Source organism: Sesamum indicum, linkage group LG1, assembly GCF_026168435.1.
Source record: "Sesamum indicum cultivar Baizhima isolate 11 linkage group LG1, ASM2616843v1, whole genome shotgun sequence".
In the NCBI taxonomy this organism is placed as follows: Eukaryota; Viridiplantae; Streptophyta; class Magnoliopsida; order Lamiales; family Pedaliaceae; genus Sesamum; species Sesamum indicum.
The window spans coordinates 6,134,125-6,206,213 of NC_142657.1; the positions used below are offsets into that span (position 1 = coordinate 6,134,125).

Here is a 72,089-nt window from a genome sequence, read left to right on the forward strand (position 1 = left end):
GAAAAAACAGGATATAGAACGGCACAACGAAGAACTGTATCCAATGTCGATACACCTAATGCCATTACGCTGACTTGATTACACAAGAAAATTTAAATAATTGTTTTCACTCGCAGGACTATGCAATAGACTGAAGGCAATCAAAGACAGTCGTCAATATTGTATAATATTGGCTCATCATCGGTGGCTTCGCCACTCGTTGTACATGGACGTGGCCAGTGTATCCCTCCAATTGCTCCATGTTGGATTGGGCTCTATATTCTAGACTATTTCCCCGTCGTTTTCCGTCTCTTCAACTCCTACGTTAGGCAACTAATCTTCCAACCGGTCCTCAGGCATTTCCTGTCTTAGAAAGTTATGCAATAAGCAGCAGGCCAATATAATCCGAGTTTGGACCTTGATGGAGTAGAATGAGTGACTCCTTAAAATACCCCAACGCATTTTAAGCGAACCAAAAGTACGCTCAATGACGTTACGAGTTGACGCGTGCTTTAGATTGAAAACCTCCTGATGGTTCTGTGGTCCTGCACTCCAGTGTCCCAGTCTCGTAGATGGTAGCGCACACCTCTGTACGGAGTCAAGAAGCCTTCGGCATTTGCGTATCCATTGTCACACAAGTAGTAATTCCCTGGGAAAGCATATACCAACATTATGCCATGTTTTTAAAAAATTAGCACCCAAATAATCATATACGCATACAAGAGGAATAGGAAAGCGTTGTGGATGAAATTATAACCTGAGGGTATTCTAAGACCACCAGGTCTGTGGACGGCATCACGTAGTATGCGGCTATCAGCCGCACTACCCTCCCAGCCAGAAAGCATGTAAATAAATTGCATGTTTGGGTTGCAAACACCGAGAATATTGACAGCAACATGACCCTTGCGGCTTCGGTACCTTCCCTTTTCCTCTTCAGGTACGCGTACGTTAATGAAAGTCCCATCCAATGCCCCCAGACAGCCCTACAAGTAGTGATAAAATCGTAATTCACAAATGGTATATAATGACCAGAATCTAACGATCGGTAAAACAAGCACAAAAACCCTATGTGCAGTTCGAATGAAATTAATAAATGAAGAAGTACCTTGAACCATTTCCACCGAGAGTCAACGCATTCGTCCGTAATTGGAGTTGGCCTGGCCAAGAGGACGTTGTACAACTTAATCACTGAATTCAGGACACGGTGAAAATGTTTGTGGATCGGGCGCCCGCAACGTATAAAATCATGCCTGACGACGCTGTTCTTTTTGTGGTGGGACAGAATGCTAAGGAAAATTGCTACCTGTTCGGCGACACTTAGGTTTTTGGTCGGGTTCATACTACCTGAGTACTGAAACATATAGCACAGGCGTCCGAACGCGTTGCGGTCCACGCGGAGATTGCGCAGACATGACTCGTCAAAAATGGAAACCAGCCTATGAAGATGGTGTATCTGGTCTGGGATCCTACTACTCACGACGTAGGTTCTGGCCCGACGTAGACGTCGTCTAGCGGTTGGAGCAGCAAGGTATTTGGTAACGAAAGAGAATACTGTCAAAGTGACGACAATCTCATCGATGATTTTTTGTACAATTATTAAAGCCAATGTAACTCTTTCGAAACTGTCAAAGTGACGACAACCTCATCGTAAGGAACGAAAAAATTAAGCATCCACCTCCAAAACTTTGGATAAGAAGGTAAAGAAATGAAAACAGGGTGTGCCAACTGGATCTATCCAAGTCCCACTTTACAGAAAATAAAAATTCCATCATAAAGAGATGTTAAAGTGTGAGTAGACGGTGAAGTAAACCCGAAAATGGTAACAAAAAGAGACATGCAAATCCATCAAAAATGTTAATAGGTACAGAAATATAGAAGGCCAAAAAGATGACACCGAAGTGAGCCGATAAGAGGACACAAAGGTGTAGTGTTACGTAACTTGAAAGAGTGAAGTACATACCATACCACATCTTAATAAAAGTTGCGAAGAAAATGTTAGTAGGGGTGCGGAGAAGGGTTTCACAAGTACTCACCATCAGATCCAGTAGTAATCCCAAGACAACCATAGAGATATTCACAGAGTAGGTCAGATCATCGAGAGAACAGCTTAGTCGGCAACTCCGTGACAGATGCTTTGCCGGAAAAAGAGAAAAAAAACTAATGTTAAGAATAACACAAAAATGAATGACTTTACAACAGAAAATGCGTTTCGGAAAAAGAAAAAACAATGGAGGACCAACAAGTTCAATATGAAAATAGAGATATACAGTCAATGTCTCAGCCACATACAAGTGAACGGACGGGATTACAGACTTCGCCGACGGAAAAACAGTGTGGGTGCCGAAGCACTCTTCCAGAGGAAAGTTTCAAAATGAGGTACACGTAGTTGGTGGGAAATGAAAACTGACAGAGAATTGAAATCGGTAGGTGGGAGTGGGCAATTTGGTCATTTCCAGTGTAATTTTCAGGATATAAACATAATTTCCGAAGGTGCATGAAAGTGGGATAACAGGCAAGGATTCTAATCCAACCCCCGCAGCCCGGATATATATCTAGCGTTTTATCAACCGCAATACAAGGCCTAGCGCTTGTTATACCAGGCTACGGCTTTCGCAAGTAAACGATGAGCAAACCCCGATAATGTCGGATATCCTTGCTAATTCTCATTAGCAAACATGACCTTACTATATAACAATTCAAATAAATCATGAGTAAGGCTCTGTCCAAGTTACAGTATTTTTTACAGTATTTATGAAATAGAAAAAGAATCATTAATTATTGCAAAGCTCCGTAAAAACATAATACAAATACTAATCATAATTAAGATGTCAAAATCTACACCGTGCAGGTACCATAAGAGATGCAATAAATCCATCAATAATTATTTTTTGTAAAAAATTATTCTTGGGAGGTATAATGAGTAATTTTATGATATTGAATGAGAAAAAAATTATGAGAAATTAAAAGATAATGACAAAGTACTTAGTGATTATCCATATCTTACGTAGGATTTGCTTTTGAGTAAAATCGAGTGAGTTTACAAAATTGAATTTTGAATCTGAAAAAGTATTCTCATTAATTCGTCAACCTACTATATATGAAAAAATATATATTATAATGACAAAATCGATATTAATTGAACGTTAATACATGTGTTCTACAGATTTTATCTCTTATTTAGATTTACTGAAATTTAATTGCAGCAAATTCTGAATGTTAATTATACTATTCTTGTAATTGTTACTATATGCAATTGATTCATGTATTTGGACATTTTGTGGTCCATGATTTATACGAAAGTAATTAAGTTGCAGTATCCATCCGTTGATGATACTAATTGATCCATTTATTTTAGTTTATTTTATTTTAGTTTTGTAATAACGCTATTGTATGCAGTAGTAAATTAGTTTCCTGAATTATTTTACATGAATTCTTCATTATATGTTACAGGAATTAATCACACAACTTATTCATCGTTAATATTCAGGAATATAACAATGCTTAATATGCTTTTATGGATATCATAAACGTTAACATGCGATCACAATTCGTGTTAGTCATCTTATATTAATATATTCACATTATACATTTATTCATCTTTCTCAAATGCAATCGCGAATAATTTGATTTACTTTATCCCTATGCACATCAATAAGAAATATACATAATCCTATTTGCGACTAGTTAAAACTTGCCGATACATTTAGTACGATCAACAAAAGATGTAATCCCTACTCAAACTAATCTAATACTCCCTTCCATATGAGTATTATCAACGAAGGATATAATCCGTACTCAAAATAAATTAATACTTACTTCCATATGATGCTTCTACATATGTACGAACAAAATTTATTATCTCTACTTATACAAATTAAACTAGTGTTTGAACAGTTAATATAAATTACTAAAATTGTCAAAATTATAAATTTTGTCCATACATATGTAGAAGCATCATATGGAAGTAAGTATAAATTTATTTTGAGTATGGATTACCTCCTTCGTTGATCATACACATATGGAAGTGGGTATAAATTTAGATTGAGTAGTATAGAGCGGAAATCACCAGAAAATCCTATCCAACTATTACAAAAATTGGAGTACGAAAAACCAAACGATTATTACTGGCCAATATACAACTTAAATGATAATAACAAATGAAAGAAATAATGAAATAATTAAATCAACAGTATAGTGATTAACATGCTTAGAGCAGCTAGATCCAATATCACGATAAAGGAATACGGTCACAAGGCACTATTTCCACAATGAACCGACTCACGGTAACTCCACAAACTAAGAACCCGACCACAACTCCGATCACTCAGATCTCAGTATCACACGGTCATAGAGACCCCTACTAAATATTTCGGAAAGAACTTTGGCGAATGGTGAAGGAGATAAACAGCTTGATTCATGTTTTAGCCGAAAGGGAGAATCCACTATTTAAAGGGGTGAAAACAGTGGTAGAGAAGGAAAACCTTGGTTGCTTTCCTAAACCATTAGAGTGGTTTATGAAAATGGCCATGGCTCTCGGAGAACCGAAGGCAGAAATTCACAGAGAGGATTCGGAGAGGAGAGGAAGAAGACAGCGCAGAAAAAACAAATAAGAGGGAAACTGAGATTTAGGGCTAGGGATGTGATATAAGTAGGTAGATTGGATGCGTCGGGTTACCGGGTCGGTTGTGGGCTGCCAAGTGGGTCAGGTAATTGGGCTGCCAAGGTCGGCTTTTTAATAAGTCATTAGGCTACAAATTATAACAAGTAGGGATTACATCTTTTGTTGATCGTACAAAATGTATCGGCAACTTTTAACTAGCTGCAAATAGGATTAAATATATTTATTGTAGATCATGCTAATCACACGGGCATGAGTTTTAATTAGTATAAATGGGATTACATATATATTTTCGTTGATCAAAGCATTGAATATTCTTGCTTTCATACTAATTCTACCGCCATGAATTTTAACTCAGTATATAAGTAGAACTACATAATTTTGTTGCCTAATTGTTCATATGCAAGAAGGTACATATATATTTTGTTAGTAAAAGCATCACATTATGCTTGTAAACTAATTGTACGGACATTGGTTTTAGACTGGACCAACATAATAACTTCTTTGGTACACCACAGTAATTGCACGTACACGATTTTTCACTTGATGGTCATAATAAATACACGGAACATGAATTTTTACTTGGTATAAATACGTTCGCACAAGACTATATTATACTTTATTGATACAAACATCATTAATAAATTCACATTTATAATTAAGACAATATGCAACTATTCTTGATCATATTAATTGTACTGACATGAGCTTTGAATTGATATGAGTAGGATTATATTTCAAAATAATTCTATAAATAAAGGTTAATTTGGTAACTAGGACTAAGTATTTCGTTGATGGAAGCACCATAAATGTACGTATATGAGTTTTATTAACTTAGATAAATTTTACAAGAATTAATCACAAATCTTATTCCTCGTTCATATTCAAGAATATAGCGATGATTAATTCGCCTTTATAGATATCATAAAAATTAACATGCAATCACAATTCGTGTTAGTCATCTTCTACTAATATATCCGTATTACAAATTTATACATCAACCTCAAGTGCAATCGCGAATAATTTGATTTAATTTTCAACTTTCTTCAAGAACTCCAGATATATATGTGTACATATATATCCACCCACTCACCCATAGTATTTTTACTTATATTTTATTGATAACACTAATTATTTTAGTAATTTTAATTCTATTAATTTTTTAATTTTTATAATTTTAGTCTTGTAAAAACGAATTATCATAACTTCTGTAGGACAAAAAATGACACCCCCTCATAAATTACAAGACAGAAACTATATTTTTATACCTATACAAATAAGTAGAATTTAACATTTTAATGATCACACTAACTGCTCGAAAACTAGTTTAATTGGTATAAGTAGAGATAATAAATTTTGTTCATACATATGTAGAAGCATAATATTAAAGTATGTATTAATTGAGTTTGAGTACGGATTACATCCTTCGTTGAGCATACTCATATGGAAGTGAGTATTAATTTAGTTTGAGTAGGGATTACTTCTTTTGTTGATCGTACTAAATGAATCGTCAAGTTTAACTAGACGCAAATAGGATTATATATATTTCATGTTGATAATGGCAATTAAAGAGACATGAGTTTAAATTTGTATAAATTGGATTACATATGTATTTCGTTTGATCAAAGCATTGAATATTAATGCTTTCACACTAAATGTACTGCCATGAATTTTAACTAAGTATATCAATAGGACTACAAAATTTTGCTAATCATACTAATTGTTCATATGAACGAACGTACATAATTGATCATACTAATTGTTCATACGCAGTAGGTTTCGGATCTATGTTTTCATTGCAAATGAAATGTGCCACCATGTTCGTACTCGGCTCCAACACCAATTTCTCCCATGCTTCATTGGCATCTCCACCATATCGAAGGTATACCTCTGTGGCGTTCAACCGATAAATCTGCCACCCAAATTCCGACCTCATCCTCAAGATCTTTTCAACTTGACGGCAAGCTAATTTGCAAGTATTCATCTTAATTTCATTAATAGTTGCCTTAAGAAGCTTAGCCCTAGTTTCACCATCGACTAGACCCTCACTCCTGAAGAATTCATCCATTTCGGGGACCCCGATGGCACGCCTAATCCCATAATCATAGTCACGAATTTTTGGGTCAAAAAAGGCCTTGGCCTCCTCCACCAACCCGCTATCCAGCATCTGATCAACCCTTTTCGACACGTACGAATGGACAACCTGGATCGCCACGTCCATCCAAAGAAAGCAACACCCATACTTGGAGGAAAACTCAGTGTTGTTAGTGACAAGTGCTTGTATGAAGGAATTGGACCCTCCAGCAATGATTGGCAACCGATTCTTTTGTACGATGGCATCAGCAGCCAACAATGCATGATGCACAAAATCATGTACAGTGAAATCCACCTCGGGATCAATGATTCCGAGCAAATGGTGAGGCACGCCGCGGCATTCCTCATTGCTCACCTTATTGGTTACTATGTCAAGGCCCTTGTAGACCTGAATTTTGTCCGAGTTGATGATCTCTGCCTCGAAACGGGTGGCCAGGTCTATCGCCAGACACGATTTGCCTGTGCCAGTGGTACCCAATACCACCACCACCTTATCCTTCCCTTGGTGCTTGTTCATCATGCCCCGAACTGAAAAGTTTGTCATGCTAGATTGTGCTGGCTTCCAAGCGGAGATCGACATTTTAATTGGTAATTACTTTTACTTTTTGTAACACCTGTCAATTTCATCACACAAATAAAAAAAGAAAAAGGACACGTGTTAGGATACTCTAAAACAAAACTTGTAACAAATACAATCTACTATTTTAGAATATCTATCTATCATAGAGTGACAAGCCTTTCTCAACTCTTGGATTAATTTCTCTTCTTCAAAACGATTTGTTTGAAGAAAAACTTCAAACATTTGTGGGCTCTAGAGAGAATCACAAACAAGTTTCATTGATGTGAAAGAAATTACCTAGACAATTGTTTGAAACGTGAAGAAACATAGGATGTGTAGGGGGGTAGTTTTACATACATACGTACACACAATGTAGAACAAATCAAGCCATTCATGGTAATAACTACACCCCTATCCCTATCCACTTACTATATAAGAATTCAAATAAATCATGAGTAAGGCTATGTCCAAATTAGAGTATTTTTTACTGTATTTACGAAATAGGAAAAGAATCATTAATTATAGCGAAGCTGTCGTAAATAGATAATACAAATACTAATCATAATTAAGAAGTCAAAATCTACTCCGTGCAGGTACCATAAGAGATGCAATAAATACATCGATAATTACTTTTTGTAAAAAAATTTTCTTGGGATGTCTAATGAGTAATTTTACGATATTGAATGAGAAAAAAATTATGAGAAATTAAAAGACAATGACTAAGTACTTAGTGATTATCCATATCTTACGTAGGATTTGCTTTTGAGTAAAGTCAAGTGAGTTTACAAAATTGAATTTTGAATCTGAAAAAGTATCCTCATTAATTCGTCAACCTACTATATACGAAAAAACATATATTATAATGACAAAATCGATATTAATTTAACGTTAATAAATGTGTTCTATAGATTTTATCTCTTATTTAGATTTACTGAAATTTAATTGGATCAAATTCTGAATGTTAATTATACTATTCTTGTAATTGTTACTATATGCAATTGATTCATGTATTTGGACATTTTGTGGTCCATGATTTATATGAAAGTAATTTAGTTGCATTATCCATCCGTTGATGATACTGATTGATCCATTTATTTTAGTTTATTTTATTTTAGTTTTGTAATGACGCTATTGTATGCAGTAGTAAATTAGTTTCCTCAGTTATTTTACATGAATTCATCATTATATGTTACAGGAATTAATCACACAACTTATTCCTCGTTAATATTCAGGAATATAGCAATGATTAATATGCTTTATTGGATATCATAAACGTTAACATGCGATCACAATTCGTGTTAGTCATCTTATATTAATATATTCACATTATACATTTATTCATCTATCTCAAATGCAATCGCGAATAATTTGATTTACTTTATCCCTATACACATCAAAAAGAAATATACATAATCCTATTTGCGACTAGTTAAAACTTGCCGATACATTTAGTACGATCAATAAAAGATGTAATCCCTACTCAAACTAATCTAATTCTCACTTCTATATGAGTATGATCAACGAAGGATATAATCCGTACTCAAACTAAATTAATACTTACTTCCATATGATGCTTCTACATATGTACGAACAAAATTTATTATCTCTACATATACAAATTAAACTAGTGTTTCAACAGTTAATATAAATTACTAAAATTATCAAAATTATAAATTTTATTTATTCATATGTAGAAGCATCATATGGAAGTAAGTATAAATTTATTTTGGGTCTGGATTACCTCCTTCGTTGATCATACTCATATGGAAGTGAGTATAAATTTAGTTTGAGTAGTATAAAGCGGAAATCACCAGAAAATCCTATCTAACTATTACAAAAATTGGAGTACGAAACACCATACGATTATTTCAGGCCAATATACAACTTAAATGATAATAACAAATGAAAGAAATAATGAAATAATTAAATCAATAGTATAGTGATTAACATGCTTAGACCAGCTAGATCCAATATCTCTATAAAGGAATACGGTCACAAGGCACTGTTTCCACAATGAACCGACTCACGGTAACTCCACAAACCAAGAACCCGACCACAACTCCGATCACTCAGATCTCACTATCACACGGTCATAGAGACCCCTACTAAATATTTCACAAAGAACTTTGGCGAATGGTGAAGGAGAAAAACAACTTGATTCATGTTTTAGCCGAAAGGGAGAATCCCCTATTTAAAGTTGTGAAAACAGTGGTAGAGAAGGAAAACCTTGGTGGCTTTCCTAAACCATTAGAGTGGTTTATGAAAAAGGCCATTGCTCTCGGAGAACAGAAGGCAGAATATCAATAAGAGGATTCGGAGAGGAGAGGAAGTAGACAGCGCAGAAAAAACAAATAAGAGGGAAACTGAGATTTAGGGCTAGGGGTGTGATATAAGTAGGTAGATTGGATGGGTCGGGTTACCAGGTCGGTTGTGGGCCGCCAAGTGGGTCAGGTAATTTGGCTGCCAAGGTCGGCCTTTTAATAAGTCATTAGGCTACAAATTATAACAAGTAGCGATTAAATATATTTATTGTAGATCATACTAATCGCACGGGCATGAGTTTTAATTAGTATAAATGGGATTACATATATATTTCGTTGATCAAAGCATTGAATATTCTTGCTTTCATACTAATTCTACTGCCATGAATTTTAACTCAGTATATAAGTAGAACTGCATAATTTTGTTGATCATACTAATTGTTCATATGCAAGAAGGTATATATATTTTGTTAGTAAAAGCATCACATTATGCTTGTAAACTAATTGTACGAACATTGGTTTTAGACTGGACCAACATAATAACTTGTTTGGTACACCACAGTAATTGCACGTACACGATTTTTCACTTGATGGTCATAATAATTACACGGAACATGAATTTTTACTTGGTATAAATACGTTCGCACAAGACTATATTATACTTTATTGATACAAACATCATTAATATATTCACATTTATAATTAAGACAATTTGCTACTATTCTTGATCATATTAATTGTACTGACATGAGCTTTAAATTGATATGAGTAGGAATATATTTCAAAATAATTCTATAAACAAAGTTTAATTTGGTAACTAGGACTAAATATTTCGTTCATGGGAGCACCATAAATGTACGTATATGAGTTTTATTAACTTAGATAAATGTTACAAGAATTAATCAAAAATCTTATTCCTCGCTCATATTGAACAATATTGCGATGATTAATACGCTTCTATAGATATCATAAATATTAACATGCAATCACAAGTCGTGTTAGTCATCTTATACTAATATATCCGTATTACAAATTTATACATCAACCTCAAGTGCAATCGCGAATAACTTGATATAATTTTCAACTTTCTTCAAGAACTCCAAATATATATGTGTACATTTATATCCACCTACTCACCCATAGTATTTTTACTTATATTTTATTGGTAACACTAATTATTTTAGTAATTTTAATGCTATTGTAATTTTTATAAATTTTAGTCTTGTAAAAACTAATTATCATAACTTCTGAAGGACAAAAAATGACACCCCCTCATAAATTACAAGACAGAAACTGTATTTTTATACCTATACAAATAAGTAGGATTTAACATTTTAATGATCACACTAACTGCTCGAACAGTAGTTCAATTGGTATAAGTAGAGATAATAAATTTTGTTCATACATATGTAGAAGCATAATATTAAAGTATGTATTAATTTAGTTTGAGTACGGATTACATCCTTCGTTGATCATACTCATATGGAAGTGAGTATTAATTTAGTTTGCGTAGGAATTACTTCTTTTGTTGATCGTACTAAATGAATCGTCAAGTTTAACTAGACGGAAATAGAATTATATATATTTCTTGTTGATAATGCCAATCAAACAGACATGAGTTTAAATTTGTATAAATTGGATTACATATGTATTTTGTTACATATGCATTGAATATTAATGCTTTCACACTAAATGTACTGCCATGAATTTTAACTCAGTATATCAGTAGGACTACAAAATTTTGCTGATCATACTAATTGTTCATATGCACGAATGTACATAATTGATCATACTAATTGTTCATATGCAGTAGGTTTCAGATCTATGTTTTCTTTGCAAATGAAACGAGCCACCATGTTCGTACTCGGCTCCAGCACCAATTTCTCCCATGCTTCATTGGCATCTCCATCACATCGAAGGAATACCTCTGTGGCGTTCAACTAATAGATCTGCCACCCAAATTCCTCCCTCATCCTCAAGATCTTTCCAACTTGATGGCAAGCTAATTTGCAAGTATTCATCTTAATTTCATCAATATCTGCCTTAAGAAGCTTAGCCCTAGTTTCACCATCAACTAGACCCTCACTCCGAAAGAATTCATCCATCTCGGGGACCCCGATGGCACGACTAAACCCATAATCATAGTTACGAATTTTTGGGTATAAAAGTGCCTTGCCCAACTCCACCAACCCGCTATCCACCATCTGATCAACCGTTTTCGACACATACGAATGCAAGACCAGGATCGCCACGTCCATCCAGAGAAAGCAACAATCGTACTTGGAGGAAAACTCAGTGTTGTCAGTGACAAGTGCCTGTATGAAGGAATTGGACCCCCCAGCAATGATTGGCAACCGATTCTTTTGTACGATGGCATCAGCAGCCAGCAATGCATGATGCACAAAATCATGTATAATGAAATCCACCTCGGGATCAATGATTCCGAGCAAATGGTGCGGCACGCCGCGGCATTCCTCATTGCTCACCTTATTGGTTACTATGTCAAGGCCCTTGTAGACCTGAATTTTGTCCGAGTTGATGACCTCTGCCCCAAAACGGGGGGCCAGGTCTATCGCCAGGCGCGATTTGCCTGTGCCAGTGGCACCCAATAGCACCACCACCTTATCGTTCCCTTGGTGCTTGTTCATCATGCCCCGAACTGAAAAGTTTGTCATGCTAGATTGTGCTGGCTTCCAAGCGGAGATCGACATTTTAATTGGTAATTACTTTTACTTATTGTAACACCTGTCAATTTCATCACACAAATAAAAAAAAAAAAAAGACACGTGTTAGAATACTCTAAAACAAAACTTGTACCAAATACAATCTTTTATTTTAGTACAATCTCTGGACCAACATAATAAGTTCTTTGGTACACCACAGTAATTGCACGTACACGATTTTTAACTTGATGGTCATAATAAATACACGGAACATGAATTTTTACTTGGTATAAATACGTTTGCACAAGACTATATTATACTTTATTGATACAAACATCATTAATATATTCACATTTACAATTAAGACAATTTGCAACTATTCTTGATCATATTAATTATACTGACATTTGCTTTAAATTGATATGAGTAGGATTATATTTCCAAATAATTCTATAAACAAAGTTTAATTTGGTAACTAGGACTAAATATTTCGTTGATGGAAGCACCATAAATGTACGTATATGAGTTTTATTCACTTAGATAAATGTTACAAGAACTAATCACAAATCTTATTCCTCGTTCATATTCAAGAATATTGCGATGATTAATACACTTTTATAGATTTCATAAAAATTAACATGCAATCACAATTCGTGTTAGTCATCTTATACTAATATATGGGTATTACAAATTTATACATCAACCTCAAGTGCAATCGCGAATAATTTGATTTAATTTTCAGCTTTCTTCAAGAACTCCAGATATATATGTGTACATATATATCCACCTACTCACCCATAGTATTTTTACTTATATTTTATTGATAACACTAATTATTTTAGTAATTTTAATTCTATTAATTCTATAATTTTTATAAGTTTAGTCTTGTAAAAACTAATTATCATAACTTCTGTAGGACAAAAAATGACAGCCCCTCATAAATTACAAGACAGAAACTGTATTTTTATACCAATACAAATAAGTAGAATTTAACATTTTAATAATCACACTAACTGCTCGAACACTAGTTTAATTAGTATAAGTAGAGATAATAAATTTTGTTCATACATATGTAGAAGCATAATATTAAAGTATGTATTAATTTAGTTTGAGTACGGATTACGTCCTTCGTTGATCATACTCATATGCAAGTGAGTATTAATTTAGTTTGAGTAAGGATTACTTCTTTTGTTGATCGTACTAAATGAATCGGCAAGTTTAACTAGACGCAAATAGGATTATATATATTTCTTGTTGATAATGCCAATCGAACAGACATGAGTTTAAATTTGTATAAATTGGATTAAATATGTATTTCGTTGATCGAAGCATTGAATATTAATGCTTTCACACTAAATGTACTGCCATGAATTTTGTCCGAGTTGATGACCTCTGCCCCGAAACGGGTGGCCAGGTCTATCGCCAGGCGCGATTTGCCTGTGCCAGTGGCACCCAATACCACCACCACCTTATCCTTCCCTTGGTGCTTGTTCATCATGCCCCGAACTGAAAAGTTTGTCATGCTAGATTGTGCTGGCTTCCAAGCGGAGATCGACATTTTAATTGGTAATTACTTTTACGTTTTGTAACACCTGTCAATTTCATCACACAAATAAAAAAAGAAAAAGGACACGTGTTAGAATACTCTAAAACAAAACTTGTACCAAATACAATCTACTATTTTAGAATATCTATCTATCATAGAGTGACAAGCCCTTCTCAACTCTTGGATTAATTTCTCTTCTTCAAAACGATTTGTTTGAAGAAAAACTTCAAACATTTGTGTGCTCTAGAGAGAATCACGAACAAGTTTCATTGATTTGAAAGAAATTACCTGGACAATTGTTTGAAACATGAAGAAACATAGGATGTGTAGGGGGGTATTTATACACACATACGTACACATAATGTAGAACAAATCAAGCCATTCATGGTAATAACTACACCCCTATCCCTATCCACTTACTATATAACAATTCAAATAAATCATGAGTAAGGCTCTGTCCAAATTACAGTATTTTTTACTGTATTTACGGAATAGGAAAAGAATCATTAATTATTGCGAAGCTGTCGTAAAAAGATAATACAAATACTAATCATAATTAAGATGTCAAAATCTACACCGTGCAGGTACCATAAGAGATGCAATAAATCCATCGATAATTATTTTTTGTAAAAAATTATTCTTAGGATGTATAATGAGTAATTTTACGATATTGAATGAGAAAAAAATTATGAGAAATTAAAAGATAATGACAAAGTACGTAGTGATTATCCATATCTTACGTAGGATTTGCTTTTGAGTAAAGTCAAGTGAGTTTACAAAATTGAATTTTGAATCTCAAAAAGTATCCTCATTAATTTGTCAACCTACTATATATGAAAAAAAGATATATTATAATGACAAAATCGATATTAATTTAACGTTAATAAATGTGTTCTACAGATTTTATCTCTTATTTAGATTTACTGAAATTTAATTGGAACAAATTCTGAATGTTAATTATACTATTCTTGTAATTGTTACTATATGCAATTGATTCATGTATTTGGACATTTTGTAGTCCATGATTTATATGAAAGTAATTAAGTTGCAGTATCCATCCGTTGATGTTACTGATTGATCCATTTATTTTAGTTTATTTTGTTTTAGTTTTGTAATAACGCTATTGTATGCAGTTGTAATTTAGTTTCCTGAATTATTTTACATGAATTCTTCATTATATGTTACAGGAATTAATCACACAACTTATTCCTTGTTAATATTCAGGAATATAGCAATGATTAATATGCTCTTATGGATATCATAAATGGTAACATGCGATCACAATTCGTGTTAGTCATCTTATATTAATATATTCACATTATACATTTATTCATCTATCTCAAATGCAATCACGAATAATTTGATTTACTTTATCCCTATGCACATCAAAAAGAAATATACATAATCCTATTTGCGACTAGTTAAAACTTTCCGATACATTTAGTACGATCAACAAAAGATATAATTCCTACTCAAACGAATCAAATACTCACTTCCATATGAGTATGATCAACGAAGGATATAATCCGTACACAAACTAAATTAATACTTACTTCCATATGATGCTTCTACATATGTACGAACAAAATTTATTATCTCTACTTATACAAATTAAACTAATGTTTGAACAGTTAATATAAATTACTAAAATTGTCAAAATTATAAATTTTGTTCATGCATAGTAGAAGCATCATATGGAAGTAAGTATAAATTTATTTTGAGTATGGATTACCTCCTTCATTGATCATACTCATATGGAAGTGAGTATAAATTTAGTTTGAGTAGTATAGAGCGGAAATCACTAGAAAATCCTATCCAACTATTACAAAACTTGGAGTACGAAACACCATACGATTATTACAGGCCAATATACAACTTAAATGATAATAACAAATGAAAGAAATAATGAAATAATTAAATCAACAGTATAGTGATTAACATGCTTAAAGCAGCTAGATCCAATATCTCGATAAAGGAATACGGTTTCAAGGCACTGTTTCCACAATGAACCGACTCACGGTAACTCCACAAACCAAGAACCCGACCACAACTCCGATCACTCAGATCTCAATATCACACGGTCATAGAGACCCCTACAAAATATTTCACAAAGAACTTGGAGAATGGTGAAGGAGATAAACAGCTTGATTCATGTTTTAGCTGAAAGGGAGAATCCCCTATTTAATGGGGTGGAAACAGGTGTGAAAAGGAAAACATTGATGGCTTTCCTAAACCATTAGAGTGGTTTATGAAAATGGCCATGGCTCTCGGAGAACAGAAGGTAGAAAATCACAGTGAGGATTCGAACAGGAGAGAAAGTAGACAGCGCAGAAAAAACAAATAAGAGGGAAACTGAGATTTAGGGCTAGGGGTGTGATATAATTAGGTAGATTGGATGGGTCGGGTTACCGGGTCGGTTGTGGGCCGCTAGGTGGGTCAGGTAATTGGGCTGCCAAGGTCGGCCTTTTAATAAGTCATTAGGCTACAAATTATAACAAGTAGGGATTACATCTTTTGTTGATCGTACTAAATGTATCGGCAACTTTTAACTAGCTGCAAATAGGATTAAATATATTTATTATAGATCATGCTAATCGCACGGGCGTGAGTTTTAATTAATATAAATGGGATTACATATATATTTCGTTGATCAAAGCATTGAATATTCTTGCTTTCATACTAATTCTACTGCCATGAATTTTAACTCATTATATAAGTAGAACTACATAATTTTGTTGATCATACTAATTGTTCATATGCAAGAAGGTGCATATATATTTTGTTAGTAAAAGCATCACATTATGCTTGTAAACTAATTGTACGAACATTGGTTTTAGACTGGACCAACATAATAACTTCTTTGGTACACCACAATAATTGCACGTACACGACTTTTCACTTGATGATCATAATAAATACACGGAACATGAATTTTTACTTGGTATAAATACGTTCGCACAAGACTATATTATACTTTATTGAGACAAACATCATTAATATATTCACATTTATTATTTAGACAATTTGCAACTTTACTTGACATATTAATTGTACTGACATGAGCTTTAAATTGATATGAGTAGGATTATATTTCAAAATAATTCTATAAATAAAGTTTAATTTGGTAACTAGGACTAAATATTTCCTTGATGGAAGTACCATAAATATACGTATATGAGTTTTATTAACTTAGATAAATGTTACAAGAATTAATCACAAATCTTATTCCTCGTTCATATTCAAGAATATTGCGATGATTAATACGCTTCTATAGATATCATAAATATTAACATGCAATCACAAGTCGTGTTAGTCATCTTATACTAATATATCCGTATTACAAATTTATACATCAACCTCAAGTGCAATCGCGAATAACTTGATATAATTTTCAACTTTCTTCAAGAACTCCAAATATATATGTGTACATTTATATCCACCTACTCACCCATAGTATTTTTACTTATATTTTATTGATAACACTAATTATTTTAGTAATTTTAATTCTATTAATTCTATAATTTTTATAATTTCAGTCTTGTAAAAACTAATTATCATAACTTCTGTAGGACAAAAAATGACAGCCCCTCATAAATTACAAGACAGAAACTGTATTTTTATACCTATACAAATAAGTAGGATTTAACATTTTAATAATCACACTAACTGCTCGAACACTAGTTTAATTGGTATAAGTAGAGATAATAAATTTTGTTCATACATATGTAGAAGCATAATATTAAAGTATGTATTAATTTAGTTTGAGTACGGATTACGTCCTTCGTTGATCATACTCATATGGAAGTGAGTATTAATTTAGTTTGAGTAAGGATTACTTCTTTTGTTGATCGTACTAAATGAATTGGCAAGTTTAACTAGACGCAAATAGGATTATATATATTTCTTGTTGATAATGCCAATCGAACAGACATGAGTTTAAATTTGTATAAATTAGATTACATATGTATTTCGTTGATCAAAGCATTGAATATTAATGCTTTCACACTAAATGTACTGCCATGAATTTTAACTCAGTATATCAGTAGAACTACAAAATTTTGCTGATCATACTAATTGTTCATATGCACGAACGTACATAATTGATCATACTAATTGTTCATATGCAGTAGGTTTCGGATCTATGTTTTCTTTGCAAATGAAATGAGCCACCATGTTCGTACTCGGATCCAGCACCAATTTCTCCCATGCATCATTGGCATCTCCACCACATCGAAGGAATACCTCTGTGGCGTTTAACCGATAGATCTGCCACCCAAATTCCTCCCTCATCCTCAAGATCTTTTCAACTTGACGGCAAGCTAATTTGCAAGTATTCATCTTAATTTCATCTATAGCTACCTAAAGAAGCTTAGCCCTAGTTTCACCATCGACTAGACCCTCACTCCTGAAGAATTCATCCATCTCGGGGACCCCGATTGTACGCCTAATCCCATAATCATAGTCACGATTTTTTGGGTCAAAAAATGCCTTGCCCTCCTCCACCAACCCGATATCCACCATCTGATCAACCCTTTTCGACACGTACGAGTGCAAGACTGGGATCGCCACGTCCATCCAGAGAAAGCAACACTCTTACTTGGAGGAAAACTCATTGTTGTCAGTGACAAGTGCCTGTATGAAGGAATTGGACCCTCCAGCAATGATTGGCAACCGATTCATTTGTACGATGGCATCAGTAGCCAGCAATGCGTGATGCACAAAATCATGTACAGTGAAATCCACCTCGGGATCAATGATTCCGAGCAAATGGTGCGGCACGCCATGGCATTCCTCATTGCTCACCTTATTGGTTACTATGTCAAGGCCCTTGTAGACTGAATTTTGTCCGAGTTGATGACCTCTGCCCCGAAACGGGTGGCCAGGTCTATCGCCAGGCGCGATTTGCCTGTGCTAGTGGCACCCAATACCACCACCACCTTATCCTTCCCTTGGTGCTTCTTCATCATGCCCCGAACTGAAAAGTTTGTCATGCTAGATTGTGCTGGCTTCCAAGCGGAGATCGACATTTTAATTGGTAATTACTTTTACTTTTTGTAACACCTGTCAATTTCATCACACAAATAAAAAAAGAAAAAGGACACGTGTTAGAATACTCTAAAACTAAACTTGTACCAAATACAATCTACTATTTTAGAATATCTATCTATCATAGAGTGACAAGCCCTTCTCAACTCTTGGATTAATTTCTCTTCTTCAAAACGATTTGTTTGAAGAAAAACTTCAAACATTTGTATGCTCTAGAGAGAATCACGAACAAGTTTCATTGATGTGAAAGAAATTACCTGGACAATTGTTTGAAACATGAAGAAACATAGGATGTGTAGGGGGGTATTTATACACACATACGTACACATAATGTAGAACAAATCAAGCCATTCATGGTAATAACTACACCCCTATCCCTATCCACTTACTATATAACAATTCAAATAAATCATGAGTAAGGCTCTGTCCAAATTACAGTATTTTTTACTGTATTTACAGAATAGGAAAAGAATCATTAATTATTGCGAAGCTGTCGTAAAAAGATAATACAAATACTAATCATAATTAAGATGTCAAAATCTACACTGTGCAGGTACCATAAGAGATGCAATAAATCCATCGATAATTATTTTTTGTAAAAAATTATTCTTGGGATGTATAATGAGTAATTTTACAATATTGAATGAGAAAAAAATTATGAGAATTAAAAGATAATGAGAAAGTACGTAGTGATTATCCATATCTTACGTAGGATTTGGTTTTGAGTAAAGTCAAGTGAGTTTACAAAATTGAATTTTGAATCTCAGAAAGTATCCTCATTAATTTGTCAACCTACTATGTATGAAAAAAAGATATATTATAATGACAAAATCGATATTAATTTAACGTTAATAAATGTGTTCTACAGATTTTATCTCTTATTTAGATTTACTGAAATTTAATTGGAGCAAATTCTGAATGTTAATTATACTATTCTTGTAATTGTTACTATATGCAATTGATTCATGTATTTGGACATTTTGTGGTCCATGATTTATATTAAAGTAATTAAGTTGCAGTATCCATCCGTTGATGTTACTGATTGATCCATTTATTTTAGTTTATTTTGTTTTAGTTTTGTAATAACGCTATTGTATGCAGTAGTAATTTAGTTTCCTGAATTATTTTACATGAATTCTTCATTATATGTTACAGGAATTAATCACACAACATATTCCTCGTTAATATTCAGGAATATAGCAATGATTAATATGCTCATATGGATATCATAAATGTTAACATGCGATCACAATTTGTGTTAGTCATCTTATATTAATATATTCACATTATACATTTATTCATCTATCTCAAATGCAATCACGAATAATTTGATTTACTTTATCCCTATGCACATCAAAAAGAAATATACATAATCCTATTTGCGACTAGTTAAAACTTTCCGATACATTTAGTACGATCAACAAAAGATGTAATTCCTACTCAAACGAATCTAATACTCACTTCCATATGAGTATGATCAACGAAGGATATAATCCGTACTCAAACTAAATTAATACTTACTTCCATATGAATCTTCTACATATGTACGAACAAAATTTATTATCTCTACTTATACAAATTAAACTAGTGTTAGAACAGTTAATATAAATTACTAAAATTGTCAAAATTACAAATTTTGTTCATGCATATGTAGAAGCATCATATGGAAGTAAGTATAAATTTATTTTGAGTATGGATTACCTCCTTCATTGATCATACTCATATGGAAGTGAGTATAAATTTAGTTTGAGTAGTATAGAGTGGAAATCACTAGAAAATCCTATCCAACTATTACAAAAATTGGAGTACGAAACACCATACGATTATTACAGGCCAATATACAACTTAAATGATAATAACAAATGAAAGAAATAATAAAATAATTAAATCAACAGTATAGTGATTAACATGCTTAAAGCAGCTAGATCCAATATCTCGATAAAGGAATACGGTCACAAGGCACTGTTTCCACAATGAACCGACTCACGGTAACTCCACAAACCAAGAACCCGACCACAACTAGTATCACTCAGATCTCAGTATCACACGGTCATAGAGACCCCTACAAAATATTTCACAAAGAACTTTGGCGAATGGTGAAGGAGATAAACAGCTTGATTCATGTTTTAGCCGAAAGGGAGAATCCCCTATTTAAAGGGGTGAAAACAGTGGTAGAGAAGGAAAACCTTGGTGGCTTTCCTAAACCATTAGATTTGTTTATGAAAATGGCCATGGCTCTCGGAGAACAGAAGGCAGAAAATCACAGAGAGGATTCGGAGAGGAGAGGAAGTAGACAGCGCAGAAAAAACAAATAAGAGGGAAACTGAAATTCAGGGCTAGGGGTGTGATATAAGTAGGTAGATTGGATGGGTGGGGTTACCGGGTCGGTTGTGGGCCGCCAAGTGGGTCAGGTAATTGGGCTGCCAAGGTCGGCCTTTTAATAAGTCAATAGGCTACAAATTATAACAAGTAGGGATTACATCTTTTGTTGATCGTACTAAATGTATCGGCAACTTTTAACTAGCTGCAAATATAATTAAATATATTTATTGTAGATCATGCTAATCGCACGGGCATGAGTTTTAATTAGTATAAATGGGATTACATATATATTTCGTTGATCAAAGCATTGAATATTCTTGCTTTCATACTAATTCTACCGCCATGAATTTTAACTCAGTATATAAGTAGAACTACATAATTTTGTTGATCATACTAATTGTTCATATGCAAGAAGGTACATATATATTTTCTTAGTAAAAGCATCACATTATGCTTGTAAACTAATTGTACGAACATTGGTTTTAGACTGGACCAACATAATAACTTCTTTGGTACACCACAATAATTGCACGTACACGATTTTTCACTTGATGATCATAATAAATACACGGAACATGAATTTTCACTTGGTATAAATACGTTCGCACAAGACTATATTATACTTTATTGATACAAACATCAATAATATATTCACATTTATAATTAAGACAATTTGCAACTTTTCTTGACATATTAATTGTACTGACATGAGCTTTAAATTGATATGAGTAGGATTATATTTCAAAATAATTATATAAATAATGTTTAATTTGGTAACTAGGACTAAATATTTCATTGATGGAAGCACCATAAATATACGTATATGAGTTTTATTAACTTAGATAAATGTTACAAGAATTAATCACAAATCTTATTCCTCGTTCATATTCAAGAATATAGTGATGATTAATACGCTTTTATAGATATCATAAAAATTAACATGCAATCACAATTTGTGTTAGACATATTATACTAATATATCCGTATTACAAATTTATACATCAACCTCAAGTGCAATCGCGAATAATTTGATTTAATTTTCAACTTTCTTCAAGAACTCCAGATATATATGTGTACATATATATCCACCTACTCACCCATAGTATTTTTACTTATATTTTATTGATAACACTAATTATTTTAGTAATTTTAATTCTATTAATTCTATAATTTTTATAATTTTAGTCTTGTAAAAACTAATTATCATAACTTCTGTAGGACAAAAAATGACAGCCCCTCATAAATTACAAGACAGAAACTGTATTTTTATACCTATACAAATAAGTAGGAATTAACATTTTAATAATCACACTAACTGCTCAAACACTAGTTTAATTGGTATAAGTAGAGATAATAAATTTTGTTCATACATATGTAGAAGCATAATATTAAAGTATGTATTAATTTAGTTTGAGTACGGATTACGTCTTTCGTTGATCATACTCATATGGAAGTGAGTATTAATTTAGTTTGAGTAAGGATTACTTCTTTTGTTGATCGTACTAAATGAATCGGCAAGTTTAACTAGACGCAAATAGGATTATATATATTTCTTGTTGATAATGCCAATCGAACAGACATGAGTTTAAATTTGTATAAATTGGATTACATATGTATTTCGTTGATCAAAGCAATGAATATTAATGCTTTCACACTAAATGTACTGCCATGAATTTTAACTCAGTATATCAGTAAAACTACAAAATTTTGCTGAGCATACTAATTGTTCATATGCACGAACGTACATAATTGATCATACCAATTGTTCATATGCAGTAGGTTTCGGATCTATGTTTTCTTTGCAAATGAAACGAGCCACCATGTTCGTACTCGGCTCCAACACCAATTTCTCCCATGCATCATTGGCATCTCCACCACATCGAAGGAATACCTCTGTGGCGTTTAACCGATAGATCTGCCACCCAAATTCCTCCCTCATCCTCAAGATCTTTTCAACTTGACGGCAAGCTAATTTGCAAGTATTCATCTTAATTTCATCTATAGCTGCCTTAAGAAGCTTAGCCCTAGTTTCACCATCGACTAGACCCTCACTCCTGAAGAATTCATCCATCTCGGGGACCCCGATGGCACGCCTAATCCCATAATCATAGTCACGAATTTTTGGGTCAAAAAATGCCTTGCCCTCCTCCACCAACCCGCTATCCACCATCTGATCAACCCTTTTCGACACGTACGAGTGCAAGACCGGGATCGCCACGTCCATCCAGAGAAAGCAACACTCGTACTTGGAGGAAAACTCAGTGTTGTCAGTGACAAGTGCCTGTATGAAGGAATTGGACCCTCCAGCAATGATTGGCAACCGATTCTTTTGTACGATGGAGTCAGCAGCCAGCAATGCATGATGCACAAAATCATGTACAGTGAAATCCACCTCGGGAGCAATGATTCCGAGCAAATGGTGCGGCACGCCGTGGCATTCCTCATTGCTCACCTTATTGGTTACTATGTCAAGGCCCTTGTAGACCTGAATTTTGTCCGAGTTGATGACCTCTGCCCCGAAACGGGTGGCCAGGTCTATCGCCAGGCGCGATTTGCCTGTGCCAGTGGCACCCAATACGACCACCACCTTATCCTTCCCTTGGTGCTTGTTCATCATGCCCCGAACTGAAAAGTTTGTCATGCTAGATTGTGCTGGCTTCCAAGCGGAGATCGACATTTTAATTGGTAATTACTTTTACTTTTTGTAACACCTGTTAATTTCATCACACAAATAAAAAAAGAAAAAGGACACGTGTTAGAATACTCTAAAACAAAACTTGTACCAAATTCAATCTACTATTTTAGAATTTCTATCTATCATAGAGTGACAAGCCCTTCTCAACTCTTGGATTAATTTCTGTTCTTCAAAACGATTTGTTTGAAGAAAAACTTCAAACATTTGTATGCTCTAGATAGAATCACGAACAAGTTTCATTGATGTGAAAGAAATTACCTCGACAATTGTTTGAAACATGAAGAAACATAGGATGTGTAGGGGGGTATTTATACACACATACGTACACATAATGTAGAACAAATCAAGCCATTCATGGTAATAACTACACCCCTATCCCTATCCACTTACTATGTAACAATTCAAATAAATCATGAGTAAGGCTCTGTCCAAATTACAGTATTTTTTACTGTATTTACGGAATAGGAAAAGAATCATTAATTATTGCGAAGCTGTCGTAAAAAGATAATACAAATACTAATCATAATTAAGATGTCAAAATCTACACCGTGCAGGTACCATAAGAGATGCAATAAATCCATCGATAATTATTTTTTGTCAAAAAATATTCTTGGGATGTATAATGAGTAATTTTACGATATTGAATGAGAAAAAAATTATGAGAAATTAAAAGATAATGACAAAGTACGTAGTGATTATCCATATCTTACGTAGGATTTGCTTTTGAGTAAAGTCAAGTGAGTTTACAAAATTGAATTTTGAATCTCAGAAAGTATCCTCATTAATTTGTCAACCTGCTATGTATGAAAAAAAGATATATTATAATGACAAAATCGATATTAATTTAACGTTAATAAATGTGTTCTACAGATTTTATCTCTTATTTAGATTTACTGAAATTTAATTGGAGCAAATTCTGAATGTTAATTATACTATTCTTGTAATTGTTACTATATGCAATTGATTCATGTATTTGGACATTTTGTGGTCCATGATTTATATGAAAGTAATTAAGTTGCAGTATCCATCCGTTGATGTTACTGATTGATCCATTTATTTTAGTTTATTTTGTTTTAGTTTTGTAATAACGCTATTGTATGCAGTAGTAATTTAGTTTCCTGAATTATTTTACATGAATTCTTCATTATATGTTACAGGAATTAATCACACAACATATTCCTCGTTAATATTCAGGAATATAGCAATGATTAATATGCTCTTATGGATATCATAAATGTTAACATGCGATCACAATTTGTGTTAGTCATCTTATATTAATATATTCACATTATACATTTATTCATCTATCTCAAATGCAATCACGAATAATTTGATTTACTTTATCCCTATGCACATCAAAAAGAAATATACATAATCCTATTTGCGACTAGTTAAAACTTTCCGATACATTTAGTACGATCAACAAAAGATGTAATTCCTACTCAAACGAATCTAATACTCACTTCCATATGAGTATGATCAACGATGGATATAATCCGTACTCAAACTAAATTAATACTTACTTCCATATGAATCTTCTACATATGTACGAACAAAATTTATTATGTCTACTTATACAAATTAAACTAGTGTTTGAACAGTTAATATAAATTACTAAAATTGTCAAAATTACAAATTTTGTTCATGCATATGTAGAAGCATCATATGGAAGTAAGTATAAATTTATTTTGAGTATGGATTACCTCCTTCATTGATCATACTCATATGGAAGTGAGTATAAATTTAGTTTGAGTAGTATAGAGCGGAAATCACTAGAAAATCCTATCCAACTATTACAAAAATTGGAGTACGAAACACCATACGATTATTACAGGCCAATATACAACTTAAATGATAATAACAAATGAAAGAAATAATAAAATAATTAAATCAACAGTATAGTGGTTAACATGCTTAAAGCAGCTAGATCCAATATCTCGATAAAGGAATACGGTCACAAGGCACTGTTTCCACAATGAACCGACTCACGGTAACTCCACAAACCAAGAACCCGACCACAACTAGTATCACTCAGATCTCAGTATCACACGGTCATAGAGACCCCTACAAAATATTTCACAAAGAACTTTGGCGAATGGTGAAGGAGATAAACAGCTTGATTCATGTTTTAGCCGAAAGGGAGAATCCCCTATTTAAAGGGGTGAAAACAGTGGTAGAGAAGGAAAACCTTGGTGGCTTTCCTAAACCATTAGATTTGTTTATGAAAATGGCCATGGCTCTCGGAGAACAGAAGGCAGAAAATCACAGAGAGGATTCGGAGAGGAGAGGAAGTAGACAGCGCAGAAAAAACAAATAAGAGGGAAACTGAAATTCAGGGCTAGGGGTGTGATATAAGTAGGTAGATTGGATGGGTGGGGTTACCGGGTCGGTTGTGGGCCGCCAAGTGGGTCAGGTAATTGGGCTGCCAAGGTCGGCCTTTTAATAAGTCAATAGGCTACAAATTATAACAAGTAGGGATTACATCTTTTGTTGATCGTACTAAATGTATCGGCAACTTTTAACTAGCTGCAAATATAATTAAATATATTTATTGTAGATCATGCTAATCGCACGGGCATGAGTTTTAATTAGTATAAATGGGATTACATATATATTTCGTTGATCAAAGCATTGAATATTCTTGCTTTCATACTAATTCTACCGCCATGAATTTTAACTCAGTATATAAGTAGAACTACATAATTTTGTTGATCATACTAATTGTTCATATGCAAGAAGGTACATATATATTTTGTTAGTAAAAGCATCACATTATGCTTGTAAACTAATTGTACGAACATTGGTTTTAGACTGGACCAACATAATAACTTCTTTGGAACACCACAATAATTGCACGTACACGATTTTTCACTTGATGATCATAATAAATACACGGAACATGAATTTTCACTTGGTATAAATACGTTCGCACAAGACTATATTATACTTTATTGATACAAACATCATTAATATATTCACATTTATAATTAAGACAATTTGCAACTTTTCTTGACATATTAATTGTACTGACATGAGCTTTAAATTGATATGAGTAGGATTATATTTCAAAATAATTCTATAAATAATGTTTAATTTGGTAACTAGGACTAAATATTTCATTGATGGAAGCACCATAAATATACGTATATGAGTTTTATTAACTTAGATAAATGTTACAAGAATTAATCACAAATCTTATTCCTCGTTCATATTCAAGAATATAGTGATGATTAATACGCTTTTATAGATATCATAAAAATTAACATGCAATCACAATTTGTGTTAGACATATTATACTAATATATCCGTATTACAAATTTATACATCAACCTCAATCGCAATCGCGAATAATTTGATTTAATTTTCAACTTTCTTCAAGAACTCCAGATATATATGTGTACATATATATCCACCTACTCACCCATAGTATTTTACTTATATTTTATTGATAACACTAATTATTTTAGTAATTTTAATTCTATTAATTCTATAATTTTTATAATTTTAGTCTTGTAAAAACTAATTATCATAACTTCAGTAGGACAAAAAATGACAGCCCCTCATAAATTACAAGACAGAAATTGTATTTTTATACCTATACAAATAAGTAGGAATTAACATTTTAATAATCACAGTAACTGCTCAAACACTAGTTTAATTGGTATAAGTAGAGATAATAAATTTTGTTCATACATATGTAGAAGCATAATATTAAAGTATGTATTAATTTAGTTTGAGTACGGATTCCGTCCTTCGTTGATCATACTCATATGGAAGTGAGTATTAATTTAGTTTGAGTAAGGATTACTTCTTTTGTTGATCGTACTAAATGAATCGGCAAGTTTAACTAGACGCAAATAGGATTATATATATTTCTTGTTGATAATGCCAATCGAACAGACATGAGTTTAAATTTGTATAAATTGGATTACATATGTATTTCGTTGATCAAAACATTGAATATTAATGCTTTCACACTAAATGTACTGCCATGAATTTTAACTCAGTATATCAGTAAAACTACAAAATTTTGCTGAGCATACTAATTGTTCATATGCACGAACGTACATAATTGATCATACCAATTGTTCATATGCAGTAGGTTTCGGATCTATGTTTTCTTTGGAAATGAAACGAGCCACCATGTTCGTGCTCGGCTCCAGCACCAATTTCTCCCATGCATCATTGGCATCTCCACCACATCGAAGGAATACCTCTGTGGCGTTTAACCGATAGATCTGCCACCCAAATTCCTCCCTCATCCTCAAGATCTTTTCAACTTGACGGCAAGCTAATTTGCAAGTATTCATCTTAATTTCATCTATAGCTGCCTTAAGAAGCTTAGCCCTAGTTTCACCATCGACTAGACCCTCACTCCTGAAGAATTCATCCATCTCGGGGACCCCGATGGCACGCCTAATCCCATAATCATAGTCACGAATTTTTGGGTCAAAAAATGCCTTGCCCTCCTCCACCAACCCGCTATCCACCATCTGATCAACCCTTTTCGACACGTACGAGTGCAAGACCGGGATCGCCACGTCCATCCAGAGATAGCAACACTCGTACTTGGAGGAAAACTCAGTGTTGTCAGTGACAAGTGCCTGTATGAAGGAATTGGACCCTCCAGCAATGATTGGTAACCGATTCTTTTGTACGATGGCATCAGCAGCCAGCAATGCATGATGCACAAAATCATGTACAGTGAAATCCACCTCGGGATCAATGATTCCGAGCAAATGGTGCGGCACGCCGTGGCATTCCTCATTGCTCACCTTATTGGTTACTATGTCAAGGCCCTTGTAGACCTGAATTTTGTCCGAGTTGATGACCTCTGCCCCGAAACGGGTGGCCAGGTCTATCGCCAGGCGCGATTTGCCTGTGCCAGTGGCACCCAATACCACCACCACCTTATCCTTCCCTTGGTGCTTGTTCATCATGCCCCGAACTGAAAAGTTTGTCATGCTAGATTGTGCTGGCTTCCAAGCGGAGATCGACATTTTAATTGGTAATTACTTTTACTTTTTGTAACACCTGTCAATTTCATCACACAAATAAAAAAAGAAAAAGGACACGTGTTAGAATACTCTAAAACAAAACTTGTACCAAATACAATCTACTATTTTAGAATTTCTATCTATCATAGAGTGACAAGCCCTTCTCAACTCTTGGATTAATTTCTCTTCTTCAAAACGATTTGTTTGAAGAAAAACTTCAAACATTTGTATGCTCTAGAGAGAATCACGAACAAGTTCCATTGATGTGAAAGAAATTACCTGGACAATTGTTTGAAACATGAAGAAACATAGGATGTGTAGGGGGGTATTTATACACACATACGTACACATAATGTAGAACAAATCAAGCCATTCATGGTAATAACTACACCCCTATCCCTATCCACTTACTATATAACAATTCAAATAAATCATGAGTAAGGCTCTGTCCAAATTACAGTATTTTTTACTGTATTTACGGAATAGGAAAAGAATCATTAATTATTGCGAAGCTGTCGTAAAAAGATAATACAAATACTAATCATAATTAAGATGTCAAAATCTACACCGTGCAGGTACCATAAGAGATGCAATAAATCCATCGATAATTATTTTTTGTAAAAAAAATTCTTGGGATGTATAATGAGTAATTTTACGATATTGAATGAGAAAAAAATTATGAGAAATTAAAAGATAATGACAAAGTACGTAGTCATTTGCTTTTGAGTAAAGTCAAGTGAGTTTACAAAATTGAATTTTGAATCTCAAAAGGTATCCTCATTAATTTGTCAACCTACTATATATGAAAAAAAGATATATTATAATGACAAAATCGATATTAATTTAACGTTAATAAATGTGTTCTACAGATTTTATCTCTTATTTAGATTTACTGAAATTTAATTGGAGCAAATTCTGAATGTTAATTATACTATTCTTGTAATTGTTACTATATGCAATTGATTCATGTATTTGGACATTTTGTGGTCCATGATTTATATGAAAGTAATTAAGTTGCAGTATCCATCCGTTGATGTTACTGATTGATCCATTTATTTTAGTTTATTTTGTTTTAGTTTTGTAATAACGCTATTGTATGCAGTAGTAATTTAGTTTCCTGAATTATTTTACATGAATTCTTCATTATATGTTACAGGAATTAATCACACAACTTATTCCTCGTTAATATTCAGGAATATAGCAATAATTAATATGCTCTTATGGATATCATAAATGTTAACATGCGATCACAATTCGTGTTAGTCATCTTATATTAATATATTCACATTATACATTTATTCATCTATCTCAAATGCAATCACGAATAATTTGATTTACTTTATCCCTATGCACATCAAAAAGAAATATACATAATCCTATTTGCGACTAGTTAAAACTTTCCGATACATTTAGTACGATCAACAAAAGATGTAATTCCTACTCAAACGAATCAAATACTCACTTCCATATGAGTATGATCAACGAAGGATATAATCCGTACTCAAACTAAATTAATACTTACTTCCATATGATGCTTCTACATATGTACGAACAAAATTTATTATCTCTACTTATACAAATTAAACTAGTGTTTGAACAGTTAATATAAATTACTAAAATTGTCAAAATTATAAATTTTGTTCATGCTTATGTGGAAGCTTCTTATGGAAGTAAGTATAAATTTATTTTGAGTATGGATTACCTCTTTCATTGATCATACTCATATGGAAGTGAGTATAAATTTAGTTTGAGTAGTATAGAGCGGAAATCACTAGAAAATCCTATCCAACTATTACAAAAATTGGAGTACGAAACACCATCGATTATTACAGGCCAATATACAACTTAAATGATAATAACAAATGAAAGAAATAATGAAATAATTAAATCAACAGTATAGTGATTAACATGCTTAAAGCAGCTAGATCCAATATCTCGATAAAGGAATACGGTCACAAGGCACTGTTTCCACAATGAACCGACTCACGGTAACTCCACAAACCAAGAACCCGACCACAACTCCGATCACTCAGATCTCAGTATCACACGGTCATAGGGACCCCTACAAAATATTTCTCAAAGAACTTTGGCGAATGGTGAAGGAGATAAACAGCTTGATTCATGTTTTAGCCGAAAGGGAGAATCCCCTATTTAAAGGGGTGAAAACAGTGGTAGAGAAGGAAAACCTTGGTGGCTTTCCTAAACCATTAGATTTGTTTATGAAAATGGCCCTGGCTCTCGGAGAACAGAAGGCAGAAAATCACAGAGAGGATTCGGAGAGGAGAGGAAGTAGACAACGCAGAAAAAACAAATAAGAGGGAAACTGAAATTTAGGGCTAGGGGTGTGATATAAGTAGGTAGATTGGATGGGTCGGGTTACTGGGTCGGTTGTGGGCCGCCAAGTGGGTCAGGTAATTGGGCTGCCAAGGTCGGCCTTTTAATAAGTCAATAGGCTACAAATTATAACAAGTAGGGATTACATCTTTTGTTGATCGTACTAAATGTATCGGCAACTTTTAACTAGCTGCAAATAGGATTAAATATATTTATTGTAGATCATGCTAATCGCACGGGCATGAGTTTTAATTAGTATAAATGGGATTACATATATATTTCGTTGATCAAAGCATTGAATATTCTTGCTTTCATACTAATTCTACCGCCATGAATTTTAACTCAGTATATAAGTAGAACTACATAATTTTGTTGATCATACTAATTGTTCATATGCAAGAAGGTACATATATATTTTGTTAGTAAAAGCATCACATTATGCTTGTAAACTAATTGTAAGAACATTGGTTTTAGACTGGACCAACATAATAACTTCTTTGGTACACCACAATAATTGCACGTACACGATTTTTCACTTGATGATCATAATAAATACACGGAACATGAATTTTTACTTGGTATAAATACGTTCGCACAAGACTATATTATACTTTATTGATACAAACATCATTAATATATTCACATTTATAATTAAGACAATTTGCAACTTTTCTTGACATATTAATTGTACTGACATGAGCTTTAAATTGATATGAGTAGGATTATATTTCAAAATAATTCTATAAACAATGTTTAATTTGGTAACTAGGACTAAATATTTCATTGATGGAAGCACCATAGATATACGTATATGAGTTTTATTAACATAGATAAATGTTACAAGAATTAATCACAAATCTTATTCCTCGTTCATATTCAAGAATATAGCGATGATTAATACGCTTTTATAGATATCATAAAAATTAACATGCAATCACAATTTGTGTTAGTCATATTATACTAATATATCCGTATTACAAATTTATACATCAACCTCAAGTGCAATCGCGAATAATTTGATTTAATTTTCAACTTTCTTCAAGAACTCCAGATATATATGTGTACATATATATCCACCTACTCACCCATAGTATTTTTACTTATATTTTATTGATAACACTAATTATTTTAGTAATTTTAATTCTATTAATTCTATAATTTTTATAATTTTAGTCTTGTAAAAACTAATTATCATAAGTTCTATAGGACAAAAAATGACAGCCCCTCATAAATTACAAGACAGAAACTGTATTTTTATACCTATACAAATAAGTAGGATTTAACATTTTAATAATCACACTAACTGCTCGAACACTAGTTTAATTGGTATAAGTAGAGATAATAAATTTAGTTCATACATATGTAGAAGCATAATATTAAAGTATGTATTAATTTAGTTTGAGTACGGATTACGTCCTTCGTTGATCATACTCATATGGAAGTGAGTATTAATTTAGTTTGAGTAAGGATTACTTCTTTTGTTGATCGTACTAAATGAATCGGCAAGTTTAACTAGACGCAAATAGGATTATATATATTTCTTGTTGATAATGCCAATCGAACAGACATGAGTTTAAATTTGTATAAATTGGATTACATATGTATTTCGTTGATCAAAGCATTGAATATTAATGCTTTCACACGAAATGTACTGCCATGAATTTTAACTCAGTGTATCAGTAGAACTACAAAATTTTGCTGATCATACTAATTGTTCATATGCACGAACGTACATAATTGATCATACTAATTGTTCATATGCAGTAGGTTTCGTATCTATGTTTTCTTTGCAAATGAAACGAGCCACCATGTTCGTACTCGGCTCCAGCACCAATTTGTCCCATGCATCATTGGCATCTCCACCACATTGAAGGAATACCTCTGTGGCGTTTAACCGATAGATCTGCCACCCAAATTCCTCCCTCATCCTCAAGATCTTTTCAACTTGACGGCAAGCTAATTTGCAAGTATTCATCTTAATTTCATCTATAGCTGCCTTAAGAAGCTTAGCCCTAGTTTCACCATCGACTAGACCCTCACTCCTGAAGAATTCATCCATCTCGGGGACCCCGATGGCACGCCTAATCCCATAATCATAGTCACGAATTTTTGGGTCAAAAAATGCCTTGCCCTCCTCCACCAACCCGCTATCCACCATCTGATCAACCCTTTTCGACACGTATGAGTGCAAGACCGGGATCGCCACGTCCATCCAGAGAAAGCAACACTCGTACTTGGAGGAAAACTCAGTGTTGTCAGTGACAAGTGCCTGTATGAAGGAATTGGACCCTCCAGCAATGATTGGTAACCGATTCTTTTGTACGATGGCATCAGCAGCCAGCAATGCATGATGCACAAAATCATGTACAGTGAAATCCACCTCGGGATCAATGATTCCGAGCAAATGGTGCGGCACGCCGTGGCATTCCTCATTGCTCACCTTATTGGTTACTATGTCAAGGCCCTTGTAGACCTGAATTTTGTCCGAGTTGATGACCTCTGCCCCGAAACGGGTGGCCAGGTCTATCGCCAGGCGCGATTTGCCTGTGCCAGTGGCACCCAATACCACCACCACCTTATCCTTCCCTTGGTGCTTGTTCATCATGCCCCGAACTGAAAAGTTTGTCATGCTAGATTGTGCTGGCTTCCAAGCGGAGATCGACATTTTAATTGGTAATTACTTTTACTTTTTGTAACACCTGTCAATTTCATCACACAAATAAAAAAAGAAAAAGGACACGTGTTAGAATACTCTAAAACAAAACTTGTACCAAATACAATCTACTATTTTAGAATTTCTATCTATCATAGAGTGACAAGCCCTTCTCAACTCTTGGATTAATTTCTCTTCTTCAAAACGATTTGTTTGAAGAAAAACTTCAAACATTTGTATGCTCTAGAGAGAATCACGAACAAGTTCCATTGATGTGAAAGAAATTACCTGGACAATTGTTTGAAACATGAAGAAACATAGGATGTGTAGGGGGGTATTTATACACACATACGTACACATAATGTAGAACAAATCAAGCCATTCATGGTAATAACTACACCCCTATCCCTATCCACTTACTATATAACAATTCAAATAAATCATGAGTAAGGCTCTGTCCAAATTACAGTATTTTTTACTGTATTTACGGAATAGGAAAAGAATCATTAATTATTGCGAAGCTGTCGTAAAAAGATAATACAAATACTAATCATAATTAAGATGTCAAAATCTACACCGTGCAGGTACCATAAGAGATGCAATAAATCCATCGATAATTATTTTTTGTAAAAAAAATTCTTGGGATGTATAATGAGTAATTTTACGATATTGAATGAGAAAAAAATTATGAGAAATTAAAAGATAATGACAAAGTACGTAGTGATTATCCATATCTTACGTAGGATTTGGTTTTGAGTAAAGTCAAGTGAGTTTACAAAATTGAATTTTGAATCTCAAAAGGTATCCTCATTAATTTGTCAACCTACTATATATGAAAAAAAGATATATTATAATGACAAAATCGATATTAATTTAACGTTAATAAATGTGTTCTACAGATTTTATCTCTTATTTAAATTTACTGAAATTTAATTGGAGCAAATTCTGAATGTTAATTATACTATTCTTGGAGTTGTTACTATATGCAATTGATTCATGTATTTGGACATTTTGTGGTCCATGATTTATATGAAAGTAATTAAGTTGCAGTATCCATCCGTTGATGTTACTGATTGATCCATTTATTTTAGTTTATTTTGTTTTAGTTTTGTAATAACGCTATTGTATGCAGTAGTAATTTAGTTTCCTGAATTATTTTACATGAATTCTTCATTATATGTTACAGGAATTAATCACACAACTTATTCCTCGTTAATATTCAGGAATATAGCAATAATTAATATGCTCTTATGGATATCATAAATGTTAACATGCGATCACAATTCGTGTTAGTCATCTTATATTAATATATTCACATTATACATTTATTCATCTATCTCAAATGCAATCACGAATAATTTGATTTACTTTATCCCTATGCACATCAAAAAGAAATATACATAATCCTATTTGCGACTAGTTAAAACTTTCCGATACATTTAGTACGATCAACAAAAGATGTAATTCCTACTCAAACGAATCAAATACTCACTTCCATATGAGTATGATCAACGAAGGATATAATCCGTACTCAAACTAAATTAATACTTACTTCCATATGATGCTTCTACATATGTACGAACAAAATTTATTATCTCTACTTATACAAATTAAACTAGTGTTTGAACAGTTAATATAAATTACTAAAATTGTCAAAATTATAAATTTTGTTCATGCTTATGTGGAAGCTTCATATGGAAGTAAGTATAAATTTATTTTGAGTATGGATTACCTCTTTCATTGATCATACTCATATGGAAGTGAGTATAAATTTAGTTTGAGTAGTATAGAGCAGAAATCACTAGAAAATCCTATCCAACTATTACAAAAATTGGAGTACGAAACACCATCGATTATTACAGGCCAATATACAACTTAAATGATAATAACAAATGAAAGAAATAATGAACTAATTAAATCAACAGTATAGTGATTAACATGCTTAAAGCAGCTAGATCCAATATCTCGATAAAGGAATACGGTCACAAGGCACTGTTTCCACAATGAACCGACTCACGGTAACTCCACAAACCAAGAACCCGACCACAACTCCGATCACTCAGATCTCAGTATCACACGGTCATAGGGACCCCTACAAAATATTTCACAAAGAACTTTGGCGAATGGTGAAGGAGATAAACAACTTGATTCATGTTTTAGCCGAAAGGGAGAATCCCCTATTTAAAGGGGTGAATACAGTGGTAGAGAAGGAAAACCTTGGTGGCTTTCCTAAACCATTAGATTTGTTTATGAAAATGGCCCTGGCTGTCGGAGAACAGAAGGCAGAAAATCACAGAGAGGATTCGGAGAGGAGAGGAAGTAGACAGCGCAGAAAAAACAAATAAGAGGGAAACTGAAATTTAGGGCTAGGGGTGTGATATAAGTAGGTAGATTGGATGGGTCGGGTTACCGGGTCGATTGTGGGCCGCCAAGTGGGTCAGGTAATTGGGCTGCCAAGGTCGGCCTTTTAATAAGTCAATAGGCTACAAATTATAACAAGTAGGGATTACATCTTTTGTTGATCGTACTAAATGTATCGGCAACTTTTAACTAGCTGCAAATAGGATTAAATATATTTATTGTAGATCATGCTAATCGCACGGGCATGAGTTTTAATTAGTATAAATGGGATTACATATATATTTCGTTGATCAAAGCATTGAATATTCTTGCTTTCATACTAATTCTACCGCCATGAATTTTAACTCAGTATATAAGTAGAACTACATAATTTTGTTGATCATACTAATTGTTCATATGCAAGAAGGTACATATATATTTTGTTAGTAAAAGCATCACATTATGCTTGTAAACTAATTGTATGAACATTGGTTTTAGACTGGACCAACATAATAACTTCTTTGGTACACCAAAATAATTGCACGTACACGATTTTTCACTTGATGATCATAATAAATACACGGAACATGAATTTTTACTTGGTATAAATACGTTCGCACAAGACTATATTATACTTTATTGATACAAACATCATTAATATATTCACATTTATAATTAAGACAATTTGCAACTTATCTTGACATATTAATTGTACTGACATGAGCTTTAAATTGATATGAGTAGGATTATATTTCAAAATAATTCTATAAATAATGTTTAATTTGGTAACTAGGACTAAATATTTCATTGATGGAAGCACCATAAATATACGTATATGAGTTTTATTAACTTAGATAAATGTTACAAGAATTAATCACAAATCTTATTCCTCGTTCATATTCAAGAATATAGCGATGATTAATACGCTTTTATAGATATCATAAAAATTAACATGCAATCACAATTTGTGTTAGTCATATTATACTAATATATCCGTATTACAAATTTATACATCAACCTCAAGTGCAATCGCGAATAATTTGATTTAATTTTCAACTTTCTTCAAGAACTCCAGATATATATGTGTACATATATATCCACCTACTCATCCATAGTATTTTTACTTATATTTTATTGATAACACTAATTATTTTAGTAATTTTAATTCTATTAATTCTATAATTTTTATAATTTTAGTATTGTAAAAACTAATTATCATAACTTCTATAGGACAAAAAATGACAGCCCCTCATAAATTACAAGACAGAAACTGTATTTTTATACCTATACAAATAAGTAGGATTTAACATTTTAATAATCACACTAACTGCTCGAACACTAGTTTAATTGGTATAAGTAGAGATAATAAATTTTGTTCATACATATGTAGAAGCATAATATTAAAGTATGTATTAATTTAGTTTGAGTACGGATTACGTCCTTCGTTGATCATACTCATATGGAAGTGAGTATTAATTTAGTTTGAGTAAGGATTACTTCTTTTGTTGATCGTACTAAATGAATCGGCAAGTTTAACTAGACGCAAATAGGATTATATATATTTCTTGTTGATAATGCCAATCGAACAGACATGAGTTTAAATTTGTATAAATTGGATTACATATGTATTTCGTTGATCAAAGCATTGAATATTAATGCTTTCACACTAAATGTACTGCCATGAATTTTAACTCAGTATATCAGTAGAACTACAAAATTTTGCTGATCATACTAATTGTTCATATGCACGAACGTACATAATTGATCATACTAATTGTTCATATGCAGTAGGCTTCGGATCTATGTTTTCTTTGCAAATGAAACGAGCCACCATGTTCGTACTCGGCTCCAGCACCAATTTCTCCCATGCATCATTGGCATCTCCACCACATTGAAGGAATACCTCTGTGGCGTTTAACCGATAGATCTGCCACCCAAATTCCTCCCTCATCCTCAAGATCTTTTCAACTTGACGGCAAGCTAATTTGCAAGTATTCATCTTAATTTCATCTATAGCTGCCTTAAGAAGCTTAGCCCTAGTTTCACCATCGACTAGACCCTCACTCCTGAAGAATTCATCCATCTCGGGGACCCCGATGGCACGCCTAATCCCATAATCATAGTCACGAATTTTTGGGTCAAAAAATGCCTTGCCCTCCTCCACCAACCCGCTATCCACCATCTGATCAACCCTTTTCGACACGTACGAGTGCAAGACCGGGATCGCCACGTCCATCCAGAGAAAGCAACACTCGTACTTGGAGGAAAACTCAGTGTTGTCAGTGACAAGTGCCTGTATGAAGGAATTGGACCCTCCAGCAATGATTGGTAACCGATTCTTTTGTACGATGGCATCAGCAGCCAGCAATGCATGATGCACAAAATCATGTACAGTGAAATCCACCTCGGGATCAATGATTCCGAGCAAATGGTGCGGCACGCCGTGGCATTCCTCATTGCTCACCTTATTGGTTACTATGTCAAGGCCCTTGTAGACCTGAATTTTGTCCGAGTTGATGACCTCTGCCCCGAAACGGGTGGCCAGGTCTATCGCCAGGCGCGATTTGCCTGTGCCAGTGGCACCCAATACCACCACCACCTTATCCTTCCCTTGGTGCTTGTTCATCATGCCCCGAACTGAAAAGTTTGTCATGCTAGATTGTGCTGGCTTCCAAGCGGAGATCGACATTTTAATTGGTAATTACTTTTACTTTTTGTAACACCTGTCAATTTCATCACACAAATAAAAAAAGAAAAAGGACACGTGTTAGAATACTCTAAAACAAAACTTGTACCAAATACAATCTACTATTTTGGAATTTCTATCTATCATAGAGTGACAAGCCCTTCTCAACTCTTGGATTAATTTCTCTTCTTCAAAACGATTTGTGTGAAGAAAAACTTCAAACATTTGTATGCTCTAGAGAGAATCACGAACAAGTTCCATTGATGTGAAAGAAATTACCTGGACAATTGTTTGAAACATGAAGAAACATAGGATGTGTAGGGGGGTATTTATACACACATACGTACACATAATGTAGAACAAATCAAGCCATTCATGGTAATAACTACACCCCTATCCCTATCCACTTACTATATAACAATTCAAATAAATCATGAGTAAGGCTCTGTCCAAATTACAGTATTTTTTACTGTATTTACGGAATAGGAAAAGAATCATTAATTATTGCGAAGCTGTCGTAAAAAGATAATACAAATACTAATCATAATTAAGATGTCAAAATCTACACCGTGCAGGTACCATAAGAGATGCAATAAATCCATCGATAATTATTTTTTGTAAAAAAAATTCTTGGGATGTATAATGAGTAATTTTACGATATTGAATGAGAAAAAAATTATGAGAAATTAAAAGATAATGACAAAGTACGTAGTCATTTGCTTTTGAGTAAAGTCAAGTGAGTTTACAAAATTGAATTTTGAATCTCAAAAGGTATCCTCATTAATTTGTCAACCTACTATATATGAAAAAAAGATATATTATAATGACAAAATCGATATTAATTTAACGTTAATAAATGTGTTCTACAGATTTTATCTCTTATTTAGATTTACTGAAATTTAATTGGAGCAAATTCTGAATGTTAATTATACTATTCTTGTAATTGTTACTATATGCAATTGATTCATGTATTTGGACATTTTGTGGTCCATGATTTATATGAAAGTAATTAAGTTGCAGTATCCATCCGTTGATGTTACTGATTGATCCATTTATTTTAGTTTATTTTGTTTTAGTTTTGTAATAACGCTATTGTATGCAGTAGTAATTTAGTTTCCTGAATTATTTTACATGAATTCTTCATTATATGTTACAGGAATTAATCACACAACTTATTCCTCGTTAATATTCAGGAATATAGCAATAATTAATATGCTCTTATGGATATCATAAATGTTAACATACGATCACAATTCGTGTTAGTCATCTTATATTAATATATTCACATTATACATTTATTCATCTATCTCAAATGCAATCACGAATAATTTGATTTACTTTATCCCTATGCACATCAAAAAGAAATATACATAATCCTATTTGCGACTAGTTAAAACTTTCCGATACATTTAGTACGATCAACAAAAGATGTAATTCCTACTCAAACGAATCAAATACTCACTTCCATATGAGTATGATCAACGAAGGATATAATCCGTACTCAAACTAAATTAATACTTACTTCCATATGATGCTTCTACATTTGTACGAACAAAATTTATTATCTCTACTTATACAAATTTTGTTCATACATATGTAGAAGCATCATATGGTAGTAAGTATAAATTTAGTTTGAGTACGCATTACCTCCTTCGTTGATCATACTCACATGGAAGTGAGTGTTAATTTAGTTTGAGTTGTGTAGAGTGAAAATCACCAGAAAATCCTATCCAACTATTACAAAAATTAGAGTAAGAAACTCCGTAAGATTATTACAGGCTAATATACAACTTAAATGATAATAACAAATGAAGGAAATAATGAAATAATTAAATCAACAGTATAGTGATTAACAGGCTCAGAGTAGCCAAATCCAATATCTCGATAAAGGAATACAGTCACAAGGCACCGTTTCCACAATGAACCGACTCACGGTAACTACACAAACCAAGAATCGGACCACAACCCCGATCACCCAGATCTCAGTATCACACGGTCATAGAGACCCCAACTCAATATTTCACGAAGAACTTTGGTTAATGGTGAAGGAGATAAACAACTTCATGTTTTAGCTACAAGGGAGAATCCCTTATTTAAAGGGGTGAAAACTGTGGTAGAGAAGGAAAACCTTGGTGGCTTTCCTAAAACCATTAGATTGGTTTAGGAAAGTGGCCATGGCTCCCGGAGAAGAGAAGGAAGAAAATCATAGAGAGGATTTGGAGAGGAGAGAAAGTAGACGGCGCAGAAAAAAGAGAGAAGAGGGAAAGTGAGATTTTGGGTTTCAAATGTGATATAAGTAGGTAGATAGATGGGTTGGGTTACTGGGTCGGTTGTGGGCTGCCAAGTGTGTCAGGTAATTGGGGTGCCAAGGCCGGCCTTCTAATAAGTCATTAGGCTACAAATTATAACAAGTAGGGAATAAATCTTTTGTTGATCGTACAAAATGTATCGGCAAGTTTTAACTAGTTGCAAATAGGATTATATATATTTCTAGTTGATCATGCTAATTGCACGGACATGAGTTTTAATTGGTATGAATAGGATTACATATATATTTTGTAGATCAAAGCATTGAATATTCATGCTTTCATACTAATTGTACCGCCATGAATTTTAACTCAGTATATCAGTAGGACTACATATTTTTGTTGATCATACTAATTGTTCATATGCAGGAAGGTACATATATATTTTGTTAGTAAAAGCATCACATAATGCTTGTACCCTAATTGTACGGACATTGATTTTAGACTAGACGAACATAATAACTTCTTTGGTAGACCACAATAATTGCAAGTACACGATTTTTCACTTGATGATCATAATAAATACACGGGACATGAATTTTTACATGGTATAAGTAGGATCGCACAAGACTATATTATACTTTATTGATACAACCATTATTAATATATTCACATTTATAATTAAGATAATTTGGAACTATTCTTGATCATATTAATTGTATTGACATGAGCATTAAATTGATATGAGTAGGATTATATTTCAACATAATTCTATAAACAAAGTTTAATTTGGTACCTAGGATTACATATTTCTTTGATGGAAACACCATAAATGTACGTATATGAGTTTTATTAAATTAGATAAATGTTACAAGAATTCATCACACATCTTATTCCTCGTTCATACTCTAGAGTATAGCGATGATTAATACGCTTCTATAGATATTATAAATGTTAATATGCGATCACAATTCGTGTTAGTGTCTTATAGTAATATATTCGTATTACACATTTATTCATCAACCTCAAATGCAATCGCGAATAATATTATTTAATTTTCAACTTTATTCAAGAACTCTGGATATATATGTGTACATATATATCCACCTACACACCCATAGTATTTCTACTTATATTTATTGATAACACTAATTATTTTAGTAATTTTAATTCTATTAATTTTATAATTTTTATAATTTTATTCTTGTAAAAACTAATTTTCATAATTTGTGTAGGAAAAAAAGTGACACCCCCTCATAATTTACAAGGTATAAACTTTATTTTTATTCCTATACAAATAAGTAGGATCTAACATTTTAATGATCACACTAACTGCTGGAACACTAGTTTAATTGGTACAAGTAGACATAATAAATTTTGTTCGTACATATGTAGAAGCATCATGTTGACGTAAGTATTAATTTAGTTTGAGTACGGATTACATCCTTCGTTGATCATACTCATATGGAAGTGAGTATTAATTTAGTTTGAGTAGGGATTACATCTTTTGTGGATCGTACTAAACGAATCGGCAAGTTTTAACTAGATTCAAATAGGATTATATATGTTTCTTGTTGATAATGCTAATCAAACGGACTAGAGTTTAAATTGATATAAATTGGATTACATATAATGCATATAGGATTGAATATTATTGTTTTCACAATAATTGTACCGCCATGAATTTTAACTAGTATATCAATTGGACTACAAAATTTTGTTGATCATACTAATTGTTCATATGCACGAAAGTACATAATTGATCATACTAATTGTTCATATGCAGTCGGTTTCAGATCTATGTTTTCTTTGCAAATGAAACGAGCCACAATGTTCATACTAGGCTCCAGCACCAATTTCTCCCATGCTTCATTGGCATCTCCACCATGTTGAAGGAATACCTCTGTGGCGTTCAACCGATGGATCTGCCACCCAAATTCCTCCCTCATCCTTAAAATCTTTAAAACTTGACGGCAAGCTAATTTGCAAGTGTTCATCTTAATTTCATCAATAGCTGCCTTAAGAAGCTTAGTCCTAGTTTCGCCATCGACTAGACCCTCACTCCTGAAGAACTCATCCATCTCGGGGACTCCAATGCTATGCTTAATCCCATTATCATAGCCACGAATTTCTGGATCAAAAAATATCTTAGCCTCCTCCATCAACCCGTTATCCACCATCTGAGCAACCCTTCTCGACATGTACGAATGCAAGAATGGGATTGCCAAGTCCATCAGAGAAAGCAACACTCGTACTTGGAGGGTAACTCAGTGTCGTTATTGAGAAGTGCCTGTATGAATGAATTGGACCCACCAGCAATGATTGGCAACTGATTCTTTTGTACGATGGCATGAGCAGCCAGCAATGCATGATGCACAAAATTATGTACAGAGAAATCCACCTCGGGATGAATGATTCCAAGCAAATGGTGTGGCATGCTGACGAATTCCTCATTGCTCACCTTATTGGTTACTATGTCTAGGCCCTTGTAGAACTAAATTTTGTCCGAATTGATGACCTCTGCGCCGAAATAGGAGGCCAGGTCTATCGCCAAGCGCGATTTTCCTGTGCCAGTGGCACCCAATACCACCCCACCTTATCCTTCACTTGGTGCTTGTCTATCATGCCCCCAACTGAAAAGTTCATCATGCTGGATTGTGTTGGCTTCCAGGATGAGACCGACATTCTAATTGGTAATTACTTTTACTTTTTTTTAACACCTGTCAATTTCATCATACAAATTTAAAAAAGAAAAAGGCCATGTCTTAGAATTCTCTCAAAATTCAATCTAGTATTTTAGAATATCGATCTATCATAGAGAGACAAGCCTTTTTCGATTCTGGGATTAATTTATCTTCTTCAAAAGGATTTGTTTGAAGAAAAACTTCATACATTTGTGGGGTCTAGAGAGAATCATGAACAAGTTTCATTATGTGAAACAAATTACCTAGACAATTGTTTGAAGCATGAAGAAACATAGGATGTGTAGGGGGATATATACTTACTTACACACAATGTGGAACAAATCAAGCCATGCATAGTAATAACTTCACACCTAACCCTATCCACTTACTATATAACAATTCAAATAAATCATGAGCAAGGCTCTGCCCAAATTACTGTAGTTTTTACTGTATTTACATAATAGGAAAAGAATCATTAATTATTGCAAAGCTGTCGTTAAAAGTCAATTGAAATACTAATCATAATTAAGATGTCAAAATCTACACTGTGCAGGTACCATAAGAGATGCAATAAATCCATCGATAATTGTATTTTGTAAAAAAATTATTCTTGGGATGTATAATGAGTAATTTTACTATATCGAGTGAGAAAAAAATTAAGAGAAATTGAAAGATAATGACGAAGTACTTAGTGATTATCCATATCTTACGTACGATTTGCTTTTGAGTAAAATCGAGTGAGTTTAAGTATTCTCATTAATTCGTCAACCTACTATATATGAGAAAACATATATTATAATGAAAAAATCTATATTAATTGAACATTAATAAATATGGTCTTCATATGTTATCTCTTATTTAGATTTACTAAAATTTAATTGGATCAAATTCTGAATGATAATTATACTATTCTTGTAATTGTTACTATATGCAATTGATTCAAGTATTTGGACATTTTCTGGTCCATGATTAATATGAAAGTAATTAAGTTGCAGTATCCATCCGTTGATGATACTGATTGCATCCATTTATTTTATTTTATTTTATTTTAGTTTTGTAATAACACTATTATATGCATCAGTATCAGTTTCCTTAATTATTTTACATGAATTTTTCATTATATGTTACAATAATTACTCCAATAACGTATTCCTCGTTAATATTCAAGAATATAGCAATGATTAATATGCTTTTGTAGATATCCTAAAGGTTAACATGCTATCACAATTCGTGTTAGTCGTCTTATATTAATATATTCGCATAATACATTTATTCATCGATCTCAAATACAATCGCGAATATTTGATTTAATTTATCCCTATGCACATCAACAAGAAATATATATAATCCTATTTGCGACTAGTTAAAACTTGCCGATACATTTAGTATGATCAACAAAAAGATGTAATCTCTACTCAAACTAAATTAATACTCACTTCCATATGAGTATGATCAACAAAGGATGTAATCCATGCTCAAACTAAATTAATAGTTACTTCCATATGATTATTCTACATATGTACGAAAAAAAATTTATTACCTCTACTTATACCAATTAAACTAGTGTTCGAGCAGTTAGTATAAATAACTAAAATTATCAAAATTATAAATTCTGTTCAAACATATGTAGAAGCACCATATGGAAGTAAGTATAAACTTAGTTTGAGTACGGATTACCTCCTTCGTTGATCATTCTCTTATGGAAGTGAGTGTTAATTTCGTTTGAGTAGTGTGGACTGGAAATCACGAGAAAATCCTATCCAACTGATCCGCCTCGAAGAATATTAAATTCGACCTTGAGCATTATCTTCCAATATGTGGGAGTTGTCGAATAGACCTATAGTACCTGAGAACCACAAAAGATCGTTAGGTTAGTCGGGTTCGTCCCTAACGACGACACTCCGATGCCTAAGTCAAACTTTGAGATAGAGAATATAGATTATCAGTTTCTAAGAACAGAATCACATTACCTTGTTAATGACTTCCTTTCTCTCATTTATAAGAAAACTGAATTTATGGTAAGTGCTCGTTTATGAGGGTTATATGCAATGTTAATCAGTGTTTCCCATTGATCATGCTCACAGATTGCACGCCATTTAATCCTCCTAGATTAAAGCTGGATATCTTGTCTGAAGATCTTATCTGGCGGATTATTGCCATAATGAAATGCTTATTAACCAAAATAACCACTTTACCCTTAAGAATGGGTCATTTCGTCTTTTCATATTCTTCCCTTATCATTAGTCTCCCAGTTTTGTGTGTATGACCTTTCATGCTTACAGAAGTTGAAAAGCCATCTTTCTGAAGCCGCTGCCTCGATTCGAGTGAGACATGTGTTGTCCGATTGTGGTTACCATGGGCATTGTGCCCATACGGGTCATCCCCGGAGTGGTTCTTCCTTTTCTTGTTATCCCTTCCAGTTCTCTATATATATAGAGGTTCTATTCAAATAAATTCTTTGCCACTCTTGTAATGTCAAGGTCGCTGTTATCCTTATATCGATCCCAATACTCGCTGCTCGACCTCGTCCTTGGCATTCAAGGTACTATGTCTTCTTCCCAATCTAATTCTAATTCTAATTCTGCTACTCTTTTCAATAGAATAGAGTCCCCCATTCCCAATGAGGGTCCGTCAAAGGTTAGGTCATGTCGCGATAGGCGAGCCGACGAGTCTACCTCAGATGATAATCCTACTTATGAAAAATACAAAGCTATGTTAGAGCATAGTCTTTGGGCTGGTATAGTTAGCACTGTAAAGCAACAAATTCACCGCATAAAGGAGAATATATTCCCAATAGCTTCGAAGTTGTTATTCCAAGGTCATTTGATCGTATGCAGCGTCCACCCAAGGGTTTCTGCGCCTTCTCGCTTCATCACTTTAATGCTAGGTTATGACTCCCTTTAGCTTCTTATGTAGCTCAGATCGTTAGTCGTCTTGAATTATGCCCCATGCAGCTATCCCCCAATTCCATTCGTCAGATAATCCTCTTTATAATTATAATGAGAGTTCACCATTTCAAACTTAATTTTGATAACTTCTGGACCTTGTATTCTTTTACCACTTCTGGTAGATCAGCCAATACGGGCTTCTTTTATCTGTCTACATGTAGGGATTGTAGATATTTAGATCCCCTTACTTCAGACGTAGGCCCTTGGAAAGAGAAGTTTATCTTCATCCTAGCTCCTCCAGGTCGAGAGTGGCCTGTCAAATGTGATTGGGTTGTAGACATACCTAAACCTGTAATCGAATGAGAGGGATTGGAAGGAGACCAAATAAACAGCCTTACTTCCTACCGATATGATCCGAAGAAGATCTTGGTAGAAGAAGTCCTCTGGCTCGCACATCTTACTCTAGCACACCTTCAAGTGGAGGGTTCCTTAGGTGAAAGATTTATCTACTTCGATTTGTAACTCTGTTGTAAGTAATCATATTCTAACAGAAATCTCCTTTTGCAGACGACATGGTTATCCAGGATCGCATTACCCAAGGGATTAGGGCGGCACAAGCCAGGGCTATAGTTGCACAAGTATCTTCTCCGGCTGCTCAAGTCGCACCTTCTCCAGCTGTTTCAACTTGACCTATGGTGGAAGGTTCCTCTGCTCCTGAGGGTATCCCAAGGGATGCTACTCCTATTGTGGTCGGGAGCGAGGACACGCAGTCTAGGGGTTTGGGTCCGGATCCCAAATGTTGAGAGGTCGCCTGATGGTTCTCGTACTGGTGAATCTAGCCTTGGTAGCTAAGTCAGTCGTCGCAGGAGGAGGAGTAAGAGCCTCATGCGATCAAACCCAAGAAGTCGATCCCAATCCCTTAGGGCGAATTATCCATCGGAGTCCGCTAGGGCAGAAGAACTAAGGAACATGGAGCTTTTGAATGATGTCACCGAATGTCGGAAGAAAGCTCGTGAAGATTTGAGAACTCCCCATCATTTGACAGCTCAATTAGAGGGTGAAAAGTTGGCTCCAGATTGGAAAATTTTTTTCCAGCAGCACAGTTCTCGGTACTCAGTCAGGCTAGGACTCCTGGGAATTCTGTAATGTGAGCTGCCTTCCACACGATCAAGAAACTCTGCTTCAAACTTCATTCACCCATCTCGAAGAACACTGTGCCCATTCTTTAGTCCAGGTTCATTTTCTATCATTTTTACTTTGATTCATTATCTTTTCCCTTCACTGATAACCTCTTTTTAGGCTGCCAACTTCGTTCGCGGGCTTTCCTTGAAGTGTGCTGGGTTTCGTCGAAACTAGATTATAACAAAGCGAAGGAATCGCGAAGCAGAATCTCTAAGACCTCAGCTCGCGAGTAGGATCTTGAAAATCAACGAGCCGCTTTGGAAGCTCGTAATAAAGAGTTGGAAGAAGAATTGGTCTCTGAGGTGGCTAAGGCGATGGAGGCAGGGAAGGAAGAGGGCTTTTCTGCTGGTCATGCTGCTGGGAAGGTCGCAGGAGCAATTGAAGGCCGGGATAATTATCTCAAGTCAAATGACTTTTCTGCTCGCATCAAAGAAGCTCGTATCCAAGATGCCCGCGACTTCATGAAAGCTCCTACCTTTGAATCTGCCTTGGAGATTAAAGCTGCAGATTATCTGATGCAAGGATTTGATAGATGTAAGAGGCAGGTGACTACTTTAGGAGGATTTGCTCCGGGTTTTGACGTGTCACAATTAGACCCTAGTCTCGATGGCAGGTTCCAGCCATTTGCCGATGAAGAAGTTCCTTTGCCTACTGAAGATGAGTTCGCGACCCTCCTAGATAAGATCGAAGAGGATTGATGACTTATAATTGTGTTTTGAACTCATGGTTGTAATATTTTTTATGGTATTCATGTTTTCTGTCTTGTATGTGCTACTTGAGTTTTGCCTTACCCAAGGAATTTCTTGATCACTTAGTCTTTTTCAGATTCGTACATAATCACCCCTTTTTAGTTTATCTTTTTCAGATTGTGCTAATAGTGCTTTAATATTTATAAGTTACCACAAAACAAATTTTTTTCAGACTACCTATCTCGTCCTTCTGAAGCTGGAGCTTTTTCAGATCACTATTATTTCGACCTTTTACAGGTTTAACAGGGGGATCTTTTTCGGATCGTTTACATTGTTGCGACCTTTTTTAGGTTCTCAAAAATTAAAACTAGGATCTTTTTCAGATTGTTTGTATTATTGCGACCTTTTTCACGGTCTCAAGCATAAGACTTCCTAAGATTGTGTATATTCCACGGTCGGGGGAGGACCTGTCCATTTGCGTCTTAGAGTTTGTATGATCCCTTTCTTCTTATCTCGATTACTTTATACGGTCCTTCCCATGCCGGGTCCAATTTTCCCACATGTTTTGAAACCTCGACCTTTTTTAGGACTAGATTGCCAACCTGTAATTCCCTTGGCCTCAGTTTCTTATTGTAATTCTTTCTGATCAATCCCATGTGATGGAGTATTTTTGCATACGCTGTGTCTCTTTTTTCCTCCACCATGGTGAGATCGAATGGTCCTTCTTCCTCGTTGGTCATCGCATCGTAGCTCGCTATCGTCTGAGTCTCTTCACTAATTTCTGCAGGAATGACAACTTCAGAACCAGAAATGAAACAAAAGGGGGTTTCACTTGGAGCGGTTCGTGTGGTCGTTCGATAAGCCCATAATACTCCTGGGAACTCCTCGTCCCACGACCCTTTGGACTTTATCCTGGTTTTTAGGTGTTGGAAGATGGTTCTGTTCCTCACTTCTGTCTGTCCATTCGCTTGAGGATGGTCGACCGATTTGAAATTTTTTTGAATTTTTTAATTCCTTCAGCCAAGTAGTAATTTGCTTGCCTTGGAATTGTATACCATTATCTGATATTAGGATCCTTGGCACTCCAAATCTGCAGACTATATTTTTCCAAATGAAGTTGATCTCCTTTTCAGATATTTTTGACACAGCTTCTGCTTCGACCCATTGGAGAAAAATATTCAATCGTGACCACGATGTACTTCTTCTAAGCTTTGGCTGGGGGGAATGGCCCTAAAATGTCAATTCCCCATTGGTCGAATGGCCATGCGATTTGTATCAGTTTCATCGGAGTAGTTGGTACATGCGTCTGTAAGGCATATCTTTGACAGCTTTCACATTTTGGAACTAACTCTTTAGCATCTTTCATCATGGTAGGCCAAAAATACCCCTGCCTTGCAAACTTTTGTGCTAGCGATCTAGCACCAGAATGATTGCCACAGCTCACTTCATGAATCTCCCTCATCACATATTTTGCTCGGTCGTCATCTAGGCATTTCAACAATGGTCTTTCTATGGATCATTTGTACAGATCGGATCCGATCACCACAAATTTGAGTGCCCTGAATTTTAATCTCCTAGCTTGTATTGGGTCTTTAGGTAGCAATCCTTCTTTAAGACAGCGCACGATTTCATCCTTCCACGGATATGCTGGTTCAACTGTTTTGATCTCCAACGGTTCTGAGATCGTTGGCCGATCCTTTATGATGACTGTAATTTTTTGATCTTTTATTCATGATAAGAGAGCTCCGAATTTCGAAAGTGAATCAGCTCTATCATTCTCGCATCTCGGAATTTGTTGGATCTAGCATTTTTTTAATTTTTCCATCATGGATTTTGCCCTTCTGTAATACATCATCATAGATTTCTCTTTCTTTTATTAAGTACCCTCGATCTGCATTGCCACTAGCTGTGAATCTGTATATACTTCCAACATTTCCACTCCAGCATCATGGGCCAACTATAGCCCCAATATCAGGGCCTCATACTCAGCCTCTTTATTAGTCGTCGAGAAGGATAACCTCGCAGCGACCTCTATCTCAATTCCCTTTGACCCTTGAAGCAAGGTTCCCGCCCCTCCATTATTAGCGTTTGATGAACCATCCACGTGTAACATCCATGTTTCGATCTCCAGAGTTGGTTCGTTCTTTGAGGCCTGGTCTCCTGCTAGTTTCATTATAAAATTTGCCAAAATTTGTCCTTTTTCTGCCGTCCTCCCCTGGTATTCAATATCGTATTCGTTGAGCTCGACCGTCCATTTAACTAATCTCCCAAAGGCTTCTGGTCGCGACAGTATGCTTTTGAGCGATTGATTTGTTAATACTACGACCTTGTGAGATTGGAAGTAGGGTCGTAATCTTCGAACAGTTACTACTAGGGCCAAGACAAATTTCTCGATCACAGTATATCTATGTTCAACACCTTGCAACATCTTGCTGATGTAATAAATTGGGTTCTGGATCCTCTTCTCCTCTCTCACCAACACTGAACTTACCGCATTTTCTGACACTGCTAAGTGCAGATACAATATATCGCCTTCCCTTGGGTTCGCTAGCAAAGGTGGCGACCTCAAGTAATCTTTAAGCTCTTGGAATGCTCGTTCACATTTCTCTGCATTTAAACACTTTTGCTTTTCTCAAAATTTTAAAGAAATGCAAATTCCTATCTGCTGAGAAATAAATCGATTAAGTGAAGCGATCTTACCAGTCAGTTTTTGGACGTCTTTAACTGAGGTCGGTGATTTCAGCTGCAGGATCGCCTCAATATTTTCCGGGTTAGCTTCTATTCCTTGGTTGCTCACCATGTATCGCAGGAACTTGCTGCCTCCGACGCTGAATGTGCACTTCGTTGGGTTGAGTTTCATCCCATATGCTCTCATAATGGCGAAGGTTGCCTTTGGTGTGATAAGTGGGTTTTTGGTCGCTGACTTTTGGCCAGCATGTCATCCACGTAGACGTCCATTGTTTTTCCAATTTGGTCTTTAAGCATCTTGTTCACCAGCCTAGCTAGGTGGCACCTGTATTTTTAGTGCAAAAGGTATTACATTGTAGCAAAAAATACCTTGCTCGGTTACAAATGATGTTTTACTGCAATCTTTCTTTGCCATCGATATCTGATGATAACCCTGGTATACATCCATCATTGAGAAGAGTTCGTAGCCTGCTGTCGAATCCACTAACAAATCAATATAGGTCCTTCGAGCATACTTTGTTTAAGTCGGTAAAACTAGTGCACATTCTCCATTTTCCGGAAGACTTAGGTACTACCACCACATTTGATAGCCAATCCGTATATTGGATTTGTGAAATATATCCTGCTTTTAACAACTTTTCGATCTCGTCGTTGATAATGCAATTCTTTTCCAACTCGAACGTTCTTTTTCTCTGCTGCACTGGTCGTATGGTCGGGTCGACATTGAGCATGTGGACTATTACTTCAGGACTTATCCCTCTAAAATCTGAAGGGCTCCATGCGAACATGTCCGCATTACTACGAAGGAATGCTATCATCATCATTTCCAGTCCTTTTTCCATTCTCGACCCAATTTTAGTCATGTGAGTAGTATCTCCTTGTAGAAATTCAGTCTCTCTATGTTCCTCGATCAGCTCTATCCTCTCCATTCTATATTCCCATCCATTCTCGTTGGGTTCGGAGAATTTCCTCTTTCTTTTGACATTCTCTCCTCTTTTTAAGGATAGGTTATAACATCTCTTGGCCTCTGCCTAGTTGCACATTACCTCACCCACTCCATTTGGAGTTGGAAACTTCATTTTGAGATGATAAGTGGACACTATCGCCCTGAAAGAATTAAGGCCAGGTCTACCCAATATAACATTATATGCAAACGAGGTATCAACAACCAAAAATTTTACCATTAGCTTCTTTCTCCTTGGTTCCTCACCTATAGAGACTGGAAGTTCGATCGTCCCCAAAGATTCGACTTCGCTCCCACCAAATCCGACCAAGGGAGCCTTTATTGGTGCCAGACTTGTGTTGTCTATCCCTATCTTTACTAATACCTCCATCAAGATGATGTCTGCTGAGCTGCCATTGTTAACCAGCACCTTATGGATAGTGAAGTTGGCGATATCCATTTTGATAATCATAGGATCGTTGTCTTCTCCTATCCTTTCTCTTGCATCAAGAGCTCCGAAGGTAATTTTCGGTTCAGGTGCCACATTCAAGATTTGTCTATTTTCGAGCGAACACCTCTTTCTTTCGACCTTTTCCTCGATCTCCTCGAATACCCATCTGCGGAGCCTCCTACTATTGGTATGGATGATGCCTTTCACCTGCAGATCTCTCCTTACCTCGCCTCCAGGTCCTCTTTTCGGACACCTAGATCTGGTACAACGATCTCCCCTACTATGGTTCCTAGTTACTTGATTTCTAAAATAGCCTTGGCGCACCAGCCTCTCGATCTCATTTTTGAGCTGATAACAGTCTTCCGTGCCGTGACCCTTCTCCTTGTGGAAACGACAATACTTGTTAGAATATTTTTTTGCAGGTGTAAACCTCGTGTGCTTAGGCCATTTTAAGACATCCTCTTTCTCCACCATCAGTAATGCTTTTGCTTGCATCGTATATAACGGAGTGTACTTTGTGTTGGTAAGGCAGTTCCTTGCCCCTGTCGTGTTTTGGCCGTTTATGCTCTTCTTTGTAATAGCGACCTAGATCTCTTCCTCGTTCGACATTAATTTTCCACTCTTCGTCTTTCATTGCGTTCATCTCTTCTTCATCTTTGTATTTCTACGTCAGGTTTCATCAATTGTTCTATGCCTGTTGGTGGGTCTCTTGCTAATGCAGACGCAAGGGGTCCCTTCTTCAAACTGTGAATGAGGATGTTGACCATCATGTCTATCCTCAAATCTTGCACCTCCACGGTCTCGTTACTAAACCTCCCCAAAAAGTTTTTTAAAGTCTCATTGTCATGTTGCCTCATGGTGAACAAGTGCGTGACAAATTACTTTTGCTTCCTCTTACTGGCGAAGTGAAAAGTAAACTTTTGCATTAGCTGTTCATGGGATTCGATACTACCAGGTGGTAGGTTGGTAAACCACTCTTGAGCTTTACTTGGCAAAGTTGTGACCAGCTCACCATCTCCGTCAGGATCTGGTTACTGAAAGGTGAGTTCCGATGCTGAGCGACCAGTTTGCCTCGTTTCTTGAGCTTGTCTATCTGTTTGCCCAGCTGGGCAATTTATTTGGACACGTTATCAACTTCTGCTCGTGAAATGGCGGGTCCCTAAGACGGCTTTTGTCTCGACTGCTCAATCCAAGCTCAAAGGGTGGGCGTCGACTTTTATCCGCTGCCCTTCCACTTGCTCTTGGCATCTTCTCCTGGGCTCCCTCTCCAAATAATTTTCTTTTGGTGGCTTCTTTATTTATGCGGGTGGTGGTTCTACGTTCGTAGGCTACGATCACATTTCGTCCTGCTTCCTCGATCATTTGTTGAAGCTCCATCCACGTTAATTGAATAATACTTTCCGCAGTTCCCATCGTCATTTATAATCCTGCTATATTCCCTCTTAAATCTCCTTCCATGTTTCTCAGGCTATATGAGAACTCGATTACCACAGACGGCGCCAATTGATCCGCCTCGAAGAATATTAAATTCGAACTCGAGCGTTATCTTCCAATATGTGGGAGCTATCGCAACGAACCAATAGTACTTGAGAACCACAAAAGATCGTTAGGCTAGTCGGGTTCGTCCCCGACGACGACACTCCGATGCCTAAGTCAAACTTTGATATAGAGAATATAGATAATTGGTTTCTAAGAACAGAATCACGTTACCTTGTTAATGACCTCATTTCTCTCATTTATAAGAAAACTGCATTTATGGTAAGTGCTCGTTTATGGGGTTATATGCAGTGTCAATCAGTTTCCCATTGATCATGCTCATAGATCGCACGCCATTTAATCCTCCTAGATTAAAGCAGCATATCTTATCTAAAGATCTTATCTGGAGGATACTTGCCATAATGAAATGCTTATTGACCGAAATACCCACTTTACTCTTAAGAATGGGTAATTTTATGTTTTCATATTTTTCCGTTATCACCAACTATTACAAAAATTTGACTACGAAACTCCTTAAGATTATTACAGGCCAATATACAACTTAAATGATAATAACAAATGAAAGAAATAATGAAATAATTAAATGAACAATATAGTGATTAACAGGCTAAGAGTAGCCAAATCCAATATCTCGATAAAGGAATACGGTCACAAGGCACCATTTCCATAATGAACCGACTCCCGGTAACTCCACTAACCAAGAACCCGTGCACAACTCTGATCACTCACATCTCAGTATCACACGGTCACAAAGACCCCAACTCAATATTTCACAAATAACTTTGGTGAATGATGAAGTAGATAAACAGCTTGATTCATGTTTTAGCCGAAAGAGAGAATCCCCTATTTAAAGCGGTGAAAACTGTGGTAGAGAAGGAAAACCTTGGTGGCTTTCCTGTGTCCATGGCTCCCGGAAAAGAGAAGGAAGAAAATCACAGAGAGGATTTGGAGAGGAAAGGAAGTACACGGCGCAGAAAAAATAGAGAAGAGGGAAAGTGAGATTTAGGGTTACCGATATGATATAAGTAGTTAGATAGGATGGGTCGGGTTACCGGGTCGGTTGTGGGCTACCAAGTGGGTCAGGTAATTGAGCTGCCAAGGTCGGCCTTTTAATAAGTCATTGGGCTACAAATTATAACAAGTAAGGATTACATCATTTGTAGATCGTATTAAATGTATCGACAAGTTTTTAACTAGCTGCAAATCAGATTAAATATGTTTCTTGTAGATCATACTAATCGCACGGACATGAGTTTTAATTGGTATAAATAGGATTGCGTATATATTTCGTTGATCAAAGCATTGAATATTTCTTGCTTTCATACTAATTGTACCGCCATGAATTTTAACTCAGTATATCAGTAGGATTACATAATTTTGTTGATCATACTAATTGTTCATATGCAAGAAGGTACATATATATTTTATTAGTAAAAACATCACATTATGCTCGTAAAATAAATGCACGGACATTGGTTTTAGACTGGATCAACATAATAACTTCTTTGGTACACCACAGTAATTGGACGTAGACGATTTTTCACTTGATGATCATAATAAATACACGGAACATGAATTTTTATTTGGTATAAGTACGTTCGCACAAGACTATATTATACTTTATTGATACAAACATCATTAATACATTCACATTTATAATTAAGTTAATTTGCAACTATTCTTCATCGTATTAATTGTACTGACATGAGCTTTAAATTGATATTAGTAGGATGAAATTTCAAAATAATTCTATAAACAATGTTTAATTTGGTAACTAGGACTAAATATTTTATTGATGGAAGCACCGTAAATGTACGTGACTTAGATAAATATTACAACAATTAATCACACATCTTATTCCTCGTTCATATTCAAGAATATATATATCATAAATGTTAACATACAATCCCAATTCGTGTTAGTCATCTTATACTAATATATTCATATTACAAATTTATACATCAACCTTAAATGCAATCGCGAATAATTTCATTTAATTTTCAACTTTCTTCAAGAACTCTGGATATATATCTGTACATATATATCCACCTACTCACCCATAGTATTTTTACTTATATTTTATTGATAACACTAATTATTTTAGTAATTTTAATTCTATTAATTTTATAATTTTTATAATTTTAGTCTTGTAAAAACTAATTTTCATAACTTTTGTATGACAAAAAATGACAGCCCCTCATAAATTACAAGACAAAAACTGTATTTTTATACCTATACAAATAAGTAGGATTTAACATTTTAATGATCACACTAACTGCTCGAACACTAGTTTAATTGGTATAAGTAGAGATAATAAATTTTGTTCATACATATGTAGAAGCATAATATTAAAGTATGTATTAATTTAGTTTGAGTACGGATTACATCCTTCGTTGATCATACTCATATGGAAGTGAGTATTAATTTAGTTTGAGTAGGGATTACTTCTTTTGTTGATCGTACTAAATGAATCGGCAAGTTTAACTAGACGCAAATAAGATTATATATATTTCTTGTTGACAATGCTAATCAACCAGACATGATTTTAAATTTGTATAAATTGGATTACATATGTATTCCGTTGATCAAAAGCATTGAATATTAATGCTTTCACACTAAATGTAATGCCATGAATTTTAACTCAGTATATCAATAGGACTACAAAATTTTGCTGATCATACGAATTGTTCATATGTACGAAGGTACATAATTGATAATACTAATTGTTCATATGCAGTAGGTTTCGGATCTATGTTTTCTTTGCAAATGAAACTAGCCACCATGTTCGTACTCGGCTTCAGCACCAATTTCTCCCATGCTTCATTGGCATCTCCACCACATCGAAGGAATACCTCTGTGGTGTTCAACCGGTAGATCTGCCACCCAAATTCCTCCCTCATCCTCAAAATCTTTTCAACTTGACGGCAAGCTAATTTGCAAGTATTCATCTTAATTTCATCAATAGCTGCCTTAAGAAGCTTAGCCCTAGTATCACCATCGACAAGACCCTGACTCCTGAAGAATTCATCCATCTTGGTGACCCCGATCGCACGCCTAATCCAATAATCATAGTCACGAATTTTTGGGTCAAAAAATGCCTTGCCCTCCTCCACCAACCCGCTATCCACCATCTGATCAACCCTTTTCGACACGTACGAGTGCAAGACCGGGATCGCCACGTCCAACCAGAGAAAGCAACATTCGTACTTTGAGGAAAACTCAGTGTTGTAATTGACAAGTGCCTGTATGAAGGAATTGGACCCTCCAGCAATGATTGGCAACCGATTCTTTCGTACGATGGCATCAGTAGCCAGTAATGCATGATGCACAAAATCATGCACAGTGAAATCCACCTCGGGATCAATGATTCCAAGCAAATGGTGTGGCACGCCGCGGCATTCCTCATTGCTCACCTTATTAGTTACTATGTCAAGCCCCTTGTAGACCTGAATTTTGTCCGAGTTGATGACCTCTGCCCCGAAACGGGTGGCGAAGTCTATCGCCAGGCGCGATTTGCCTGTGCCAGTGGCACCCAATACCACCACCACCTTATCCTTCTCTTGGTGCTTGTTCATCATGCCCCGAACTGAAAAGTTTGTCATGCTAGATTGTGCTGGCTTCCAAGCGGAGATCGACATTTTAATTGGTAATTACTTTTACTTTTTGTAACACCTGTCAATTTCATCAAACAAATAAAAAAAGAAAAAGGCCACGTGTTAGAATACTCTAAAACATAATTTGTACCAAATACAATCTACTATTTTAGAATATCTATCTATCATAGAGTGACAAGCCCTTCTCAACTCTTGGATTAATTTCTCTTCTTCAGAAGGATTTGTTTGAAGAAAACTTCAAACATTTGTGGGCTCTAGAGAGAATCATGAACAAGTTTCTTTGATGTGAAAGAAATTACTTGGACAATTGTTTGAAACGTGAAGAAATATAGGATGTGTAAGGGGGTATTTATACATACATACGTACACACAATGTGGAACAAATCAAGCCATTCATGGTAATAACTACACCCCTATCCCTATCCCCTTAGGTCATGTTCACTTTCCCCCACTTCGTATCCCCCCCTCCGGATTAATTTTGGATTGCTAGTTGGATTGGTTGAGGTGGGATAGATAGCCCAATGTTTACCTATAGGGATTAATTTCTCAATCTATCCTTTGTCGTCTATTTACCTTCATGTATTACTTCCACGATGTACTTGTTCTATTACGTTAATGCCCCCTTCTATTTGAACAATTTATATTACGCATATTCCCACCGCTCCTGCCCCTTGCCTCGTCATTTCCCTTCCCTCTCTTTCCCCAATTTCTGTTTTAAGCTGTTTTTTTGCCGACAGAGGGTCCTCCCACCAATCCGTTGTACTGGACGAATTCATCCATTATCTTCACGGTAAGCTTATCTTTATCCAAACATTCTCCGTAACGAAAAATCCCCTGATATATGTAACGGGTTGTAATTTTGCCCTGAACAATTATCTCCATTTTTAGGGTTTATGTAATTTCAGTTTTCCGCACTCCCATCCGACGATGTCGGTGAGTTTGTAATCCTCTCTGGACAAAATTTAAAGCAATTTCTGATTATCCCCGTCGTTTTTATGAGATGACTCCCCATCCCTCCACCGTTACTGTCTAGATCATCGTTCATGGATACCGCTCCTTTCCAAAACGATTTCTGTAGTACCAATGATGAAGGCAGAATGGGTAGTAAGCAACATTCTTCTGCTTCAACCGAATCTGTTTTTCGTGTTTGCCGTTGCGGTAGGGATGTTCACTTACGCACATCATGGACTACCCTTAATTCGGGACGGAGGTTACGCGGGTGCCCTGGCAATGCGGTTCGTTCTTTCAGTAAACTCCTGTTCACAGCTATAAAATATTTTTTTTGAAATGTGGTACATGCTATTCTGAGCATGTACGATTTACTCATTCGATGTTGCCTATTTCGTATATGTAAGACACGTTTACTCACCTCATACCTGTCTTTACAATTAGGGTCATTACTGCGGCACGTTTGAATGGGTCGACCCGTCCATGTGCCGCAGGTCAAAAGAGATTATTCCTAGGCTGTTCAATCGTATATCAGGCTACGAGACTCAGATAAAATGTTTGAATGATCGTCTACATGTAGAGAATAGGAGTCATACACGGTTACACAATTACTTGATCATCTTATTACTTCTTTTGCTTATTACTCTTGCATACTCGCTCAATATTTAAGCTTGCTTAATCACTCCGACTGTATATACTTTTTTTTCAATCTCAGCACTTCTTCCTTGTTTTACGTTATGCAATTTTGACTTGACCCAATGAGTGCTCTGACAAGTAAGTTTTCTCCAATTGTGTGCCATTTAAAACTTTGTAAACTACTTCCATTATAATGTATGCAATCATTCGATTATTTTCTTATGCTTGTTACGTCTCTCCTGCCTTACTAAAGTTGCTGGTGACAAGTTGAGCAATTTAATCTTACTGTGTCTTACCCTCTCACGTGCTTAATTTCCAATACAGCTTACTTGAATTCCATACATCCTTTTACAAATAATATATTATCCTCAGTTCCAACTACTGCATTCATTCTGAAGTCGCAATTCCATCACTTCACTTTCGAGTTCTGCATTAATTCATACAAACTACCTATCCCCCCAACTACTTCATTCATTATCACACAACTTCCAGCATTCAATGTCCACCTGCTGCAGATAATAAATTTGATATCATTGTCTGAAAATGGCTACATACTGCATTTCTTTATACATCCAACGCCTCTGCATTTATTGGGCACATGCTGCATAGAATAAACATTGTGCCATTCTTCCTAAATAGCAGCAGCCTGCACTTCACTCTACATCCCCTGCATATGCAATTAATGCTTAGACACGTCCATTCTTACACAACTGCCATATCTTTCCATTAATTACAATCACCTACCTTAATGTTATGCAACTGACATTTTAATTACTACAGACTATTCTCTCTTACTTCACACACAATTTTCGCCTGAGTTCTGTTTATTGTCCATAAAATGCAAAAATATTCCCCATGTTACCACTATAAATGCGACTGAATGTTCCTTTTGTGTTCTGCAACTTCCTTTCCTTTTTTTGTACATTCCCTCAACATACTATTTGTGGAAATACCCTATGATGTGGCCCGATGGGTTCTATTATCAGCATTATATGTTCTATTGTTCCAAATGGACCAAGGATATGGAGCGAACTTTTGTCAGTAAACTGCTGAAACATGCCAAAAACGGACGTTTCCATCCTGATAAGGAGAACACCTTAGCCATAACTGATGCGTTGGCAGTGGTTCGTAAACATCATGAGCTTAAGGTTGACATTCGTTGCGGAAAGTATGTCGTCAAGTTCCTACGTGAGAGACATGATGCTTTCGGGAGGCTCATTGCCCGCAGGGATGTCTGCAACACTACGCTACGTTTTGTCACCGCGCATGACTCTACTTGGAAGGAATTCTGCAAGGTACTTTTTTCTTTTATATTCTGTGGGAATGTTGTTATATGCATTTTATAATGGTAACACGTATGACAATGTGCATTAATGTTGGTTGTCTCGTACGGCTTTGTTTTTTTTGTGGGAATCTCGCATCGGAAAATGCTATGTTAATGCCTATGAAGACATGTGGGATGATCTATATATGCTCTTTGCCCAGCCGGTTGACTCTGACTCCGCTTCAGTTGACAATGGCAGTTCAGAATCGAAAGAAGCAGATTCGAAGGATCATTTTGATCCTATTGTCCCGATTCAACTATCCGATCCAGTGGCTGTTGTCCATAAAGATCCTTGCCCCTACGGCTCTATCTCGGATAGCCCTACTTCGGGCTCATCTCTTTGGAATTTTCGTGATGATTTCTATGGGTTCTTGGATGATGCAGACTCCATGCAGCCACTTCCTCATGTTCCAAGTGTCGGGCAGAAATGCGAAGATACCAACTGTGGCAGCCCCAGTGGTGTAAGGTCTGAAGGACAAGCCAGCTCCTCCGCTTCGAATCGTACACCCGTGAAGAAGGTTGATTGATGTTTGCAACATTTCAGTGCTGTATGTTGGAGGTTCGTCGGTGATGGAGAAGAGGGTCCGTTTCTGTGCTCTGTGTTGGCCATGATTGCATGGGATCATATATATAATATTATGTACATGTACTATTTGTCTGTGTATGTAAAAATATATATATATATGTATATTTTGCAGATTTTCCTCCGGAGCCATGTTGCCTGTTCACAACATTTCTCCTTCCGTCGTAACTTATCTAGCGGCTACCTTTAGTACGTCTATAAATGCTTTTCATATGTATATTTTGTATGTCTTTTAGTAGAACTGTTGTACGAGGCAGAGAATGTTTCCTCAGTGCTGTGGCACGTGGTCCATTTTTGTCTCATATGCATTTTCAACATGGTTTTATATGTTTTGTGGACCACCACCCTATGTTCCCTGTACCAAAACATCAGTCTAATTAATGAATTTGCAGATGGTTTAATGTTTTTATCTATATTATAATATTTGTACTTTCCGTATTGTATAATAATCTTCGGACAACATTGTTTTTTGTTGCGAGTAATTTGCAATGTCCACCCATGAGTCCCTGACATATGGGTTTCATATACGTCAGAAAATAAGTGGTTTTCTATTGGTTGATGTAGTAATTTCTGTAGGACGTTCAATCTACTTTGTAAGCACTTCCAACCGGAACGGCGTATACCAATTTCTCTGCAGTATGAACACTCTCCTCCTTATATCAAAACTGAACCGTGCGGAGATGGAAAAAGAAAAGCCTACAACCATCTACGCTTCAATACATGCGTGTCGCTTCAAATACCCCGTCCAGATACGACTGTTCTCCCCCTTACATAACCGGGTGTCTTGCATCTCCTCACAAATCCTATTCATCTTCGTCTTCTATTCTCTGTATTCTCCCACCACCGTAATCTTCTATAGCCCTCGAAATGCCTCGCCGCAAGTACCCCATGGGTCAATCGCGGTACTTTTACACACCTACCTAGACGAAGAGAGTCGACAACGCCTTCTATGTCTTTCTTCAAGTCAACGTGCTCATGGGCAGTCCACAGCCCAACCCCTTTCCGCCCGGTAACCATGCCTTCACATTCTCTGCCAAGGTTGTGAATGCGTATGCCGGTCGCGTGTGGTCTGAATCTTTCTTCAGATCCAGATTGAGCCTTCTGCGGTTGTGATACGAAACTTTCAGTAAGTTGCTTTAGGAACCCAACATACGATGGAACAGACGGTCGAACAGGATGTGCTGTACGAAGGAACATTTGCGGCGGATCATACGAGTAAGAGTTTTCCCATATGCTCCTCCAAATTTGTGTCTGTTACTGAGTTGTACACTCCGGCTTCAAAAACTTTAACCTTTCGCAGGAAACCCCATTTGCTAAGGCCTACTACTACTTCGGCGAGCCGCAGTGGGATGAGCTGCAAGATATTTTTAGTGGACCCGAAGTTGCGCCTATGACTTGACACATGGATGACGTTGATTCATTTAGTTTGGATAGCTCCGCCCGATCAGAGGTGGAATAGTTGGGGATCAAAGCTGGTTATGAGCCAGATAATGAACTATTTATTTTTGTCTACTCTTTGTCGTGTTTGGCCTACAATGATGCTATCTTTGTATTCCGGTGTGTAGGCCGGTGTTAAACATTATTTTTGGGTATATTGACGCATATTTTAATTGTTTTCGGTACTCTGTTTTTGCCGCTTAATATTCTTTCGTTGTAGTGGTGTCGACGGTCATTGTGTGCTTCCCTGAACTTTGTATGCATTAAGCCAAACCCCTCTATTATGTTTTAGTGTGCAGATTGCATTTAAGTTCTTTCTACCCTTTAACTCGAAAAAGGTGACTGATTTTCTGGTTTTGTATTTGTTTATGATGAATTTGTACAATCCACCAGCCATCCACCTTTGGTTTTGTTTGATTTGTGGTGATGCTATATGTTGGAAATAATACTGCAAAATCTGGATTCCATCAAGCTAAATAAGGTGTAGGGCTCTGCTGCTGCTGTTTGTGTTGCGTTTTTTCCTTTCTTTTCTGATTATGTCTTTGTTAGTTTAGTAGCTGATCACGTGTATTAGTGGTTTGCTCCATTAGTCAGAGTCTGTTACATTTTCTGTTCATCCTCTTCTTCGTTTTGTATTGAAAGGGAGTTGTACGTTGCATCTACAAATATGATAGAGATTTCTTTCACTACGAGAATGCCATTAAAGTTCAGTAAATTGCTTCTTTCTTCAGCTCAATACCTCAACACTATATCTGGATATTGGTGGGACGATGATGAACGTTCACTGCATGACTGTAGCCCTACCTTTGCTTGCGGTCTTACCAAGAACAAAGCAGCTGCAGTTTGAAGATGTTGTCGTGTTCATCCTTTTTAAGTTAAAGTTTTTTTTATGTTCTATTTAACGTTCTTTGTAGTTTAACACTTCTATTAGTTATAAACACGTCTTTTCTTTGTTAGTTTGTTATGGTTAGTTTACAGAGTCGTTCTTCTGGTAGCCTTCTTCTCTCTGTACATAAGAACTCTGTATAGCAACATTGAATATATGAATGAATACAAGTTCAGATACATTTCATATTTCTCCTCCAAACTTGAAGAATGATTGTTGATTTTTCCATACATACTCTGTTTTCACAGTCCAAATACACTTTACGTGAGCGCCGCCTGGTTTGCAACTACAATTATGTAATGAATAATTCTTCATGTAATGCACCGCCACCCTGTTTCCAATGCACTGCCTTCCCATAATAATCAGAAGGAGTAATACTGGTTACCCCAATAAACTCAATTAAGTGGTTCGATTTCAATGCATCTGAACACATGAAACGACGGTCCTCAAAAAGGCAAGCCATTATTGCCTCACTCTCTTCCATGCCTAAAAGTATCCGAACAGTCATGTAAGCACTTACTCTAAATACCCTCGAATCATCACAATTTTCTGTCATTCATTACTTCCCACGCCTTTCCCTCCGCCCAAATTTCTGGACACACAACCTCCCGCAACACTCGCGCATAGCGAGAGTCCCCCATGCCTCAACGGAAAATCCCCATAGCTCAGTGCCGGTACTTGTACACTCAGACCTGGACGAAAGAGGTCGACGAAACATTTTGTAATTATTTGTACTATCACGCTCTATGCGGCAGAGACCATACCGACCCGTGGAACCCGGATTACGGCTCATTGTGCACCGCTGCCCAGGGGGAAGTGATAGAGTTGGTGACAAGTGATGACGAAATTTGAAGGGGGAAACTGGTTGTAGCGAGTGCTTGTTTGTGGTCGGCATGTTCGTCAGTTCTACGTTTTTTGGGATTTGTCATAAATGAATTGAAAACATTATGTGTAATCTGATATGGAGCGAGTTGGGGACTCGTTGCTGTTTTACATTTTCGTGTGCATTTCAGCCCGTTTGCCTGTAACCGCTTGCTTTTTAAATAATATGTAATGTATGATCCATTTTGATACTTCTGTTTGACAGAGACTTGCAAATTGCTCTGCTTCACTCAAGATCTCATGTCATACCATATGATATGCAACTACAATACAAGGATATAGAACATTATCTTCTTCTGTTATGCACGCCCTTCACGCTTTCATAGAATTTGAACACTTCCTCATTGATTTGAGTTGGCACAAACCGAATAGTAAAAGTCAAAACATCTTTTCTTTTTTTAACGAGTACTAAACTTAAATTACTTAAACGAGAACACCGAATTGGTGACTTCTTTGTTGTCGTATACGTGCTTTCACTAATGCCGAAACCAAGTGTGGGCAGCCTTAGCATTAAGGCTGCCCGCATGTCAGGTACTCAATTGGCTTATATACAACACGCCAAATGAGTAATGTTGGAACAGTCTTTGCGTGAACACAAGCGGCTATAGCCTTAGCAGGTCTTCTGTGCGAGGTGAGTGATGGGTCGTCAACGTGGCACATCACTTTATGTGTAAGCAGTAAAGTTGAAAATAAATTGAATACATGAGGATACAAGTTAATTGGGGACCCAGAGGTCATTCAGCCAATGCCTAGTGTTGAGGACAAGTGAAGATGGAGGGCGGTGTTTCATATACGATTATTTGTAAATAAAACCAATGCTCATTATAACGTTTGTTTATGCCGATATGGTAAGGAGGTTTAGTCTGTACGAACTTGGAATGGTTGAATGAGAGTGCAATGAATATGGCAAGAGTCGAAGTTGGAAAGTATAACATGCATGGAATACGGTGTTGTTTTATATTTAATTGCATGATTTGGGCAAATTCATGAAACTTTAATACAGTCGTCCGTCCATCTTCAACGGATGGACCCGCCGTTCCAAAATTTGGAATGAAATGTCGGACGCATTGATGCACAAAAATTGCACGCAGTACCGATGCACATAATCACATTGTGCAAAGAATTTGTAGAGGCGGCTCCTCAGTAATAACTCCTCAGCATTGTTTCTTTTATGTAGTAAAGTGGGCCATACCTATAGTAAATATGGTAGTGCTTTCCATACTAATAAATGGAGGAACACCGACCTATGTAAAGAATAAAGTGGTTGGATTTTGAAGAAATTACTACTAGCTCTTTGAACCACCATTACCGCGAACAAAATGCCGAGGCGAGAGCGTACGGGCCAGAGCCGTTACTTCTTCAGTTCAAATTGGACGCGGAAGATTGACAACGTTTTCATCGACGCACTGGCCTACCAGGCTTTTGCTAGTGGGCCCCAGTCAGACCGGAGGCAGACGAATATGATTTCTTTGACCTACGCGGCCTGGTAGGTGAACAGGTTAGTCGGAAGAGAATGGCCGATGCATTTTTACAAAAAAAAACTTCGCCACGCAAGGTTGCGGTACGATACGTTCAGAAAAGTGATTGCAGATCGAGGTGTCACATGGGACGAGAACACAAATCTAATAAGTGGCAGCTACGATGAGTGTTGGAGAATTTTCAAGGTATGTGTTGCAAGTTTCGATTTTTGTTTCATTATCGCAGGACTACCATAGTAATAACATTGTCACATTTCCTAGTGTCGGCCAACGTCGTCGGCAAACTATGCCACCCCATTCGCTAGGGTATACCGCTCCCAAGGCGAAAGGCGGTGGTGGGAGTTGAAGGAGATTCGGTGGAGATGAGATAACTGCATCTGACGAAACCAAAGATGAAGACGTCGATGAGGGAAGCGAAGACCAATCTGGGTCACATAACAGGACAGAGCAAGTGGAAGGTGGGAATGAGGTTATAGATGTGACAACAACTTCGGAGGACGAATGACGGTGGGTGATGAAGGGCGGATGGCTGACGATGGCCGCTTCATTAGGAAGAAGGAAAATGTTGTAACCCATTTTCATTTACTGATACCGAAGTCTATGAACACTCATTTTGTCCTATACTAAGGTTTGTAGTAGTTTAGACATTTTAATTCGACAAAATCAGCAGTTGTAGGTGTCTGTATGTTTTTTGGAATACAATTGCTGCGCATGATGAATTTTGATTGTACTGATCTATTACGTTGCTTAAATTTTAAAATGTAATTAGTCAGTATAGAAATGGATGGTTGTACCGTGTTAGTTCGATGATGTATCCGTCATCCCGGACATTACATTCACCATCCCGCACATTGCATTCATGGGTTTCATCAATCTCCTCGTCTTGGACGTCGTTGGCCTCCTTAAATGGATCGGCACTTCGTTTTACAGTAGCACGATCCCGACCTAAAATTTTCCTCCAAGAAGGAAAAAAAGGCCATGTTTTATGCCTCATCCCCTTTGCGGATGGGTCCATGTGTAAAAGCGTTAGTATTGGAGGTCACTAAAAGAGAGAATACAAAGTATGTTAAATAATGTGCACAAACGACCGAGTTAGGTGCATACTTTCACGTAATCATCCCAGACGGAATCATCTTCAACCGTTACCATGTTCCGGTTCTTGTACCAACCAAAATTAGACCGTGTAAGCATGGTGGTCAGTGTGGAGTAATTTTTTTTCCAGACGTGTAGTTTGGAAGTGATGTGTGGTTCGGCCTCAATATTGGAATGTGGGAAATGCTTTAGAATGTAGGCCTCCAACTGTCCCAGATACCCATTCCTGTACCCATTCTCGCATTTCCTACCGGTTACCACCAAATTCTGTAGTGCTGCAATAAGGCATTCTTTCTCCATTATTGTCCACATTCGACGCCCAATAGGCCTATCGGGATTCCCACCACGACGGTGCGTAATCCTGTTACCTTCATCAGATCCCACATCCATATTCTGATTAAAGATAAAGCAGAAAAATGTGATTAGATAGACAGCATGATACGTAAAAGTAATAACCGAAATTAATGAAAACAGTACAAGATGACACAAATGAATTTCGAATCAGACGAGTGCGAAAACTCTGAAGAACTCTATGTAAACGAGTAACAACGTAAGGAGAAAAACGAAGCAACTTGTACGAAAAAACAGGATATAGAACGGCACAACGAAGAACTGTATCCAATGTCGATACACCTAATGCCATTACGCTGACTTGATTACACAAGAAAATTTAAATAATTGTTTTCACTCGCAGGACTATGCAATAGACTGAAGGCAATCAAAGACAGTCGTCAATATTGTATAATATTGGCTCATCATCGGTGGCTTCGCCACTCGTTGTACATGGACGTGGCCAGTGTATCCCTCCAATTGCTCCATGTTGGATTGGGCTCTATATTCCAGACTATTTCCCCGTCGTTTTCCGTCTCTTCAACTCCTACGTTAGGCAACTCATCTTCCAACCGGTCCTCAGGCATTTCCTGTCTTAGAAAGTTATGCAATAAGCAGCAGGCCAATATAATCCGAGTTTGGACCTTGATGGAGTAGAATGAGTGACTCCTTAAAATACCCCAACGCATTTTAAGCGAACCAAAGGTACGTTCAATGACGTTACGAGCTGACGCGTGCTTTAGATTGAAAACCTCCTGATGGTTCTGTGGTCCTGCACTCCAGTGTCCCAGTCTCGTAGATGGTAGCGCACACCTCTGTACGGAGTCAAGAAGCCTTCGGCATTTGCGTATCCATTGTCACACAAGTAGTAATTCCCTGGGAAAGCATATACCAACATTATGCCATGTTTTTAAAAAATTAGCACCCAAATAATCATATACGCGTACAAGAGGAATAGGAAAGCGTTGTGGATGAAATTATAACCTGAGGGTATTCTAAGACCACCAGGTCTGTGGACGGCATCACGTAGTATGCGGCTATCAGCCGCACTACCCTCCCAGCCAAAAAGCATGTAAATAAATTGCATGTTTGGGTTGCAAACACCAAGAACATTGACAGCAACATGACCCTTGCGGCTTCGGCACCTTCCCTTTTCCTCTTCAGGTACGTGTACGTTAATGAAAGTCCCATCCAATGCCCCCAGACAGCCCTACAAGTAGTGATAAAATCGTAATTCACAAATGGTATATAATGACCAGAATCTACCGATCGGTAAAACAAGCACAAATACCCTATGTGCAGTTCGAATGAAATTAATAAATGAAGAAGTACCTTGAACCATTTCCACCGAGAGTCAACGCATTCGTCCGTAATTGGAGTTGGCCTGGCCAAGAGGACGTTGTACAACTTAATCACTGAATTCAGGACACGGTGAAAATGTTTGTGGATCGGGCGCCCGCAACGTATAAAATCATGCCTGACGACGCTGTTCTTTTTGTGGTGGCAGAATGCTAAGGAAAATTGCTACCTGTTCGGCGACACTTCGGTTTTTGGTCGGGTTCATACTACCTGAGTACTGAAACATATAGCACAGGCGTCCGAACGCGTTGCGGTCCACGCGGAGATTGCGCAGACATGACTCGTCAAAAATGGAAACCAGCCTATGAAGATGGTGTATCTGGTCTGGGATCCTACTACTCACGACGTAGGTTCTGGCCCGACGTAGACGTCGTCTAGCGGTTGGAGCAGTAAGGTATTTGGTAACGAAAGAGAATACTGTCAAAGTGACGACAATCTCATCGATGATTTTTTGTACAATTATTAAAGCCAATGTAACTCTTTCGAAACTGTCAAAGTGACGACAAGCTCATCGTAAGGAACGAAAAAATTAAGCATCCACCTCCAAAACTTTGGATAAGAAGGTAAAGAAATGAAAACAGGGTGTGCCAACTGGATCTATCCAAGTCCCACTTTACAGAAAATAAAAATTCCATCATAAAGAGATGTTAAAGTGTGAGTAGACGGTGAAGTAAACCCGAAAATGGTAACAAAAAGAGACACGCAAATCCATCAAAAATGTTAATAGGTACAGAAATATAGAAGGCCAAAAAGATGACACCGAAGTGAGCCGATAAGAGGACACAAAGGTGTAGTGTTACGAAACTTGAAAGAGTGAAGTACATACCATACCACATCTTAATAAAAGTTGCGAAGAAAATGTTAGTAGGGGTGCGGAGAAGGGTTTCACAAGTACTCACCATCAGATCCAGTAGTAATCCCAAGACAACCATAGAGATATTCACAGAGTAGGTCAGATCGTCGAGAGAACAGCTTAGTCGGCAACTCCGTGACAGATGCTTTGCCGGAAAAAGAGAAAAAAAACTAATGTTAAGAATAACACAAAAATGAATGACTTTACAACAGAAAATGCGTTTCGGAAAAAGAAAAAACAATGGAGGACCAACAAGTTCAATATGAAAATAGAGATATACAGACAATGTCTCAGCCACATACAAGTGAACGGACGGGATTACAGACTTCGCCGACGGAAAAACAGTTTGGGTGCCGAAGCACTCTTCCAGAGGAAAGTTTCAAAATGAGGTACACGTCGTTGGTGGGAAATGAAAACAGACAGAGAATTGAAATCGGTAGGTGGGAGTGGGCAATTTGGTCATTTCCAGTGTAATTTTCAGGATATAAACGTAATTTCCGAAGGTGCATGAAAGTGGCATAACAGGCAAGGATTCTAATCCAACCCCCGCAGCTCGGATATATATCTAGCGTTTTATCAACCGCAATACAAGGCCTAGCGCTTGTATACCAGGCTACGGCTTTCGCAAGTAAACGATGAGCAAACCCCGATAATGTCGGATATCCTTGCTAATTCTCATTAGTAAACATGACCTTACTATATAACAATTCAGATAAATCATGAGTAAGGCTCTGTCCAAATTACAGTATTTTTTACAGTATTTACGAAATAGAAAAAGAATCATTAATTATTGCAAAGCTGCCGTAAAAACATAATACAAATACTAATCATAATTAGGATGTCAAAATCTACACCGTGCAGGTACCATAAGAGATGCAATAAATCCATCAATAATTATTTTTTGTAAAAAATTATTCTTGGGAGGTATAATGAGTAATTTTATGATATTGAATGAGAAAAAAATTATGAGAAATTAAAAGATAATGACAAAGTATTTAGTGATTATCCATATCTTACGTAGGATTTGCTTTTGAGTAAAACCGAGTGAGTTTACAAAATTGAATTTTGAATCTGAAAATGTATCCTCATTAATTCGTCAACCTACTATATATGAAAAAATATATATTATAATGACAAAATCGATATTAATTGAACGTTAATACATGTGTTCTACAGATTTTATCTCTTATTTAGATTTACTGAAATTTAATTGCAGCAAATTTTGAATGTTAATTATACTATTCTTGTAATTGTTACTATTTGCAATTGATTCATGTATTTGGACATTTTGTGGTCCATGATTTATACGAAAGTAATTAAGTTGCAATATCCATCCGTTGATGATACTAATTGATCCATTTATTTTAGTTTATCTTATTTTAGTTTTGTAATAACGCTATTGTATGCAGTAGTAAATTAGTTTTCTGAATTATTTTACATGAATTCTTCATTATATGTTACAGGAATTAATCACACAACTTATACATCGTTAATATTCAGGAATATATCAATGCTTAATATGCTTTTATGGGTATCATAAACGTTAACATGCGATCACAATTCGTGTTAGTCATCTTATATTAATATATTCACATTATACATTTATTCATCTTTCTCAAATGCAATCGCGAATAATTTGATTTACTTTGTCCCTATGCACATCAATAAGAAATATACATAATCCTATATGCGACTAGTTAAAACTTGCCGATACATTTAGTACGATCAACAAAAGATGTAATCCCTACTCAAACTAATCTAATACTCCCTTCCATATGAGTATTATCAACGAAGGATATAATCCGTACTCAAAATAAATTAATACTTACTTCCATATGATGCTTCTACATATGTACGAACAAAATTTATTATCTCTACTTATACAAATTAAACTAGTGTTTGAACAGTTAATATAAATTACTAAAATTGTCAAAATTATAAATTTTGTCCATACATATGTAGAAGCATCATATGGAAGTAAGTATAAATTTATTTTGAGTATGGATTACCTCCTTCGGTGATCATACACATATGGAAGTGGGTATAAATTTAGATTGAGTAGTATAGAGCGGAAATCACCAGAAAATCCTATCCAACTATTACAAAAATTGGAGTACGAAATACCAAACGATTATTACAGCCCAATATACAACTTAAATGATAATAACAAATAAAAGAAATAATGAAATAATTAAATCAACAGTATAGTGATTAACATGCTTAGAGCAGCTAGATCCAATATCTCGATAAAGGAATACGGTCACAAGGCACTATTTCCACAATGAACCGACTCACGGTAACTCCACAAACTAAGAACCCGACCAAAACTCCGATCACTCAGATCTCAGTATCACACGGTCATAGAGACCCCTACTAAATATTTCGGAAAGAACTTTGGCGAATGGTGAAGGAGATAAACAGCTTGATTCATGTTTTAGCCGAAAGGGAGAATCCACTATTTAAAGGGGTGAAAACAGTGGTAGAGAAGGAAAACCTTGGTTGCTTTCCTAAACCATTAGAGTGGTTTATGAAAATGGCCATGGCTCTCAGAGAACCGAAGGCAGAAATTCACAGAGAGGATTCGTAGAGGAGAGGAAAAAGACAGC

General features: G+C 35.7%; 1 protein-coding gene, 1 long non-coding RNA gene and 8 pseudogenes across 2 annotated transcripts; 1 reads left to right on the forward strand and 9 right to left on the reverse strand.

Annotated features, from left to right (window-relative positions):
* Positions 1–6,347: 6,347 nt before the first annotated feature.
* Positions 6,348–7,271, reverse strand: LOC148789392 (adenylate isopentenyltransferase 5, chloroplastic pseudogene; annotated as a pseudogene).
* Positions 7,272–11,451: 4,180 nt separating this feature from the next.
* Positions 11,452–12,222, reverse strand: LOC148789393 (adenylate isopentenyltransferase 5, chloroplastic pseudogene; annotated as a pseudogene).
* A 10,619-nt stretch (positions 12,223–22,841) lies between these two features.
* Positions 22,842–23,705, reverse strand: LOC105180048 (adenylate isopentenyltransferase 5, chloroplastic pseudogene; annotated as a pseudogene).
* Positions 23,706–27,859: 4,154 nt separating this feature from the next.
* Positions 27,860–28,723, reverse strand: LOC148789394 (adenylate isopentenyltransferase 5, chloroplastic pseudogene; annotated as a pseudogene).
* Positions 28,724–32,855: 4,132 nt separating this feature from the next.
* On the reverse strand, positions 32,856–33,719 carry LOC148789395 (adenylate isopentenyltransferase 5, chloroplastic pseudogene; annotated as a pseudogene).
* Positions 33,720–37,872: 4,153 nt separating this feature from the next.
* LOC148789396 (adenylate isopentenyltransferase 5, chloroplastic pseudogene) lies at positions 37,873–38,736 on the reverse strand (annotated as a pseudogene).
* A 4,066-nt stretch (positions 38,737–42,802) lies between these two features.
* Positions 42,803–43,240, reverse strand: LOC148789397 (adenylate isopentenyltransferase 5, chloroplastic pseudogene; annotated as a pseudogene).
* An 8,961-nt stretch (positions 43,241–52,201) lies between these two features.
* Positions 52,202–53,059, reverse strand: LOC148789398 (uncharacterized). Its single transcript, XM_088882835.1, has one exon. It carries the CDS (start codon positions 53,057–53,059, stop codon positions 52,202–52,204), a length of 858 nt encoding a protein of 285 aa, XP_088738961.1.
* Positions 53,060–56,736: 3,677 nt separating this feature from the next.
* Positions 56,737–57,699, reverse strand: LOC148789399 (adenylate isopentenyltransferase 5, chloroplastic pseudogene; annotated as a pseudogene).
* Positions 57,700–58,719: 1,020 nt separating this feature from the next.
* LOC148789400 (uncharacterized) lies at positions 58,720–61,357 on the forward strand. The gene is made up of 3 exons (XR_016067480.1): positions 58,720–58,910; positions 59,339–60,554; positions 60,710–61,357. It is a non-coding gene; the product is annotated as an uncharacterized LOC148789400 (long non-coding RNA).
* The last annotated feature ends 10,732 nt before the right edge of the window (positions 61,358–72,089 follow it).

Bases quoted from the DNA above. Each gene is read 5' to 3' on its own strand.
- LOC148789398 (XM_088882835.1), bottom strand. From the start codon at position 53,059: ATGCAAGCAAAAGCATTACTGATGGTGGAGAAAGAGGATGTCTTAAAA.